Source organism: Eurosta solidaginis, unplaced genomic scaffold (assembly GCF_040869045.1).
Source record: "Eurosta solidaginis isolate ZX-2024a unplaced genomic scaffold, ASM4086904v1 ctg00001046.1, whole genome shotgun sequence".
In the NCBI taxonomy this organism is placed as follows: Eukaryota; Metazoa; Arthropoda; class Insecta; order Diptera; family Tephritidae; genus Eurosta; species Eurosta solidaginis.
This window is the reverse complement of record NW_027136889.1, coordinates 85,737-157,825: the sequence shown is the minus strand read 5'-3', so window position 1 is coordinate 157,825 and position 72,089 is coordinate 85,737. Positions and strand designations below refer to the sequence as shown.

The 72,089-nt window shown below is 39.0% G+C and overlaps 1 pseudogene; it reads left to right on the top strand.

Moving 5' to 3' along the window:
* Window positions 1-37,530: 37,530 nt before the first annotated feature.
* LOC137235667 (dynein axonemal intermediate chain 4-like) lies at window positions 37,531-47,547 on the top strand (annotated as a pseudogene).
* The last annotated feature ends 24,542 nt before the right edge of the window (window positions 47,548-72,089 follow it).

Genomic DNA, 72,089 nt, shown 5'->3' with positions numbered 1-72,089 from the left:
GGCGTGGTCCCCGCCCCCTAGGAACAGTTATAATTTAATTATTATATTTTTTCGTCTTTGCGACTGAATCACGACAGAATGGCTACACGGATTTTGATGAAATTTGGGGACACAGACAGTAGTCTACTAGCGAAATTTTTTTCGAACATGGAAAGAGGGGTGGGGGTCCCACGACCCCTTCGAGAAATTATTTTTCAATAATTTTTACACATTATAACTTTACGTATACTGGCCTTCACCAATATCACAGACTCAAGGGGTCAAATAAGTCGAGGGCTTACAAAGTAAGCAGTGATACCTTCCGCCCGCCTCCCCCCCTTTATCTCCCCCTCTGGTGTAAAATCTATAAATTGTTATAACTCAATATAAATTTTCTCCTAAATCAATAGTTTTTGGTATCTGATACATACAGAACGAGATCTAGACAATTTTGGAGGAACGATCAGTGGTCCTCTCCTCTACTCCCGCCATCCGCCCTCCATCAATTGTTTTTATTAGCACGCTTTTATTAGCTTTACCTGTATGTTTCTATGTAACTTTTTATTCGCTCCAATGCGCCTGCTGCCTTATTAACATAGTTTTATAATTAGCTTCACCTTATTTGTAATCCCGTAAGGGTCATATCGAGGCCCTCCGGGATCATTTCTGGATGGTTTTCGGGATCGGTCCGGGATTACGCCGGGGTAATTTCGGGACTTTTTCGGGACTATTTCGGGATCATTTTGGGACCCTTCCGGGATCATTTCTGTATAGTTTTCGGGATCCGTCCGGGATCCCGTCGGGGTTATTTTGGGACATTTTCGGGACTATTCCGGAATCATTTCGGGACTATTTCGCGATCATTTGGGGACCCTTCCGGCATCATTTCTGGATCGTTTTCGGGATCCGTCCGGGATCCCGTCGGGGTACTTTCGGGATCATTTGCGTACCTTCGAGAGATAAATTCTTGATGGTTTCCGGGATCATTACGGGGACTTTTTCGGGGTCAGTTTGGGTCCTTTCCGTAATCATTCCTGGATGGTTTTAGGGATCCGTCCGGGATCCCGTCGGGACCATTTCGGGGCTATTTCGGGATCATTAGGGGTATCTTCCGGCATCATTTCTGCATGGTTTTCGAGATCCGTCCGCGATCCCGTCAGGGTCATTTCGGGACTATTACGGCAGCATTTGGGGTACCTTCCTGCATCATTTCTGGATGGTTTTCGGTATCCGTCCGGGACCCCGTCGGTGTCATTTCGGGACCATTTGTGGTCCATTCCGGCATCGTTTCTGGATGGTTTTCGGATCCGTCCGGGATCCAGTCGGCGTCATTTTGGGACTTTTGCGGGATCATTTGGGGTCTCTTCCGCATCATTTCTGGATGGTTTACGGGATCCGTCCGGGATCCTGTCGGGGTCATTTTGGGACTTTTGCGGGATCATTTGGGGTCTCTTCCGGCATCATTTCTGGATGGTTTACGGGATCCGTCCGGGATCCTGTCGGGGTCATTTTGGGACTTTTGCGGGATCATTTGGGGTCTCTTCGGCATCATTTCTGGATGGTTTACGGGATCCGTCCGGGACCCTGTCGGGGTCATTTTGGGACTTTAGCGGGATCATTTGGGGGTCTCCTCCGGCATCATTTCTGGATGGTTTGCGGGATCCGTCCGGGATCCTGTCGGGGTCATTTTGGGACTTGCGGGATCATTTGGGGTCTCTCCCGGCATCATTTCTGGATGGTTTTCGGGATCCGTCCGGGATCCTGTCGGGGTCATTTTGGGACTTTTGCGGGATCATTTGGGGTCTCTTCCGGCATCATTTCTGGATGGTTTACGGGATCCGTCCGGGATCTTGTCGGGGTCATTTTGGGACTTTTGCGGGATCATTTGGGGTCTCTTCCAGCATCATTTCTGGATGGTTTTCGGGATCCGTCCGGGATCCTGTCGGGGTCATTTTGGGACTTTTGCGGGATCATTTGGGGTCTCTTCCAGCATCATTTCTGGATGGTTTTCGGGATCCGTCCGGGATCCTGTCGGGGTCATTTTGAGACTTTTGGGGCTTTTGCGGGATCATTTGGGGTCTCTTCCGGCATCATTTCTGGATGGTTTACGGGATCCGTCCGGGATCCTGTCGGGGTCATTTTGGGACTTTTGCGGGATCATTTGGGGTCTCTTCCGGCATCATTTCTGGATGGTTTACGGGATCCGTCCGGGATCCTGTCGGGGTCATTTTGGGACTTTTGCGGGATCATTTGGGGTCTCTTCCGGCATCATTTCTGCATGGTTTACGGGATCCGTCCGGGACCCTGTCGGGGTCATTTTGGGACTTTAGCGGGATCATTTGGGGTCTCCTCCGGCATCATTTCTGGATGGTTTACGGGATCCGTCCGGGATCCTGTCGGGGTCATTTTGGGACTTTTGCTTGATCATTTGGGGTCTCTTCCGGCATCATTTCTGGATGGTTTACGGGATCCGTCCGGGATCCTGTCGGGGTCATTTTGGGACTTTTGCGGGATCATTTGGGGTCTCTTCCAGCATCATTTCTGGATGGTTTTCGGGATCCGTCCGGGATCCTGTCGGGGTCATTTTGGGACTATTGCGGGATCATTTGGGGTCTCTTCCAGCATCATTTCTGGATGGTTTTCGGGATCCGTCCGGGATCCTGTCGGGGTCATTTTGGGACTTTTGCGGGATCATTTGGGGTCTCTTCCGGCATCATTTCTGGATGGTTTACGGGATCCGTCCGGGATCCTGTCGGGGTCATTTTGGGACTTTTGCGGGATCATTTGGGGTCTCTTCCGACATCATTTCTGGATGGTTTACGGGATCCGTCCGGGATCCTGTCGGGGTCATTTTGGGACTTTTGCGGGATCATTTGGGGTATCTTCCGGCATTACTTCTGGATGGTTTACGGGATCCGTCCGGGACCCTGTCGGGGTCATTTTGGGACTTTTGCGGGATCATTTGGGGTCTCTTCCAGCATCATTTCTGGATGGTTTTCGGGATCCGTCCGGGATCCTGTCGGGGTCATTTTGGGACTTTTGCGGGATCATTTGGGGTCTCTTCCAGCATCATTTCTGGATGGTTTTCGGGATCCGTCCGGGATCCTGTCGGGGTCATTTTGAGACTTTTGGGGCTTTTGCGGGATCATTTGGGGTCTCTTCCGGCATCATTTCTGGATGGTTTACGGGATCCGTCCGGGATCCTGTCGGGGTCATTTTGGGACTTTTGCGGGATCATTTGGGGTCTCTTCCGGCACCATTTCTGGATGGTTTACGGGATCCTGTCGGGGTCATTTTGGGACTTTTGCGGGATCATTTGGGGTCTCTCCGGCATCATTTCTGGATGGTTTTCGGGATCCGTCCGGGATCCTGTCGGGGTCATTTGGGACTTTTGCGGGATCATTTGGGGTCTCTTCCGGCATCATTTCTGGATGGTTTACGGGATCCGTCCGGGATCCTGTCGGGGTCATTTTGGGACTTTTGCGGGATCATTTGGGGTCTCTCCCGGCATCATTTCTGGATGGTTTTCGGGATCCGTCCGGGATCCTGTCGGGGTCATTTTGGGACTTTTGCGGGATCATTTGGGGTCTCTACCGACATCATTTCTGGATGGTTTACGGGATCCGTCCGGATCCTGTCGGGGTCATTTTGGGACTTTGCGGGATCATTTGGGGTATCTTCCGGCATTACTTCTGGATAGTTTACGGGATCCGTCCGGGACCCTGTCGAGGTCAATTTGGGACTTTAGCGGGATCATTTGGGGTCTCCTCCGGCATCATTTCTGGATGGTTTTCGGGATCCGTCCGCGATCCAGTCGGCGTCATTTTGGGACTTTTGCGGGATCATTTGGGGTCTCTTCCGGCATCATTTCTGGATGGTTTACGGGATCCGTCCGGGATCCTGTCGGGGTCATTTTGGGACTTTTGCGGGATCATTTGGGGTCTCTTCCAGCATCATTTCTGGATGGTTTTCGGGATCCGTCCGGGATCCTGTCGGGGTCATTTTGGGACTTTTGCGGGATCATTTGGGGTCTCTTCCAGCATCATTTCTGGATGGTTTTCGGGATCCGTCCGGGATCCTGTCGGGGTCATTTTGAGACTTTTGGACTTTTGCGGGATCATTTGGGGTCTCTTCCGGCATCATTTCTGGATGGTTTACGGGATCCGTCCGGGATCCTGTCGGGGTCATTTGGACTTTTGCGGGATCATTTGGGGTCTCTTCCGGCATCATTTCTGGATGGTTTACGGGATCCGTCCGGGATCGTGTCGGGGTCATTTTGGGACTTTTGCGGGATCATTTGGGGTCTCTTCCGGCATCATTTCTGGGTGGTTTACGGATCCGTCCGGGACCCTGTCGGGGTCATTTTGGGACTTTAGCGGGATCATTTGGGGTCTCCTCCGGCATCATTTCTGGATGGTTTACGGGATCCGTCCGGGATCCTGTCGGGGTCATTTTGGGACTTTTGCGGGATCATTTGGGGTCTCTCCCGGCATCATTTCTGGATGGTTTTCGGGATCCGTCCGGGATCCTGTCGGGGTCATTTGGGACTTTTGCGGGATCATTTGGGGTCTCTTCCGGCATCATTTCTGGATGGTTTACGGGATCCGTCCGGGATCCTGTCGGGGTCATTTTGGGACTTTTACGGGATCATTTGGGGTCTCTTCCGGCATCATTTCTGGATGGTTTACGGGATCCGTCCGGGACCCTGTCGGGGTCATTTTGGGACTTTAGCGGGATCATTTGGGGTCTCCTCCGGCATCATTTCTGGATGGTTTACGGGATCCGTCCGGGATCCTGTCGGGGTCATTTTGGGACTTTTGCGGGATCATTTGGGGTCTCTCCCGGCATCATTTCTGGATGGTTTTCGGGATCCGTCCGGGATCCTGTCGGGTCATTTTGGGACTTTTGCGGGATCATTTGGGGTCTCTTCCGACATCATTTCTGGATGGTTTACGGGATCCGTCCGGGATCCTGTCGGGGTCATTTTGGGACTTTTGCGGGATCATTTGGGTATCTTCCGGCATTACTTCTGGATGGTTTACGGGATCCGTCCGGGACCCTGTCGGGGTCAATTTGGGACTTTAGCGGGATCATTTGGGGTCTCCTCCGGCATCATTTCTGGATGGTTTTCGGGATCCGTCCGGGATCCCGTCGATGTCATTTCGGGACTATTTCGGCATCATTTGGGGTACCTTCCGCTATCAATTCTAGATGGTTTTCGGGATCCGTCCGGGATCCCGTCGGAGTCATTTCGGAATTTTTTCTCGACTAATACAGGATCATTTGGGGACCCTATCGGCATCATTTCTGGATGGTTTTCGGAATCCGTCCGCGATCCCGTCAGGGTCATTTCGGGACTATTTCGGGATAATTTGGGGTACCTGCCGGCATCATTTCTGGATGGTTTTCGGTATCCGTCCGGGATCCCGTCGGTGTCATTTCGGGACCATTTGGGGTCCATTCCGGCATCATTTCTGGATGGTTTTCGGGATCCGTCCGGGATCCTGTCGGGGTCATTTTGGGACTTTTGCGGGATCATTTGGGTCTCTTCCGGCATCATTTCTGGATGGTTTTCGGGATCCGTCCGTGATCCTGTCGGGGTCATTTTGGGACTTTTGCGGGATCATTTGGGGTCTCTTCCGGCATCATTTCTGGATGGTTTACAGGATCCGTCCGGGATCCTGTCGGGGTCATTTTGAGACTTTTGCGGGATCATTTGGGGTCTCTTCCGGCATCATTTATGTATGGTTTTCGGGATCCGTCCGGGATCCTGTCGGGGTCATTTTGGGACTTTTGCGGGATCATTTGGGGTCTCTTCCGGCATCATTTCTGGATGGTTTACGGGATCCGTCCGGATCTTGTCGGGGTCATTTTGGGAATTTTGCGGGATCATTTGGGTTCTCTTCCGGCATCATTTGTACTATTCATGTAAGCGTGCCCATCAGCTGAGTTAGTTCTTTTTTTTTTACTGTATTAAAAAATAAAATACATTGACAGAAAAATTTTTAAACAGACAACTTGATAAGCAGGCTAACGTGAATAGCACATATATTTTATTTTCTCCTTGCGGACGGGGCCGCGGGTAAAGGCTAGTATATATTATAAATGGGAAAGTTTGGATGTTAAGATGTTTGGATGTTTGGATGTTTGGATGTTTGGATGTTTGGATGTTTGTCCAGACGTTTGTTTTTGTGACTCAATAACGCAAGAACGGCTGGACCGATTTGGATGAAATTTTGCACACATATAGCCAATAGTCTAGAAGGATCTACTAGCTATATATTTTTCAAAAGGGGCGTGGTCTCCGCCCCCTAGAAACAGTTATAATTTAATTATTATATTTTTTCGTCTTTGCGACTGAATCACGCCAGAATGGCTACACGGATTTTGATGAAATTTGGGACACAGACAGTAGTCTACTAGCGAAATTGTTTTCGAGCATGGAAAGAGGGGTGGGGGTCCCACGACCCTTCGAGAAATTATTTTTCATAATTTTTACACATTTTAATTTTACGTATACTGACCATCACCAATATCACAGACTCAAGGGGTCAAATAAGTCGAGGGCTTACAAAGTAAGCAGTGACACCCTCCGCCCGCCCCCCTTTATCTCCCCCTCTGGTGTAAAATCCATAAATTGTTATAACTCAATCTAAATTTTCTCCTAAATCAATAGTTTTTGGTATCTGGTACATACAGAACGAGATCTAGACAATTTTGGAGGAACGATCAGTGGTCCTCTCCTCTACTCCCGCCATCCGCCCTCCATCAATTGTTTTTATTAGCACGCTTTTATTAGCTTTACCTGTATGTTTCTATCTAACTTTTTATTCGCTCCAATGCGCCTGCTGCCTTATAACATGGTTTTATAATTAGCTTCACCTTATTTGTAATCCCGTAAGGGTCATATCGAGACCCTTCCGGGATCATTTCTGGATGGTTTTCGGGATCGGTCCGGGATTACGCCGGGGTAATTTCGGGACTTTTTCGGACTATTTTGGGATCATTTTGGGACCCTTCCGGGATCATTTCTGTATAGTTTACGGGATCCGTCCGGGATCCCGTCGGGGTTATTTTGGAACATTTTCGGGACTATTCCGGATTCATTTCGGGACTATTTCGCGATCATTTGGGGACCCTTCCGGCATCATTTCTGGATGGTTTTCGGGATCCGTGCGGGATCTCGTCGGGGTCATATGGGGACTTTTTCGGGATCATTTGAGGGCTCTTCCGGCATCATTTCTGGATGGTTTTCGGATCCGTCCGGGATATCGTCGAGGTCATTTGGGGACTTTTTCGGGATCATTTGGGGGCTCTTCCGGCATCATTTCTGGATGGTTTTCGGGATCCGTCCGGGATCTCGTCGGGGTCATTTGGGGACTTTTTCGGGATCATTTTGGGCTCATCCGGCATCATTTCTGGATGGTTTTCGGGATCCGTCCGGGATCCCGTCGGGGTCATTTCGGTACTTTTTCGCGACTAATACGGGATCATTTGGGAACCCTTTCGGCATCATTTCTGGATGGTTTTCGGGATCCGTCCGGGATCCCATTAGGGTAGTTTCGGGACTATTAGGGGATCATTTGGGAACCTTTCCGGCTTCATTTCTGGATAATTTTCGGGATCCGTCCGGGATGCCGACGAGGTCATTTCGGGACTATTTCGGGATCATTTGGGATACCTACCGGCATCATTTCTGGATGGTTTTTGGGATTCGTCCGGGATCCCGTCGTGGTCCTTTCGGGACTTTTTTTCGACTAATACGGGATCATTTGCGGACCCTTTCGGCATCATTTCTGGATAGTTGTCGGGATCCCGTCACGGTCATTTCGGGACTATTAGGGGATCATTTGAGGACTTTCCGGCATCATTTCTGTATTGTTTTCGGAATCCTTTCGGGATCCCGTCAGGGTCATTTTGGGACTTTTTTGGGGCTAATACGGGATCATTTGGGGATCCTCTAGGGGTCGTTTCGTGACTTTTTCTGTTTTATTTCGGGATCATTTGGGGACCCTTCCGGCATAATTTCTTGATGGTTTGCCGGATCCATCAGGGTCATTTCGGGACCATTTTGGGATCATTTGGGGACCCTTCCGAGATCATTTCTGGATCCGTCGGGATGCCGTAGGAGCCATTTCGGGATTTTTTGTTACTTTTCCGGGATAGTTTTTGGACCCTTCCGGGATCATTTCTGGATCTGTGCGGGATCCCATCTGGGTCATTTCCGGACTATTTCGGGATCATTTTGGGATCCTTCCGGAATCATTTCTGTATGGTTTTCGCGATCCGTCGTTGATTCCCTCGGAGCCATTTCGGAACCTTTTCTGGAGTATGTCGGGGTCATTTGGGGACTTTTTCGGGATCATTTGGGGCTCTTCCGGCATCATTTCTGGATGGTTTTCGGGATCCGTGCGGGATCTCTTCGGGGTCATTTGGGGACTTTTTCGGGATCATTTGGGGGCTCTTCCGGCATCATTTCTGGATGGTTTTCGGGATCCGTCCGGGATATCGTCGGGGTCATTTGGAGACTTTTTCGGGATCATTTGGGGCTCTTCCGGCATCATTTCTGGATGGTTTTCGGGATCCGTCCGGATCCCATCAGGGTAATTTCGGGACTATTAGGGGATCATTTGTGGACCTTTCCTGCATCATATCTGGATAATTTTCGGTATCCGTCCGGGATGCCGACGTGCTCATTCGGGATTATTTCGGGATCATTTGGGATACCTACCGGCATCATTTCTGGATGGTTTTTGGGATTCGTCCGGGATCCCGTCGGGGTCATTTCGGGACTTTTTCTCGACTAATACGGGATCATTTGCGGACCCTTTCGGCATAATTTCTGGATAGTTGTCGGGATCCGTTCGGGATCCCGTCACGGTCATTTCGGAACTATTAGGGGATCATTTGAGGACCTTTCCGGCATCATTTCTGGATAGTTTTTGGAATCCTTTCGGGATCCCGTCAGGGTCATTTCGGGGCTTTTCGGGATAATTTAATGATGGCTTTCAGGATTCGTCCGGGAACCCGTCAGGGTAATTTCTGGACTTTTCCGAGACTATTTCGGGATCATTTTGGGACCTTCCCAAGATCATTTCTGGATGGATTTCGGGATTTGTCCGGGATGCCCTCAGGGTCATTTTGGGACTATTAGGTGAGCATTTGAGGACCGTTCCGGCATCACTTCTGGATGGTTTTCGGTATCCGTTCAGATTCCCGTCGGAATAATTGCGGGACTTTTTCGGGATCATTGGGGTCCCTTCCAAAATCATTTCTGGATGGTTTTCGGGATTCGTCCGGCATCCCGTCGGGGTCATTTCGGGACTTTTTCTCGACTAATACGGGATCATTTGCGGGCCCTTTCGGTATCATTCTGGATCGTTGTCGGGATCCGTTCGGGATCCCGTCAGGGTCTTTTCGGAACTATTGGGAGATCATTTGAGGACCTTTCCGGCATCATTTTTGGTTAGTTTTCGGGATCCTTTCCGGGTCCCATCAGGGTCATTTCGGGACTTTTTCGGCATCATTTAAGATTGGTTTTCAGGATTCGTCGGTATCCGTCAGGGTAATTTCTGGACTTTTCCCAGACTATTTCGGGATAATTTTGGGACCCTCCCAAGATCATTTCTGGATGGATTTCGGGATCTGTCCGGGATGCCGTCAGGGTCATTTTGGGACTATTAGGTGATCATTTGAGGACCTTTTCGGCATCACTTCTGGATTGTTTTCGGTGTCCGCTCAGGATCCCGTCGCAATTATTGCGGGACTTTTTCGGGATCATTTGGTGTCCCTTCCGGCATCGTTTCTGGCTGGTTTTTGGGATTCGTCCGGCATCCCGTCGGGTTCATTTCGGGACTTTTTCTCGACTAATACGGGATCATTTGCGGGCCCTTTCGGCATCATTTCTAGATAGTTGTCGGGATCCGTTCGGGATCCCGTCAGGGTCTTTTCGGAACTATTAGGTGATCATTTGAGGACATTTCCGGCATCATTTCTGGATAGTTTTCGGGATCCTTTCGGGGTCCAGTCAGGGTCATTTCGGGACTTTTTCGGGATCATTTAGAGATGGCTTTCAGGATTCGTCCGGGAACCCGTCAGGGTAATTTCTGAACTTTTCCGAGACTATTTCGGAATAATTTTGGGACCTTCCCAAGATCATTTCTGGATGGATTTTGGGATCAGTCCGGGATGCCGTCAGGGTCATTTTGGTATTAGGTGATCATTTTAGGACCTTTCCGGCATCACTTCTGGATGGTTATCGGTATCCGATCAGGATCCCCTCGGAATCATTGCGGGACTTTTTCGGGATCATTTGGGGTCCCTCCCAAGATCATTTCTGGATGGATTTCGGGATCTGTCCGGGATCCCGTCAGGGTCATTTAGGGGTGCGTTCGAGATCCCGTCAGGGTCATTTCGGGACTTCTTCGGGAATATATCGGGATCATTTCTGGATGGTTTATGGGATCCGTCCATGACCCCTTAAGGGTCATTTCGGGACTATTAGGTGATCATTTGAGGACCTTTCCGGCGTCACTTCTGGATGATTTTCGGTATCCGTTCGGGATCCCGTCGGAATCAATGCGGGACTTTTACGGAATCATTTGGGATTCCTTCCGGCATCATTTCTGGATGGTTTTTGGGATTTGTCCGGGATCCCGTCGGGGTTATTTCGGGACCTTTTCGGGGCTAATACGGGATCATTTGGGGATCCTCTAGGGGTCGTTTCGTGACTTTTTCTGTATCATTTCGGGATCATTTTGGGACCCTTTCGGCATAATTTCTTGGTGGTTTGCCGGATCCATCAGGGTAATTTCGGGACCATTTTGGGATCATTTGGGGACCCTTCCGAGATCATTTCTGGATCCGTCCGGGATGCCGTAGGAGCCATTTCGGGATTTTTTGTTACTTTTCCGGGATAGTTTTTGCACCCTTCCGGGATCATTTCTGGATCTGTGCGGGATCCCATCTGGGTCAATTCCGGACTATTTCGGGATCATTTCTGTATAGTTTTCGCGATCCATCGTGGATCCCCTCGGAGCCATTTCGGAACTTTTTCTGGAGTTAGTCGGGATAATTTAGGGACCCTTCCTGGATATTTTCTGGATGGTTTCTGAGATCCGTCCGGGAGCCCGTCAGGGTAATTTCGGAACTTTTTCGGGACTATTTCGGGATCAATTTGGTACCCTTCAGGCATCATTTCTGTGTGGTTATCTGGATAAGTCTAGAATCGTGTCGTTGTCATTTCGGGTTTTTTTGGGACTACTTCGGGAACTTTTGGAAACACTTCCGGGGCGTTTCTGGATGGTTTTCGGGATCCGTCCGCGATAGCGTCGGGGTCATTTCGTGGCTTTTTCTGGATAATTTGGTTATCATTTTGGGATCCTATCAGGTTATCAGCTCATAAAGTTCTTTTTTTTACTCAATTACAGAAATAAAATGCATTAGACAGAAACAAAATTTTAAACAGATAACTTTATAAGCAGGCTAACGTGAATAGCCCACATATTTCATTTTCTCCTTGCGGACGGGGCCGCGGGTAAAGGCTAGTACATACATAAATGTTTGCACATATGAGTATATTTTACACCTGCTTCTTTACTTACTTTCATGAAATTGCTAGCTGAAGTTCATAAAGGTAAGTACTTTGTATGTATCTACGTACGTTAACTGTGTGCCATTTTATCTTGTCGCTACGTACCACAAAAATTAATGCTCACTTTATATGTTCTATCCTTCGATACACTTAGTATATACACATACCCACATACGCTACATACATGCCCTTTTAATTTCACTTAAACGGTTTCTTGGCTTGTTGAATAAGACGAAATCTCAAGAGTGTGTCCCTATAGGAAATGCCGATAGAATAACATAAATATGGTTTAAAAAAAAAAAAACTAAAAAACACGCTGTAGCACAGAGGCTCGTGTCTCCACTATTAACGACAACTCGTTTTGTAGTGAGTTGTTTAACTACTGCCACAAACAAGGATTTATTAGGATGGGATTCCGGACATCAGGAATATGAAGGTAATGATCATGCAAATTACCTAGCAAAGCAGGGTGGTACAGCAGCATTCTATGGTCCAGAGCCATTTCTGTGGACTGGGCAGTCAATCCGCCCAGGGCAAAGATGGGCCAAACTGTTTATACTTCCGACAACGAAAGAATCAGCCAAACCGATTAATCTAAGCAGGAAGGACCCACTCTCACTGGGCACTATACGAGACACTGTGGTCTACGATATCACCTAAGTAAGATAAATCTATTCAATACTCCAATTTGTCATTTCTGTGAGCTGCAGGATGAAACGGCGGTTCACATTCTCTGCGAAGGTGGTGTGACTCTTAAGCCCATTGTGATATGGAGCAAAAAGCCTGAATAGGTACTTAGATGCATTAAAAGCTTCCACATACATAAAATATTACTCTGCAAGTTTATGCACAATAGATTTGCACAAAGGTCGCAGTGCTTCCAGGCCTAATAATTGCTGCTAGATGGGTCTAACTCTCCTTTGCGTGCCTAGCCTAGAGAGTTACAAACAAGCATACATATAAGTGGAGCTAATATAAGCGTGTTAAAAACGTTACAAAAAAAAAATTCTACTGTGACTTTGCTTCAAGTACTACTATCTATTAAACACCATGCAATGCTCCTTGACATATTTTTTATTTTATCTGTGTTTTATCACTGAGGGTGCACCTCTACGGTACCTATGTAACTCCCTTATTTTCTATTACTTACTCAGTATATATGCAAGTATGGACGCTTGCTTAACGTTAGGTATTTTCCTATGAGAATAAAGTAAGAATTAACTATTTGTACCGCGAGTTAAGATACTACAAAAGTGACATATACATACATTTCCTTCAGGGTATCTACCATATATTCGATTCTATTTGTGTATATGTTTGCATCAAGTGTGACAAAAGTTATTTTACACCTTCGATATCTTCGCGAATCATTTATACACATGGGCGTTTCCATTGTTATTGTCGCGGAACTTTTGTGTAAACTCCTTTTTCATTTTTCCTACAAATTGCCGGGACGAGACTTGCTTGTTTTATGCCGACTCCAAACGACATCTGCAAGGCAGATAAGCTTTCACTGATAGCTTTTCATGGCATACATACACTCGAGTGCTTCCTAAACACTGCCGAGCAGCGGCCCCACTTAGAAAAACTTTATCCTAATTGAAAAAACTTGTTTCCAAAATTTGCTTTGTCCGCGGCGTGAACCCTGGATATTCGCGTGTGATAGGCGGAGCATGCTACCATCACACCACGGCGGCCGCCAGAAGTTACAATGCGGCAAATGCCCCTGTTTACTGGTAAAGTAATAGCATCGCAGGGAGAAATTTTATCGGGCAGGGGAACGGTCAATTATATTCCCTTATCTTATTTACAACATCGAAAGCCATTTTAAAAATTGCGGTAGTTTCATATAGTTTTGTAAAGGTTATTGAAATTGGTGGGCCATTTGAAGCAGATATTTGGTATAGAGATTCCATATATGAGAAATTTGTGGTTCGAGAGGGGGAGGGAAAAGGAGTGTAAGTGGGAGTTTTAGTGGGAGAGAGACTAGCACTGAAAGAGGGAATGGGAATGTGAAGTTTAGCCGAAGTAGAACTGGATGTGAGAGTAGGAATGGGATTGGCAGTGGAGTTGGGATTGGGGAGTCGGAGTAGGAGTAAGAGGCAAACAAAAGAAATAAGTGATTTATGAGAATTTTAAGAAAAATTTAAGAAAGATTGAAGGGATAGAAAGGCAGATAGTGAAAAGGTGAAGCCAGGCCCATTTAAATTTTGGTAAACCAATTTTCGGGCCGAACCAAGTCTGTGTGGTACTCTGGTGGCTTTATAGATTTTTTAAATTATATTGTTAACAACTATGAACTGATCCTACAACTTCCTCGCAAAAAAATTTTAAATGATAATGTTGTAGCCTTGGAATCCATGTAAACGTTTTTGGATGGTGCAAAATGTATTTTATTTATTATGCATTTTATTTACGGTGGTTTGATTCGGTGGAAACTCCCATATGTAAGTGTACGCACATACACGTTTATCCATTATAGGAACGCATGCTCCTTGTTATATGCTACATTACATAGGGTTGCTATCATCGCCTTCTGACTTGTTGAGTTGCGCTTTGATTGATTTTAATCAGAAAATGAAGTGACAGCTCGAAGGTTTTTGGTCGATGTTGTTTTTTCGGTATGAAGGGGGAAGAGGAAAATTCTTTGATACTATAATGTGTATAACTATTAGGGTATATTAATATGATTGACTAACGGTATTTCGTTATGGAATTAAGATACTCAGAATTAAAAAAGGAATTGGTTAGGGAAATTGACCACCGCTATTATTTTGTAGACATCGTGCTTGTGTTCTAGAAAACCACAGAAAGAAGTTAATTCTTTTTCAAATGGTATATAAAAGGCAGTATATTTCCCGAAACACCTTCCTTACAATCCGTAGAGCTGCGATCGTAAAATGTTTGCAGGTGTCAAGTTATGAGAAACATCATTTAAATAGTGATAACTTCACTCCTTAGAGAAAACTCCTTGGAGGTCCTCTTTAAAACATTTTTGCAAAAAAATAAAGTGGAAGGAGTATGTTGTTATTTAAAGGAATATTCATTCAAGAGAACCCAATTTATTTAAAGAGACAATTGAAGGTAGTAAGTATCTTGGCATAATTTCTAAAACCCAGAAAGAGGATGGTTCGAGATCAACCAACTGTTCTCAAGTTTCGCTAAGGCAAACTAATTGAAGAAGAATTGCAGTAAGGGCCTATGCAGATAGATAGGAAATAGTGGACTTTTTCGATTTGAGTTGAACTTCCTGTAGTGTGCCGTCAATGATTTTTTCGAATGTGAAGAATTTTTCTAAAACTTAGCGTAGCGATTTGCACAATTAAAATAAAAATAAGTAAGGGTATCTAAGTTCGGGTGTAACCGAAGTTTGATTTACACTGCTGTTTATTTCACACTAGCAGACCTGGCAGACGTTGTTCTGCCCTAAATTTGGTCGATCTGCATACATTTAATAAGCTTTTTCCGTCTAATTCTGCCCTCCCCTCTTCACTTTTTCTTAATCCTTTTATTCACTCCTCCCTCCGTCTTTTTCGCTTAACCTATTCCTATCTTCATCTAACTCTATCTCTTTCTCAGTCTCCTTCTTTTTCCCTCTTTTCTCTTCTCTCAAATTCTTCTTCATTCCTTATTGCCAATCCCAGAGCGTGGTATGTACTTTGTTCCAGTCCCCTTCCGAGTCCCAGTCCCACTCCGAGTCTCCATCCCAGTCCTAGTCCTAGTCCCAGTCCGTCTCTGGCCTACTTCCGGAAAAAATAATAGTATATACTAATATTGGCAAATTTATATACCAAATTTCCGGCAAATCGAATAGGACGTATGTAAATAGGTATGTGGGTAATATTAATTCATGTATTTATTTCGGCTTCGCATGCATATTTATCAGTTTTACCAGCTTGATGCGACTACTTAAATCGAATATCACAATGAAAATTACTTTAAAGCTCTCAGCAACAGCTTTCATTTGATATCCATATTCTAAACACGTTCTAGTGGCATCCGGGTCCACGTTTTGGCCTATATATCGAGACCCTAAGCACCAATACGTATGAAAACTACCCTGCACTAAAGCTCTCATCAACAGCTTCAATTTCATACCCATAATGTAAAAACACATCCTAGTATTACCCCGATCCACGTTTTGGCCTATATCTCGAGACCTTAGTCACCCAGTGGTATTAAAATTACCCTCTACTAAAGCACTCATCAATAGCTTTCATTTGTTATACATATTCTATAAACACATCTCAGGATTACCCAGGTCCAAGTTTTGATCTCAAGATCCTAGCCAGAATAGGATAAAAAGTATCCTATTTTCGTCTCCTACCTCTCCACCAATTTTTAGCCAAATCGGTTCATCCGTTCTTGAGTTATAAATAGTGTAACTAACACCACTTTCTTTTATATATATACATCACATTCGAAACTTCAAAAATAACAGTGTTTCTCCACTATTAAATGGATTTTATTATACATGCGAACCTTCCTCTTCAATCACTCTATCTATTAAAAAAACGCATCAAAATTCGTTACGTTGTTTCGCAGAAAAAGCGACTTTTTTTATACCATGTAGTATAAGCATATCTAAATTTTAAGGAAACTAATCTAAGACTTGAAGCTTTTTATATGTTTCAGCATTATGAACTTTGGTAACATAGCGGTTGATCGTAACGGCATAAAACAATCGAAATAAATATATAATAAATTGAAATTCGATCTAGGCCATTTTTAATAGAAATATTTCCTGCTATAAAGAGGTATGTATTCACAATTTGATTACGATATGTTAATTTTTGAAAAGAAGGGCGGTGACACGCCCATTTCAAAAAATTTTTGCATTTTCTAACATTTTGTTATAATTCAATTTAGAAAGTAAATCACCATTGATATTAAGCTCCTTTTCGCAAAGGTATAGCGGGCGCCGTGGTGTGATGGAAGCATTCTCCGTCTACCACACCGACGATCCTGGGCTCACTTATGGGCAAAGCAACATCAAAATCTGACAATCAAGTTATATCTATTAATAAGAAAATTTTTCTAAGCGTGGTCGCCCGTCGACTGTTTTTGGCAAACACTTCGAGTGTACTTCTGCCATGAATATTTGTCAGTGAAAACTCATCTGCCTTGCAGATGCCTTTCGGAGTAGACATAAAACAAGTGGGTCCCGTCCGGCCAATTTGTTGGAAAAATTAAAAGGACCACGACGCAAATTGGAAGAGATGCTCGGCCTAAGATCTCTTCGTAGGTTCCCGCGCCTTGCATTTATTTATTTTTATAGCTTATTATATTCGTCCTCCACTTTTTGAGTCTTTCATATAAATGTGGTCGTGGTCTATAACCGATCTCGTCTATTTTTTAGAACTAATTTTTTTTAATTTTTTCTTATTTGTTGTTATGATTTCACTTGGGGAAAGAAAACCCATTTATATGAAGCTCTTTTTTGCAGAGATATAGCTTATTTTATTTGTAAACGATCCTTTTTTGTTATAAAAATCATCGATTTTTATCGAAAAAATTCGATTTATCTTTAAATAGTTATGCATTACTTAAGGAAAAACTATCGTTACTTCATCAAAATAGATTTGTTGCTGAAAACTTATCGTTATGCGATGAAATGTTTGTAACCGATTTTTCGTTGCAGTGCTACCCATTTTCTAACGGCGTGTTATCAATTGTTATCATGCTTTCGACAAGTCATCGGTTTCTTGTGAAATATAGAAACAAGAACACATCTGTAAAACGTCGATAACAAGACAATGAAATATCAATAAGAAGCCAATGACTCGATAATAACAAGCCGATTACAAACCGACAACTCGACAATAATTTCGCTTTCGATAATAAGCCGATAATTATCGATACCGATTGTTATCGATAAGAAGCCGACGAAGCTCTTCTCAAATAGCCTAAATTTATTTGTTTCTGGAAACGTTACCTAAAACGTTGCTGCAATATTAAAATAGAAAGCTTTGAAAAATATTATTTTTACGAAAAATTTTAAAAGCTGAGGAAATGGCAGAAACGTTTCAAGCTTGTAAAATATACATATGAAAACAAAAATTCCTTTTTGCCTAATTGTGAACAGCATTTCTTATAAATTTGAAAATTTTAACTTAATCGAAATGACAAATTTTCCAATGAAAAAAGTGCCCGCCTGAGTACTTAACAGCAAATGTAGATCGTTTAAAGCAATATTTGTTTGATAAAAATTTCACTTGGCTTAATAGAAGAGAAAAGCTAGAAGACAAATAAAAAGTTAAACTCAAATAAAAATCTAAATGCGGGTAAAGCAAGCAAATGCAACGACTTAGCTAAATAATTGCATCACTTTAAACTAAATCAACAAGATCTGAGAGTTGTTAGCCGAAATGGTTAACAGCAGACGCGCCAAAGAAAATGCTTGACGATATTCGGTAGACAGAACATGGAAATATACAAAAAATGTCTGTATATTTGTAGTTATAAGTGCAAACAGGTATCTAGGGGCTTTCAAGAGAACACAGGTACCACAAAGAATATTCTTATTAAGTAAAAGCCATTGCTTTCAAAGCCACCACAAACCAAAGTCACTTAAAACGATGCAGAAATTGCTTTTCGCCAAGAAAACCACGAAAGAAATAAATAAATGTGAAAGCAAGATACAAAACGCAACATTTTAGTCAACTGCAACATGGCTTGCAACAAACGCGCATTTCAGCAAAGCGAAAACATAACCATACGTATGCATATATAAACCACTATACATATATGCAAAGTGTGTAGAGAACGACGATGTCAACGGAAAAGTGAAACCAAATTCTTGGCAAACAACTGAGAGTACCAACTGTTAGAACATCCTTATAAACGATGTATATTGGAACGATTTTCCGATTATAAACGTTTATTTTCATGCATGACTGTGTGCTTAACATGTGTTAGAATGTGCAATAGCAATGTAATTCCTTAAGGGGTAAGCATTTGGCAGCGACAAAGTGTTTTGCGGCATGCAATTCATACACGTGTCTCATCGTATCGATAATAAGGTGCCAAGTAACAACTATTTACTTTTGCATGCACCAAATAAACGAAACAGTTGCATATATTTACCCAAGGTTTAGCAAATATTTTTAAACTAGAAAACTATTTTAGTTCATTTAAGTAAGAATATTAGACTGTGGCGATATGTATGTAAACAGTGGTCACTAGCTAACAACAGTCACCAACCACAGTAGCCAACAACAACCACTCAATGCTGCTCCGTTTAGTTTACAACAATAAGTAGTACATATGACTTCCAGTCGCCTTTACTCTCTCAGTTGATCCGTTGTACCTACAAGCAGTTGATACAGTCGTTTTTTTTTCAAGTAGCAGTGGGCCTAACAAAGCAGTCTTAAGGTCAAGTTGCGCGCCGTCGGTTGTCAAGAAATCCGTTGTTAACATCAGTCAAGCCGTGTGAAACAAAGCTGAATCAAATATCTATTTTCAATTAATATGATAAATTAATGTGTTAAAATTAAATCAATATTATAACTAAACCATTTTATTGTGAAACGAACAATTGAATTACATTAAATTATATTAATAGTGATAAGTAAGTCACAAAACTATGCTTTCCCATTATTTTTTACATTTGGGGGCTCAACCGAAGCCAAAAGCTATTAAAAATCAAATTGTAAAATTCCGATAAAGCGCATAAGTTGTTTTAATTGATATATCAGCTACATATATCAGTCGTCAACAAATTTTACCAAATATAAACTGTACCACAGTATACGAAAAAAACTAGTAATTGCATAAAATTCGTGAAGGTTAAGAAAAGGTGACTGTCATTGCAGCCGGCATAGAAAAAATCCGTTAGTTGTCGCGTTGTCTTTATCAAAGTATTTGCCAATAATACGAAGCCAAAATGCATAGAAATATACACCCTTACTTTACACGTCTCCAAGAGTCTCAAGGTGCAAGGGCATGGGCAGCAGAGCTGCAGCCACTAGCAATAAATGTACTAGAGAGTGCTAACAAAACGACACAGCAAAATAGTAGCAGAGAAAATGAAAGGGGGGAAATGGTTGAGAACAATAATGAAGAAATTGGCGGCCAAGCAGCAGGTCTGAGCGAAGGCGCTGGAGCATTGGATATTTCCAACGGTCTAGATGAGAAAGACGAAAGCATAAAAGATTTGGTAAAGTTGCTCACATTAAAGATGCTACGAGAAGACGATAACAACAAAAAGGTTAAAATCTCAGCAGACAGCTTGGCTAAAATAGTGCCAGCGTACGACGGCAGAAGTATTCCAGTGTTACAGTGGCTCCAAAACTTCGAGAGTAACGCAGAGGCTTATGGGTTAAATGAAAAGCAAAAATATGTTCAAGCGCGCGGAAAAATGATAAAAACGGCTCAATTATTTTTAGAGTCGGTTTGCGTCAATAACTACGTTAGCTTACGTGAAAAATTAATTGATGAATTTCATAAAGACTATACAAGTGCGGAATTGCATAAAGAACTAAGAGAAATGAAAAAACATAGTGATGAAAATTTCCATGAGTATGTTCTGCGTGTTAAAAAGTTGGCATCACTTGGGTCAGTTGATGATGCATCGGTAATCCGCTATGCTGTTGATGGGTTACGCGTTAAACCCGAAATAAAATTTGTATTATATAATTGCAAAACTGTGAAAGAATTAATTGAACGTCATGAAACATTTGACTATGCATTTAAAAGTGATCAGCCGGTTGTGAGAAATAATAAAAATAGTAATAATACGTCGAAAAAAGAACACTGCTTCAACTGTGGCTCTACAGAGCACAAAAGGCCAGCGTGTAAGGAGCCTATGAAGTGTTTTAATTGTAACAAAAGTGGCCACCACGCGAAACTTTGCCCTGCTAAAAATCAAAATAAAGATGTTAATGTTATATCTGTTTGTAACCGTTTTAAATATATTACCATAAACGGTACCGAGGCGAAGTCCTTAGTCGACAAGGGGTCCGACTTTTCAATTATAAGAAAAAGTTTTTATGAAAAATTCTTGTCAAACATTTTGTTAAAAGAATCCGACAAATTACTTTATGGACTTGGTAATGTATCAAACAAAGTTGAAGGCAGTTGCTGCTGTAATGTTGTTGTTGATAATTTGAGCTGTGAGCAAACCTTTTTGGTAGTGTGTGACAAGAATATAAAATTTGACGTTTTACTTGGTTTTGACTTCCTAAACAGATTCAAGGTTGTCTTTGATAAAAGTGGTTATAATTTCAGTAAGCTTACTGATGAAAACTTTGGAAACGAATTGAAAGTGTATAATATAAGTGAATATCAGCACGATCTCGTAGTACCAGTTTGTTTTAAAGACGCAATCGTGGAAATTATTAAACTTTATAAACCAATAAAAGGTGATCGCGAATGCCCTATTGCGATGGACATTATTGGTGATAATATTAGATCCTTTCGCCAATCGCCAAGTCGGCTTCCATTTGAGGAGCAAGAGGCGGTGAGGAAACAAGTTGATCAGTGGCTAGAACAAGGTATTGTTATGCACTCTACCTCTGAATTTGCAAGTAGAGTGGTAGTTGTGAAAAAAAAGGATGGTTCATATCGTGTTTGTATCGATTTTAGAAAACTAAACTCGATGGTGTTTAAAGACTCTTTTCCACTACCAATAATAGACGATGTTTTAGAGAAATTACAAAAAGCTAAATATTTTTGTGTAATGGACCTGGAAAATGGATTTTTCCATGTCCCAATTAAAGAATCTGCCAAAAAATATACCGGGTTTGTTACTAAAGAAGGCGTATTTGAATTTAATTATGCACCTTTTGGTTTTTGTAATTCGCCAGCCGTTTTTATACGGTACATAAATTACATTTTTCAAGATATGGTGAATGAAGGTGTTATGCAGCTATATATGGACGATATAATTATCTTCGGTGTTACGGCAGACGAATGTACGAAAAAGCTGCAAAAAGTGATAATTAAAGCTTCTGAATACGGCCTTAAAATAAAGTGGCAAAAATGTGCGTTTATGCAAACAAAAATTAATTTTCTGGGCCACGTAATCGAAAGTGGGACAGTGCGACCTGGCAGTGAGAAAACGAGGGCGGTACAGCAGTTTCCAACGCCCAAGAACGTCAAAGACATACAATCATTTCTGGGCTTGACCGGCTTTTTTAGAAAGTTTGTGGAAGATTATTCCATAAGAGCACGTCCACTTACCGATTTGCTGAAAAAAGACAGTACTTTCAAATTAGGCCAAGTCGAGCTTGCGGCGATTAATGAACTCAAAAAGAAGCTAGCAGAAGAACCAGTGCTTAAGTTGTACGATAGAAACGCGAGAACAGAGTTACATACTGATGCTTCCAAAGAGGGTTTTGGTGCAGCCTTGATGCAAGTTTTCGAGGGTGAACTGCATCCCGTATACTTCTGGAGCAAAAAAACAACACCGCAAGAGTCTAGGCTACACAGCTGTGTGTTAGAAGTAAAAGCAGCTCATCTCGCAATGCAAAAGTTTCGGCACTACTTACTTGGAGTAGACTTCACACTAATCACAGATTGCTCCGCTTTTAATAGCACCACGTCGAAAAAAAATATTCCGAGAGAAGTTGCGCAATGGATTATGAATTTCCAAGACTTCAGATTTAAAGTTGAACACCGTATAGCGCCAAGAATGAGGCATGTCGACAGCCTTAGTCGTAACCCAGTTGTAGATATATTTTTTGTTACGTCAGATGTTACCACACGTATAAGAAAAGCCCAAAAAGAAGATGAGCACTTGATAGCAGTGCGCGAAATACTCAAAACTAAGCAATACCAAAATTACATAGTAAAAGGCGATTTATTATTCAAATCAGTAGATGGACACGAATTATTAGTGGTGCCCAGATCGTTAGAAGCTGACATAATTCGTGATGCACATAACGTTGGTCATTTCGCCGAACTAAAAACAGTACACGCTATACAGCAAAACTATTTTATACCACATTTGCAAAATAAAGTAAGACGTTGCATAGACAATTGTGTAAAGTGCATAGTACACAATAAAAAGCTGGGTAAAAAAGAATGCTTATTGAACTGCATTGAAAAGGGAGATCAACCGCTCGAAACGCTGCACATAGACCACCTCAGGCCAATGGACGCCACGGCAAAGCAATACAAATACATCCTAGTTCTTGTGGATGCATTTTGCAAATTTACGTGGCTTTTTCCAACAAAGACGACGAATGTTGAAGAGGTAATACGTAGGATGAATGAATGGACAACCGTATTTGGCAATCCAGCACGAATAATCAGCGATAAGGGTTCGGGTTTTACCTCCAATAACTTCAACGATTTCTGTAAGAAAAATGGAATCACTCATGTTACTATCACTACAGGTGTCGCTCGTGGCAATGGCCAGGTTGAGCGCGTCAACCGATCCGTTCTGCAGGTGTTGTCAAAACTATCAACTGACGAGCCTGCGAAATGGTACAAATACGTCGGGCTAGTACAAAAAGCCATTAATTCTCATGTGCACACATCAACAAAACGTTCACCATTCGAGATCATGTTTGGAGTGAAGATGAGGGGTGATATTAGTAACAGGGTGCTGGATATATTACGCAATGAGCTGATCGATGGGTTTGAAGATGAACGGCAAAATCTACGCCGTGACGTGAAGCAGCAAATTCTTAAAGCCCAAGCTCAATATAAGAAAAACTACGATAAGCAACGAAAAAATGCACCTATGTATATACAAAGTAAACGACGTTGTAGCAATCAAACGTACCCAATTTGTAGCTGGCAAAAAATTGGATAGCGAATTTTTTGGACCCTACGTTGTCACAAAGGTTAAACGTAACGACCGGTATGATGTGAAAAAAGCTGAAAATTGCGAAGGTCCATTTGAGACATCAACATCCGCTGACAATATGAAATTGTGGCGCTATGTTTGTAACTCGGAAGAATTGATGTCATCTGGGTCAGATGACGAAGATCAGAATGGCCGAATGTAGACAGTGGTCACTAGCTAACAACAGTCACCAACCACAGTAGCCAACAACAACCACTCAATGCTGCTCTGTTTAGTTTACAACAATAAGTAGTACATATGACTTCCAGTCGCCTTTACTCTCTCAGTTGATCCGTTGTACCTACAAGCAGTTGATACAGTCGTTTTTTTTTTTCAAGTAGCAGTGGGCCTAACAAAGCAGTCTAAAAGTCAAGTTGCGCGCCGTCGGTTGTCAAGAAATCCGTTGTTAACATCAGTCAAGCCGTGTGAAACAAAGCTGAATCAAATATCTATTTTCAATTAATATGATAAATTAATGTGTTAAAATTAAATCAATATTATAACTAAAACCATTTTATTGTGAAACGAACAATTGAATTACATTAAATTATATTAATAGTGATTAGTAAGTCACAAAACTATACTTTCCCATTATTTTTTACATGTATGCTATAAAATTTTGATCCGTCAAGCTATAAAGCTGTTTCCTATGAATGAACCAGATCGATCATGTTGCGAAAGACGGATGCGTCCACGCCACATGACCTTGAAGAATTCGAAAAAACACACAAAGAAAAACAGGCGTCACCAGTCACCAACCACAGTAGCCAACAACAACCACTCAATGCTGCTCTGTTTAGTTTACAACAATAAGTAGTACATATGACTTCCAGTCGCCTTTACTCTCTCAGTTGATCCGTTGTACCTACAAGCAGTTGATACAGTCGTTTTTTTTTTTCAAGTAGCAGTGGGCCTAACAAAGCAGTCTTAAAGTCAAGTTGCGCGCCGTCGGTTGTCAAGAAATCCGTTGTTAACATCAGTCAAGCCGTGTGAAACAAAGCTGAATCAAATATCTATTTTCAATTAATATGATAAATTAATGTGTTAAAATTAAATCAATATTATAACTAAAACCATTTTATTGTGAAACGAACAATTGAATTACATTAAATTATATTAATAGTGATTAGTAAGTCACAAAACTATACTTTCCCATTATTTTTTACATGTATGCTATAAAATTTTGATCCGTCAAGCTATAAAGCTGTTTCCTATGAATGAACCAGATCGATCATGTTGCGAAAGACGGATGCGTCCACGCCACATGACCTTGAAGAATTCGAAAAAACACACAAAGAAAAACAGGCGTCAATATTGCAATTGTTACAGACAACCAAGTATTATAGAAGTCGACTCACACCGCTACACTCTGAGAACACGAAATTACACTAGGAACCGGAGAACTATAAAACAAGCGAAATATTTTTCTAGAGGATTTATTACCGCCGCCGAGGAAAAAATGAGGCGTGAGTATCAAGCAAACGGACACTCTGTTTATAGTAGATCGATTAGTTCGTCAATAACAATCGATAATACGCCGAAAACTTGTCGATAATAAATTGGTGACACTTCGAGAGCAAATAGATAACAAATAGTTATTTTTTCAAAAACAAAACGATACACTTTGGATTCCAAATCTATAAATATACATGGGATTTCATAAATTTTTTTCATGGATAAAAAATTTTTAACAATTCTATAACAAACAGATAGCTTCTGTTTACCTCGTCAATAACAAGCTATAAAAATACAATAAAAAATAAATAGAAGCCTGTGACACGTCGATGGCAGTTGTGTTTCGAAAACGAGCTATTAAAACTTCCATAAGAAATCGAAGCCACAATCGATAAACTACATCGACGAATTATCGGTGATGTGATGGCCGATAATTCGACCATAACAAATTGAAAACTTAACAAATTTATAATTTTTCGACATCAAATCGATAACTTTTGGATAGCATATCGGTAACTTACGACAAATTTTTGATTTAACATCCATAAATAATCGATAACAAATCGATAACTTGGCTTCACTTCATCGATAGCACGCATAACAAATCGATAATAAATGGAAAAAAATCTATAACAATAACAAGCTGTTAACAATTCTGTTCCATTTTTGGTTTCAACTACTTTCTTTATTTTTTCCATCACTTCTACACATCACGCCTACCTTCACTTACATTCTGTAGTCTCCCATACCGTGTGCAAAGATGTTGGCAGATAAAAAATGGTTACCAGTGCATACGAAAGAAACTCCTGTTACGATTAAAAATGCTGAGGCCAGGCGGATAAATGGGCTTTGGTTATTTTTGTGTAAAAGCATGTCTGCCGTAATAGGAATCTGAAATCTACAAGTCTAGAGGTCTAGAGGTGCAAAGGATCAAACAAATTGCTTCCACGGCAGTAGCCCTATTACTTCAAAGTGCTATTACCGCCGCGTACAGGACTCGAGGTGGACAAAAGACGTCCCACATCCGCAACTCTCCTCTTTAGCGGCTTTAAGCAACATATTCATGCCATGGAAACCAGGACTTTGTCGCACTAATTCCCTAAATTTAAAAAATGCGCCACTTGCGTCAATACGGATGTTTAGAATTGGGATAGGTATTGCAAAAATAAGAACCACTGACTCGCTTTGCTTGACCGTCTTTGCTTATATGCTAAGCGCCAATTATTTAAGTAAGTATTTTTCCGATTTTGATCCCGGCCAATACTTGCTCTTGAAAGAGAACTTAGGCCTATGCAGAGACAAATTTTTGGTTTGTAAACAAGGAATATTATGATCACGACTGCATGGTAAAAGCCCTTCCGGCCTAATGTTTATCTACATACATATATACATAGCTGGGTGCTTGAGTATTTGCATGCATGGTTTTGTATACAAATAAGCCTACACATTCATACAAAAAGTGAAGTGACTCGAGAACACCTTGTCTTCTTGTTTATAAATGCAGCTTAATATATTTTTATTTTATAGTCTGTGAATATTTACTGTAACTAGTCATTTTATAGGTGGACTATATTCATAGTACATACTCATCATCTATTTTCGGAATACTTAAGTTAATTTCTTGTTCCTTGTTTTTACTAATGTCGTTTTTGTAGGGGAATAACACTCGTCCTAATCAATATGACCGCACATGAAAAATTGTTAAAGGAAATATGGGGAAACTTTCTGTTTCACGTGGTTTGATATGCGGAGATTCTCTCCTTTTTTAGTTTCTTTAATTAAAGAAAAGAACTTCTAAAAATTTTCCACAGGAATTAATTAATTAATCATTGAAACATTATCAAAAAATTCGAGCATTCGAAAATTTTACGAAAATTTCGAATGTTTTATTAAGAGTTGTCTGAGCTTTCTGTTACGTTAAGGTCATTTGGTGACCTTTGTTGTTCTAATATCTCTTGATAAGAGAAAAGTTTTGGAATTTCCTTTCATGACTTACAATAAAGGAACTTACGTGGGCGCGGCCGCCGTGGTGTGATGGTAGCGTGCTCTGTCTACCATACCGGACATCCTGGGTTCACACCCCGGGCAAAGCTACATAAAAATTTTAAGAAACAAGTTTTTTCAACTAGAAGAACATTTTTCTAAGCGGAGTCGCTCCTCGACAGTGTTTGGCAAACACTCCGAGTGTATTTCTGTCATGAAAAGCTCTCAGTGAAAACTCATCTACCTTGAAGGTGCCGTTCGGAGTCGGCATAAAACAAGTAGGTCACATCCAACCAATTTTAGGTAAAAATAAGAGGAACAGGACGTAAATTGGAAGAGATGCTCGGGCTTAAATCTCTTCGGATGTTATAGCACCTTGCGTTTATTAATTTATTTACGTGGGCGCAACATAGGGTCATTTAGTGACCAGAGTTGTTGTTCTGAGCGTAAAAAGAAATTATCGGAAAAACAAAATTATTAAAAAAAATTGTTTAGCTAAACACTTTTATTGAAAACAATACTTACATGAAGTAATAATAATACTAAAAGCTAGAAAATAATTAGGTAGGTCCTAGGTATTAGTCATCACACTCCTCATCAACCTATGTCGTTGATCAGACAATTAAATAAAAGCGTTGGACGCGTCAAATTTCTATTGATAGTCAGCCGCTTACATCTTTATAACATATATTTTCATATATGCATAAGTAAGACCAACTGAACCTTAATCAGGTTATGCTACGCTTCACATTTTTAGAAATTTTACGCGCTTAACGCTTTTATTTAATTGTATGATCAACGCCCTAGATTGGTGAGGAGTGTGATGACTAATACCTAGGACCTAACTAATTATTTTCTAGCTTTTAGTATTATTATTACTTAATGTAAGTATTGTTTTCAATAAAACCGTTTAACTTAAAAATTTTTTTAATTATTTTATTTTCAAGTTTTCAGTCTTAATTTAATTGCCTATTATTCTCATTTTATTTAGTTCATTTAGTGACTCATTATTACAAGGACTCTTTACTCACAATTGGATACAATCTAAGTCCTCAATACATGATCCTTCCAAAGACGTTACTCGACTCAGCGCCACGTATGCCTGTCCCTCCTCGAAATCGAAAGTATTTTGATGTCACTTCTACCAGGCTGTATGTAAGATTTTTTGAATATCTCGATCATTGCGCCACCTAACGGCAATTGTTGTCACATGTTGCTTTCTATACATGTATGTATTATGTGTTCCAAATATAAGCCAAATCGGACCACAAATACGAGTTTTTGAAATATTTCGATCCATGCGCCACCTATCGGAATTGTTTCTAATTATTACATTTTCATCGACTTCTGAACTATATTCCAAGTTTGAAGGGTGTAGCTTCTCGGGAAGTTACTTAAAGTTCAATTAATAACAAAAAATAATTAAAATATTGTAACTGGACACCATAGATCTTTTTGAACATTAAGACGAAGCCTTTTTCCAATTAGTGATACGGAGATATTTTTTTCCTAACGATTTTTGGCACAATACACTCAGAACGTATGCCAGATCACTTCCAAAAGGCGACCCCGCTTAAAAAAATTTTGTAAATGTTTTTATGTTAATTCTTCCATTAGCTGAACTAAGGATCTTCGGTATGGTAGGCCGGCATCCTACGTATATAGCATGTCCACCATATCGCAAGAATACCGATACATAATTAATTAAAGAAATAAATCTTACCAACTGCATCAGAAATTATTAAAAATGTTGCCGATAGGCGTAACAAATAACAACAAGAAATACGTATGTGAAGCACAACATTACCCAATATTTGAGCATGTCTCGTTAGAGCTCATATATATCTTAATATATAAAAAACACGTGTCACAAAATTGAGGCCAATGGACTCCTAAACTACTGAACCGATTTTGAATTTGTTATGCACCCCGTGTTTAGTTTGATCTAACTTGAAATATAGGATAGGTTATATCTCAGTTTATAGTCGCAATATTATTTTATTGCAATTTTTTTATTTGTTTATACGTAATATTAAAATGTTACGTATACGCAGTGGCACTCATATTTTCAGGTGGTGCGGATATACTTCCGTGTAATTGCTTGGGTTTAAATAAACAACCTGCTTATCAATAAAAAATATTATAGCGAATAATATCAGGTATATCACATCACCAGGCCCGCCGAGCGGGGGGGAGTGGGGTTTCTGAGAGGGCCCGCGATTTAGAGGTGGTATGACATTTTTTTTAATATAGGAGAGTCTTTAGTTGTTCCAAGTGCAATTTTTAAGCCGAATTTTAAAAGCAACGAAAATCTGCATTTCGTTTAATATTATAGTGAAGTGTGAAAAGTAAAAATCTATATACATAAAAAGCAAGGCTAAAATGTGTGTTAGTTGGTCGCCGGTGTTTGAAGAGATGCGTCGGTCGATTTTGTTCAAACTTTCACACAAGTTGCGTAAACCACACGCGGTGGTTACTACAGGAACAGGGTCTCGAGATATAGGCCAAAACATGGGCCAATGAATGCCTAGACAGTGTTAATACAACACTGATATCAAATGAAAGCTGTTGATGAATGCTTTGGTACAGAGTAATATATTATCCAGAGACGGACTGGGATTAGGACTAGGACTGGGACTGAGACTCAGAGTGGGACTGGGCCGAGACTCGGAGTGGAACTGGGACTGGAACTTGAATAAAATACATACCACCCTCTGGGATAGGCAATAAGGGATGCAGAAGAATGAGAAAGAATTGAGAGAAGAGAAAGTAGAAAAGGAGATTGAGAAAGAGATAGAATGAGACGAAGATGGAGATAGATGAAGCGAAAAAGATGGAGGGAGGAGTGAATACAAGTATTAGGAAAAAGTGAAGAGGGGGGGAGGGCAGGGTCAGACGGAAAAAGCTTATTAAAATGTATGCAGATAGGCCAAATTTAGGGCAGGACAACGTCTGCCGGGTCTTCTAGTGTATGTATAAAAACCTAAAATTTGCTAATAAAGCTAAGAATAATCAATAAAATATATAAATGTTGAAAGCTGCATCTGAGATTATAAACCTTTAAGCCGATATACGTAGAAAAAATCGTGATGGGCATTTGGTGACCTCAACAACACGTATTTAAGTTTTTCTTAACTTAACAAAGGGTTAAGTAAATAGTTTTATAGTCTAACTAGCAGACCCGACAGACGTTGTTCTGCGCTAAATTTGGCCTATCTGTATACATTTTAATAAACTTTTTCCGTCTAATTCTACCCCTCTACACATTTTCCTAATCTCTCTATTCACTCCTCCCTCCGTATTTTTCGCTTCATCTCCATCTTCGTCTCATTCTATCTCTTTCTCAGTCTCCTTCACTATTTTCTCTTCTCCCAAGTTGTTATCCTTCTTCTTCATCTCTTATTGCCAGTCCCAGATTGTGGTAGGTATTTTGTTCCAGTCCAATTCCGAGTCTCAGTCCCAGTCCCACTCCGAGTCTGAGTCTTAGTCCCAGTCCAGTCCTAATCCCATTCCCAGTCCGTCTCTGGTATACTTCCCGGAAAAAAGCATCATAAATACTAATATAAGCAAATTTATATACGGAATTTTAGGCAAATCGAATAGGACGTATGTAAATAGGTATGTGGGTATTATTAATTATTGTCTTTATTTCGGCTTCGCATGCATATTTATCAGTTTTGCCAGGTTGATGCGACTAAATCGAATATCACAATAAACTTTAGAGCTCTCAGCAACCCATACCCATAATACACACACATTCTAGTGGTATCCGGATCCATTTTTTGGCCTATATCTGGAGATCCTAGTCACCCAGCGGTGTAAAACTTACTCTGTACTAAAGCATACATCAACAGCTTCAATTTGATACCCATAATGTAAAAATATATTCTAGGTGTATCCTGGTCTACGTTTTGGGCTATATCTCCAGACCCTAGCCTTCCAGTAGTATGAAAATTATCCTGTACTATATCACTCATCAACAGTTTTCATTTGATATCCATATTGTGTAAACACATTCTAGGGGTACCCGGGTCCACGTTTTGGGCTATATCTCGAGACCCTGGCCTCCCAGTTGTATCAAAATTATCCTGTACTATAGCACTCATCAACAGTTTTCATTTGATATCCATATTGTGTAAACACATTCTAGGGTTACCCGGGTCCAAGTTTTGGGCTATATCTCGAGACCCTAGCCTCCCAGTTGTTTGAAAAATATCCTGTACTATAGCACTCATCAATAGGATTCATTTGACATCCATATTGTATAAACACATTCTAGGGGTACCCGGGTCCACGTTTTGGGCTATATTTCGAGACCCTAGCCTCCCAGTTGTATGAAAATTATCATGTACTATAGCACTCAACAACAGTTTTCATTTGATATCCATATTGTGTAAACACATTCTAGGGTTACCCGCGTCCACGTTTTGGGCTATATCTCGAGACCCTAGCCTCCCAGTTGTATGAAAATTATCCTGTACTATAGTACTCATTAACAGCTTTCATTTCACATCCATATTGTATAAACACATTCTAGGGGTACCCGGGTCAACGTTTTGGCTATATTTCGAGACCCTAGCCTCCCAGTTGTTTGAAAAATATCCTGTACTATAGCACTCATCAATAGGATTCATTTGTCATCCATATTGTATAAACACATTCTAGGGTTATCCGGGTCCACGTTTTGATCGCAAGACCCTAGGCACGTAGCCACGTAGCGAAAAAAAGGTAGACATAGGCCGACTCTCAGACCTACCCAATATGCTCACAAAATTTCATGAGAATCGGTTCAACCGTTTCGGAGGAGTTAAGCCTCTAACACCGTGACAGAAGAATTTTATATATTAGACAAATGTATAGTTTATTAAAGTGCAAGTTTAAGATCTCTGGAAATATGTTTTACATTTTCCTTCATAGAAATAGCGCGACCTATAAGTTGTACCGTCTTAGAATAAAATTTATAGGGCTACAAATTGTATGCTTACGTATTTTTGTACAAAGGAGAATTTAGTTGAAGAAATTTGATAAAAATTATTACTACTTCCCCGTGATAGAACAAAAACAAGTAACTATTTTTTTTTTTTTTAACATTGTGGAAAATTTAGGATTTGCATAGTAATCCATATCTGCCACAAATATCAAGCTATTTCAAAGATGTTTATACTTTTGGATAACCTAAATTCTAAAGTTTTTACTTATAAGGGTCTAACATTTTACATTCCTAGCTTTGGAATCATTAATTAAAATGTAAAATCGAAAATAATACTAATTTTAACATTTTATATTAAATAATTTTTCATGTCACAATAAAACCACGTAACGTGGACTCAAGCTCTAGAAATTATAACATAAACTATTTTTTTTCATACATTTAAATTTTTTGTGCTTTAACAAAATCACATAACTTCAGATATTTTTAAAATGGCGAGATTTCAGAGTCTATCACCGATTATGCAACGAAACTTTTCGTTGAGTTTCTAATGATAGGGAGAATTGGCATGTGGTAGTTTTTTTGCCAAAAGAGCAATATGTGTAGCAATAACGGGGATTCTTTAAAAGTAGCTTGCTTTTGTCATGCACCCATTCTCAGGTTTCCATACATTTTAAGCTACGTTGTTTTATTTTGGTTTGAGTTTGAGGTGCTTAGAAATGGGATAGAAAAAAATTGGTTAAAGTCCCTAATAGGTTTTTTGTCGGGAATCCAAAAATCCATAGCAAGACAAAAGCGCGTAAATAAGAGTTACGTGTTTTTGTTTAATCACGGAAGTACTTTTTTCGTGTTCGTTGCCGTATATATGAGGAGTTCCATATCAAAACTTAATAAATACAAATAACATTCTTTTTGATTTCAATATAAACATATTCTAATTTATAATATCTTTCAGACTGTACATAAAAATTTTAGGATTAATTGGTCTTACTTAAAATTCCAATAAAAAATTAGGATTTGTACAGACACCTTACGTCTTTTTATAGTGTTTACTCAGTTTTCTCGAAAATGTTCGATTGTATTTATTGCGTTTCGATTTGGAGCTCCTCACATGTATATACATGCATTCATAGCCCTTTTTTATGTACGTAGTAGCAGTTTTATTGGTAATGGACTTTCATATAAATATATGTAAAATAAAACTAATTGAGTTCCATTTAATATTCAAAATTGAAAATTAATCCATCTGGTTTATCACACGAAACTTTTCATTTATCAGAAGTATAAAAGCGTTCAATTTAATCAACTCAAATATTTATAAATAACGTTTAGGCTGTGATGGCCTAATGTGAATAAGAGAGACATTAAATAAGGTTTAAGCTTTTAAGCTTGACAGAATCAAATAAATTCATAAAACAAAATCGTTTCTCGTAAAGGGTTAAATTTTTTGTTAGGGACGGCTTAATAAGGCTGAGCAATTTGATTGCAGCAAAAAGAGGGATTACCTGCCATTCACAAAATTCAATCAAAATGAGTTGTTAACTAATATTCCAGTCTTCCCTTTTTAACACCCTTATATTATCTGTGTTTCTCTTACAGATATGTATATATGTATGTACATATGCACTTAAGCTTTGTATGGACTGCTAAGTGCATAGCTTTATCTACACTTATGAAATTGTTGCGCATAAGGTTTTTCCTAAAAAGTGTGTTTTTCCACTATTCTCCACTTTCAAATTTCGTTTGCCTCCACTATCTTTCCATACGCTACTACTATGTGTAGTTCATCATATATAATTTCATTCATTATTTTTAGGTGTAGAGAAAAACTTAAGGTTTATATATTTATAAATATATGAACTCTTATGAAACATGCTAAATTGTTATGTTCAAGACAATATTGTGTAAAATTGTGGCTCACATACGTGCTTCTTGTTATTTGTTATGCTTATCGGTAAAAACTTTGATAAGTTTTGATGTAGTTGACACAATTTATTTGTGTAGCAGACTGTATATTCAGACCAATTCTAAATATTCTCGCGGAATTTTGTTCTCGCGGTTTTTTTTATTGCCGCGGAAAAATTCCTCCAATTCTGTTCTCCTATGGAGAACAATAATTGGGGAATAGTAATTTCGAATTTTCGAAGTCAGCTGTTTTGTCAATTGAAATTTCGTTGCACATTTCTTATTTTGTTTAAAAAATTGAAAAGTTTAATTATTGTTGCAAATTTGTTGGAAATTAGGAAATAAAATATAAACATTGCACAGTATTTATTGCATTTCATGTGGTATTCACTGAAATGAGTAATGAATTGATGCCACAGCAACATCAACAGCGGAACATAAGAAGAAGACGGCCGCATAACACATATCTGCCGGAGTTGCCTTCTTTCATTCAGCAAAGCGATTTTCTGGCGGCCAAGTTGAGTTGAATTCGTCCTTCGACATATGCCAAAATCTATTTAAGCCTTATTAAAAAAATCCTCGCGCAATTTCTGGATGGCTGCATCAAATATGCGAAGAGCTCTTCCGTTGCTTATGATATATTTTTAACTTAAAATAAAGAATATTGTGGTTGTTGTTGTTGTTATATTAACAGTGAGAATATTGTGGTAGAATGCAAATAAATATTTTAGCACAAATTTGTACAAATAAGTGTTCTTTCTTAAAAGAACCAATTTCCTTTAACTATTTTGATGCATTGCCTTTAATTTAACAAGTGAAAAAACTCCTATGAAATGGCAGAGAAATCTCCCTCTCCCTCACATTCATAATACCTACTTTTCTCCCATAACCGGTTTCCGCTTTTTCGAACATTGTTCAGAATAGGAGGAAAGGGAGAAGTGAAAAAACTCACAAGGAATTTTTATTTAGAATACGAGGAATGGCAGAAGGGAAAAAATTCGCAGGGAATTTTGGTTTAGAATTGGGCTGATTGAATTAGCACACTGGCTTTATGAGATGGTGGTCAAACTGATTCTGTTATATGGGGTGCTAGTCTGGTGGAAAGCGCTGGACACGGCGAGCACCTCCAAAATGTTAATGTCCGTGCAACGGACGGCGCTGATCGGTATCAGTGGCGCTCTCAGAACAACACCTACCTTGGCGCAGAACGTCATGCTGAACATACATATATCGAGTAGATATTGTGGGAAAGGCTGCCGCAGCAAGGTCGTTGGTCAGGTTTCGTGATATGGGCAATGGGCTTTCTGACTGCGGACACTCTAGCTTTCTTACCATTTTCGACTTTATCCCGGACAGGACGGACTATAGTATGCCGATAGCTGCTCCCTATACAACTTTCACCTCAGTCATTCCACCGAGAGAGGAGTGGGGAAGAGGAATTATCTGGGGCATGGGACTTGTTAGCTTGTTCACGGATGGGTCGAAGCTGGACGGAAAGGTTGGTGGGGGAGGGTATTTTGTCAAGAGCTAAATGCAAGCCGCAAGTTGAAGTTGGCTGATCACTGCAGTGTATTCCAAGCGAAAGTTGCTGCGATTAAGGATGTGGTGCATGGAATGCTATCCAGTGATACTACGGTTAGGGAAATTAACATCTACTCTGATAGCCAAGCGGCTATCAAGGCCTTGACCTCAACTACAGTGCAATCGAGAGTGGTCTGGGAGTGCCTGACCTCGCTTGCGATTGCATCGAATTATTTTACAATTAAGAATATCTGGGTCCCGGGCCATAGTGATATCCCGGGTAACTGTCAAGCGGATCTCTTAGCTCGCATCGGTACAACTGAACCGGATTAGAGATGGCTGTAGGAATTTCGGGATTCCGCTGGCCACTTGTGGATTGCTTCTCCATAGCTAAGCCTCGAGTTAGCTCAGCAAACTTTGGGCGGACACCACGTCTTGCAGTGTAGCAAGATCTTTCTGGCCGAAAGTGGATGGCAGAAATTCTGCTGAAATAAATGGGTTCACTAAGGCTCACCTATCAATAGTCATTGGGGTTTTGACAGGGCACTGTCCCATGGGTATCCATGCGGTACATCTCAATATACTGGAAACTCCATCCTGTTGCAGCTGTATGGAGGATGATGAGGTGGAATAACCAAATCACTTTATGCTTGATTGCCCAGCTTTTGCCAGAACTAGGCGAAAGTACTTCGGTCGCGATCCATTTAGATATCGCGAGGATTTATCCAAAGTTGAGATCGGTATCATTCAGAGCTTTATCGTTGCTACCCAACGGTTCTCTAAGTAGCTAGATCTAAGTTACCGTTATTTTTGATGTCTGCGGTATCACAACGGATCTCCGTGTTGTCCAAGTGAGCTATCCTTATCAGCGCAACTACTACCTAACCTAATCTAACCTAGCCTATATATTGATACTTTTGCGAAATGGTGGACTTGACATTTACGTAGAATGCTGGCCTACTACACCGAAGATCCTTTGTTCAGGTAATGAAAAAATTAACATTAAAAAATTTTCAACAATTTTTTCAAGTGGGGTTGCCTCTTGGAAGTGATCTAGCATACGTTCCGAGTGTATTCTGCAATTAGAAGTTTTCCATATTGTAATACCACTCCTTAAGCAGTTATCAAGCGGCGTAGAAAATATAGGTATCCTTACATATTTAGGAAAAAAATAGCGCCGCGTATCTAACTGGAAAAAAACTTCATCTTAATATTCTAAAAGATCTATGGTATCCAACTATTATCATTTTATGTATTTTCTGTACAATGATTTCTTTTTATGCTCAAAAAAATAGCTCCGGTCACAGAATGCCCTTATGGTGCGACCACGTAAGTTTGTTTGTTATCAGTTATTGGATTAGGCTAATCTTGCTCGTTAGGCCTTTTAGAAGACATTTCGCTTAATACACAAATTAATGAAAGGAAATTCTAAAAATTTTCTTTTATCAAGAGATATCAGAAAAACAAAGCAAAAAGTCACCAAATGACCATAATGTAACAGAAGGGTTAGCCAGAAATGTTATGAACATTAAATTATATGAAAGATAAAAAAATACTACTTTTGTAAATTCAAATAACGTCTTTTGTACGATGCAATAAAATATTTACTCTCTTAAAAACAATATTGTTACAAAATTTCCTAAGAACTGGTCGATTGTTGTTGGACTTACACAGATAGCCAAGCAGCCCTCTAGGCGCTTAACTCCTTTATCACTTCGTCTAGGGCCGTTAGCAGCTACAAGAGGTCGCTTCACAGCAGCAGCTAAATTCGCAAACATAACCCTCATATACGGACCTGCTCTTAGAAACATCGGGGGCAACGATAAGGCAGAGCTACTTGCAAAGACAAAGGCGCTTCTGGAGGTTGCAGAGAAAACATACATAGCAGATTAAATTAGTTAGCAGTCTCCAACTGCCACTCCTCGGATACGTGCCATGCACTCTTGGCCGAATTACGACAGCTAAAGAACAGAGAACCTAATTAATAAATATGTCACGTAAAGAAAATTTTGTGATCACTACCACAATAACGGGAATTAAAAAGCGCTCCGTTTAGGCTCAGATCTTTAGTATCCGGGCGGCACAGCAACCAACCAAACAACCAACCTCCTCTACTTTCAGCGAAAATGTTTTACAAAAACGTGCCTATACAAACACTCAATTTGAAAACTTTTCTTTTACCTGTAAATACAACTGGCAACATAAAAGACTTCCCACACTCAAGTTTTTTTGATTTTACAAATGCCGTACCACTCAAATGAGTTTTTAGTTTATTCTTTCACATTAAGAAGAACCTCAAAAGCATTCATATATTTGCTGATAACCGAGTTTTTGTATATTACCAATATCAACGAACCTAATTTCATTACGATGGCTCGCAGAACGGTATTAAATATCAAATTTTTTGGTATTCGACGAAAGTATTTTTAAGTGAGCTTTGTGCATTTTCAATTTTTTAGTTAACCGAAAGAAAGAAAACTGGACATCTTGCACGCATTACTTACATAAAAACACTTGACAAAGAGATCGATTTTGCAATAGATTGGCGTAGAACTTTGAAAGTCTATGATCATACGCAGCAAACTCACGCAAACGTTACACCGAAATTAATTGACATAGATGCTGACGCGTTTGAAAATTTTCGGGCAATACATTTATTTGTAACAACGCAGTTGAACAAAGATTTTTCACGCAGTGCAGATAGCAGCAGAAGACAAAGTTTAAGCTCAGTAAGAGCTAAATCTAGTATGCGTTTTGGTCTTGGTCTCAAGATTTCACTAGATGATATACTTATTGGGGTTTCTACATTATAAATAATGATATCAAGATTCTGCCAGAAATCATTTCCCCTTCGTTTAGTATCAAATGTCGTTTTGTGAAATTATTAAGAGTGGAGTTAGCAACTTTTAACGCATCACCAACTTTACAAAAAAATTTTACGAGGAAGACTTTTATATATTATCTTAACCAGTTAACCCCATTAAATAATATCACTTTTGAAGGTCATTAGGGGTGTACAAATCTTCTAGAACAGGGGTATTTTTACACGACACAATTGTGCTCTCACTGCATATGCGAACGGCCAATCGCTTTAAATGTTTGAAGACCCATGTTCTAGAATATTATTCAACAAAATTCCTATTCGACTAAATCTTTGAAGAAATAGTCTGTGAGGCCACAAAAAAAAAAAAAATAGTTCGTATGAATGTCAGTTGTGAAAAATGTTGTAAGTGCACATTTCTGCAAGTAATGCTACTTTCCTAAAAACATATGTGGAGAGTTCAGGATTTTGTGCGCATAGTCTAACATCAATGTATTTGCAAACTGGTGTAGTATTCTTACACAAAACGCCAAAAAATTATACGGCTATGTATTTCCTACGTCATCGCAACATCAAAAACTGTAGTTCATTTTTTCACTTTTCAATAGCAAATTAACAATTGTCAAAAGAAAACAAAATATGCGAAGAATCCATAGCTAGCATTTCCTATAGCAACGTTTCCAACACCAAATACACAAAATTCTGAACTCCCTTATGATATATTGATATATTCCACGAAACAACAGGGCAGTTCAGAGTGTTGTGCAAATGGTCTAGCATCATTGCATTCGAAGTTTGTCTAAAATATTTTTACAATACACTTACAATGGCAAAATAACAACTGTGAAAACAAAACAAAATATGCAAAGAAAAAATCAAAAATGAGAAAATTTGATCACAATTCGTAGCATTCATTTGTTATGACAACGTCTCCAACATCAAACTTCTGGGGCCCTGTTAAGTAACTGTGAGTTTTAAAATGTACACTTTTTCTTCATATAATTTGTATGAAATAAAAATGTACATTTCAAAACTCATAGTTACTGAATAGGGCCTCAGAACTTCCTTGTGAAAAGAAAAAATTTGATATCAAAAAATTACTTACGATCCGCAGCTTATATTTGCTATGGTATATATTTTCAATGCATTTTCACAAAACTCCAAACTGTCATATGTTTTTAGTTTAGTTTTAGATATAGAAATGTCTATGATATACAACGCTTATTAGGGTGTACCAAACAATTTGTTTATTTTCCTTTTGGGATAGTAAAAATATTGTTCAGAGCATTTAAAATATAGATTTTGCAATTTAAGCTTATTATTGTAATGTTTCGAAGCCATCATCGCGACCTCTGACTTTCAAATAATAGTAAGGATAGTTTTCAAGGTTTAATATAAAAGTTACCAGATCTCCAACCCTTGCACCCAAATCTTTAGCTTTAGGTATTCTTATACGAAATTTAACGGTTTAACTTATTTCGTTTAGTAGTTATTCGAGGTCAAAGTTCAATTTCAAATTTTATGGGTGTCGCAATATGATTTGTATTGGCAACCTTAAATCGCGATTAGGAACCTCTACACATTAAAATAATAAGCTTACATTTTTACAGGAAAAAATGTATATTTGTTTGCCCCAGCCTAATGCTTATCGTATACAATTTGTTCACACCTTACAGGTTGGTAGCATACACTTAATGTTAAAGGACGATGAGTTCGGTTCACGCTATGATCTACTACCACTAACCGTAGACTTTAGGCAACCTTTCATAAGAGTGATTTTGCGCAAGACCGACAACTTTTTGCTGTATGAGCAAGCTAGCACGGTTGTATTGAAGGATAGTTTCGACGCTGAAGCTGCGGATTATGATAATCGTGCATATGATTATTTAACGGTGGGTTTCGCTCTGAAGCTGAAACGCAAACAAAAGATGTACTAGTAAAGGCGCGTGAAGTTAATACAACTGTTAAACATTACATGGATAGACCTTGTTATGTGTCATTATACGAAATGTACGATACCTATAAAAAAATATTTGAAAATAATAAAAGACTTAGCGGAGTGCCTATGATTGCTAATGCAGACTTTTATCCAGATCGTTTGGATGTTATAGCAAAAAATCCAAATTTCTCATATTCAGCTATGGTATTGGAACGTATGTTGGCTAGTAATTATTATCAACAACAACAACAACGCTATCGCAATATGTCAATTAAAACTAAAATGGATGCAAATGTTGATTATAAATATCGAATTAATTTACTTTATCGCATGATACAACCAGTCTTCGAGGAATGTAAAATAATGGGAAAAGTACGTAAAGCCGTATCAGCAATAAGTTTTTGTCATGGCAATGGTGATTTGATAGCTGTCGGTTACGGATTTTATTCGCATTCAGCAAAGAGAACTGTTACCAATGGTAATGTTTGCATTTGGAGTGTGAAAAATCCACGTAATCCTGAACGCACTTACAGCTATCCGGTGCCTGTAACAGCTGTAGAGTTTTCACCATTTTTACCATTTCTTATTGCAATTGGCATGTACGATGGTACAGTACAAGTACGTAATATTACAAATGCAAATGATCCACCTGTTGCCATATCACAACGTACTTTATTGCTGACATCGGAACCGGTGACAGCACTACAATGGTTTCATCAACTTCATGATGATTCACCAGAAATTGATCCATTTTTGGTATTGACACGAGATGGTAAAATTGCTAAATTTCGTATAATAGCCAGCCCATATTTGTTGGGTATGCGCCAAATGATGCTGAATCGCATTGAAGGCAATCCTGAAGGTGTCCAAATCAAGTCAACTGATATTGGTCCATTGGCTGAAAATTATATTAAATCTAATAGACATCCATGTGGTTTGAATCTGGTTCTTCATCCAGTAATTAGCGATTTGTATTTCATACTCACCGATGAAGATTGCATACAAAAGTGTTCATTAAATCATACTCATCAATATTTGGATGTATTGAAAGTGCATGAGGGTGCCGTCAATCATATGGACTATTCACCATGGTCACCACGACTTTTCGTAACGTGCGGCAATGACTGGTAAGTGTAAAGAAGCGTATAGGGCACTCGATTAAATTATTTCTATGAATTATAATAATTACAGACTTCCTGCCTTAGTTTAGGTTAGATGGGGTTGGGTCGCAGCTATCTAGTGGAAGGGCAACTAACTTCGATATATGTACATTTTAGTTCCTTGTGTTATCACATGCCCTTTCTGTGAAACTGGGCTCCACTTTTTTAGTACATTGCTGCGTGCAACGTCAAAGCTACGAATAAGGCGCTCGTCAAACTCGGAAATTTCCTGCTGAGAGTCTAATACGTCCCGGCCGAGATATTTCCCCTCCTGGTTATCCATGCAACTCACACAGCTAGGGCTTTCTAGTATATTTAGGTGCACAGTATGGACTTCCATTGGGCCGAGCCATGATATCATTCAAATAGCCATGAATACATAAGCTTTTGTAAAATATAATGGTTCCGCTGACTTTTGTGATTCAAAAACATGCTAGTTAGGCCAGGAAAAACGACAAGACGTGATGTCAGCTGGCTGGACCCGAACCTTTTCAGGAGCACCAAGAATATGACCAGCGGTTTCACAAAGTCGCCAATGGCAGACAAGTTCATTTCGCCAGTGTCTGCTTGGACCAAGAGATCAGCCTGACAGTTATAAGGGATATCATAATGACCTAGAATACAGATACTTTTTATCAAAGAGTAGTAAGATTACGTCTTTTATGAGGTCAAGCAATATCTTAGAACCTCCAGAATTACGGCGGTAAAGCTAAAGGTTTCCATGGCCGCATATATGAATAATGTTCCCTACCATTGAAAACGGAAGATACTATTCCATCTACCACATCCTGTATAGGGGCGATCTCCACCTGGAAAATGCTGCAGTCATCAAGAAACATAAAGTTCTGGCCAATACCGAACGAATGGCAGAATACGGCACACGCCTACCATTCCGTTTAACTTTAGTACATCCGTGAACAAGTTAACAAGACCCCAGTTCCACATCACTTCCTCAACTTATTTATTTTTTGAGGGAACATGAGTCAATAATAGTACCAAAGTACTTTAATCCTGTGATACAGTACCTTCGTTTCTCTTCCAAAAAATGGTGGTCTAAATTCTGGAGACCGTACATTTGTGCGAATAAAATGAGCTCCTTTTTACAAGGCTTGATAGCTCATCCGTATGATTCAAACCACATATTCACGACACACAGGTAACGCTGAAAAGCGTTCCTTAGTGTATTCAGCAACTCTCCTCGGACCAGAACAGCAAGCTTGTCTGCATAAACCACCACTTAGCGCACACTATCCTTAAGGTACTGAAGCAGGTCGTTCATTATCACGACCCAAGGCAGGGTAGAAAAACACCTATTGCGTACCCTATCTCGTTTTTAGTTTAATGGGCGCTTAACCGTTTAAAGGGTTATGACCGTCGGACAAGGCAAGCCAGTTCCTTCGTTGGGATACCTTGCTCACACCAAATGAGCTTAAATCATTTTCCACCTGGTTACTACTGGTATTAACCGTTGAGAAGCTATAAAATCGTGCAATTGTAGTTACAGCTGAGAAATTTGGGAGCTGATGGCAACTAGTATATTCTGGAAATTGAAGCACCTAGAAGAGTATAAAAGGCAGCAAATGTAGAGGCGCTGGAATTGAGTTGATTTGAGCTATCAAGCAGTTATTGATTAAGCACGCAATCTGTCGGGCAATAACAGAGTTTCATTTGAGCTGTCAATCAGTTTGGTTGTTAAGCAAGCTAGTTGCACAGTATAAGTGTTATTGTGAAGTACTTTAATAAAGGCCATTTTTCCATTATTCAATATTGGAGTTATTTATTAAACAGTTTAGTGATTCGAACTTAGCAGAAGGGCAAATAAGAGCATTTGTAAGTAAATTCGTTACAATTGGTGTGAGAAGAGGAATTGTTGAATAAATTCCAGAGGACAACAAGGACATGGCAAAGTTCAGTGAATTGAAGATCCAGCAACTGAAGAAGGAGTTGGAGAGCCGAGGATTGAATACAAGTGGCGTTAAACTCGAACTTCAGGCACGGCTACGAGAGGCAATGGAAGCAGAAGGAATTGATGTGGATGAGTATGTCTTTTATCCTGATGGGGACGAGACAACAACAAAAATTGAAGAGAAAAACGAAACATAGCAGACAGTTACGAGCACAGATTTGAACACGATTTTGGCTGCAATATCTGCTCAAACATCGACAATGTCATCTCAACTAGAAGAACAGAAAACGTATATGTCATCTCAACTAGAAGAACAGAAAACGTATAAGTCAACACAGATGGAATCTCATGAGACACGAATAACATCGAAGATTGAAGCACAAGAAATGCGTATGTCAGAAATGTCGACACAGATTACATCCAAGATAGAAACTCAACTGGAATCGCAGGAGACACGCATAACATCCAAGATGGAAGAACAAGAGGAGCACTTATCATTTCAGGTGGCACAAATGCCTTCACAGTTAGAAGCACAGGAAGCAAGGGTAACATCAAAGCTTGAAGCGCAGGATGCAAAAATCGCTCAATTTCAGGCAGAAGTCGATGATTTGAAGGGTCATATGAAGCAGTTACAACTAAATCGCCCAGCTGTTTCAGCGAGTAATCCAAAGGTAAAAACACCATCCTTTGACGGGTCTGTTACTTTCCAGGTCTTTAAGCTACAGTTTGAGAAGACCACAACAGTGAACAACTGAAATGCTGAAGATAAAGTTGCTGCACTCTTCGTAGCATTGAAAGGACCAGCTGCCGAAATCTTACAGATTATTCCAGAGTACGAACGGAACAGCTGTTAAGCATTGATGGCCGCTGTCTAGAGACGTTATGGAAGCGAGCATAGAAAACAGATATTCCAAATTAAGTTGCAAAACCATCACCAAAGAGCGAATGAGACTTTGCAGGAGTTTGCTTCGGATGTTGAAAGGTTGGTACATTTGGCAAATGCGGACACATCCGTTCAGTACACCGAGAGGATAAAGATTCAGAGCTTCATAAACGGCATAAGGGACGTCGAAACAAAGCGAGATACATACGCAAGCCCAAAGCAAACATTTGCTGAAACGGTACCTTATGCACTGACTCGGGAAACAGCGTATCTTTTGAGTAAGCCAGCGTACAAAGCCCATCGTGTGGAAGTAGAAAGGTCAGATTGGGTGGACACAATTTTGGAAGCACTGAAGGGATCACAACAGAAAAACTCTGGAGTTATGAAATGTTTCAAATGCGGGAAGCCCGGTCACATTGCACGTCATTGCGATCTTGGTCCTGGTAGTTCCAACTTGGGTGGCCGTAAACGCAAAGCTGGAGGAGATAAGCAAGAGCGTACCAGATGGAAAAATCGAGAGCTAGCTTCAGCTATTGAATGTCCTGTGATATCTGTGTCGCAGATTGGAATAAAATCAAGCAGTCTTACCGCCAGAGGGAATGTGGATGGCAAGGAGCGTGTACTGACTGTAGGTACGGGCGCATCTCATTCCTTGATTCGATCTGATTTAGTCAACAGGAGAGTAAAACCGTTACCTGCAGCAAGGTTGCGTACGGCCACAGGCGAGTATAACCAAGTTCAGGGAGAAGTGATATGTGAAGTCTTGATTGGAAAGGTCACGGTTCCACACAAATTCGTTGTGGCGAAGATCGTTGAAGAAGTCATATTGGGAGTGGACTTCTTGGTTGACCACGACATCAAGATCGATATGCAGAGAAGGGTGATGCGTTATGAGAACCAGGATATACCACTTAACTTCAAGTTAGAGAAAGGGTTCAGTAGTAATCGAGTAATGGTGGAGAAGACTCGACAAAGGCCACGAAAGTCAAAAGAAAAGGTTGATGGATCGAATGGGCCAAATAAAGAGAAATTAAAAGTACCTGCGAGAAAAAGACCGGCATCGACAAATTCTAATGGACGCACTAAAATGACTGAAAGAATTTTTCAGAAAGAATTCAAGGGTGGTTTCAAGCCAGCGCGCACTACTATTGTGTAACGTCCAGACGATAGTGATGATACAAAGTCAATCCGCCAAGTGCAAGCTCTGCGAAGAAGTTAATTGGCTAAACAACATAGTGCGAGGGAACGATAACACTAATGAGTAGTAAGATGAAACGCAGGTACAATGAGAACAAAAATTCGAAAGGTTTCTTGGAGGGAGATTTGGTACTGTTAAACAATCCTCACCGGTGGAAAGATATTCCAGCCAAATTTCGGTGCTGTTGGGAAGGCCCGCACAAAGTTGAGAAGAAGATCAGTGATACCATCTACCGCATACAAACCACTGGGAAACCACGGAGTAGAAGAGTGGTACATTTGGAGCTGCTAGCGGCGTTTAGATCGGGAGATTTGTCTGATCGGGACGATCAGGCTTAGGTGGAGGGCAGTGTTACGAATATTAGCAACACCAAGGGGTACTGCCATCTCTAGGCCGATGCTAAGCAGTGACGTGAATTCACATCAATAATTCAATCATTATGTATCTACATAAACGAATCAATAATTGCGTCTACACATATGTACGTATACGAGCAGCGTAGAATCAATGCACAAACACATGCATATATCTGAGATACCCCTGAAAGTGTGCAATGAGAGAAGCTATAAAATCGTGCAATTGTAGTTACGGCTGAGAAATTTGAGAGCTGATGGCAACTAGTAGGTTCTGGAAATGGAAGCGCCTAGAAGATGCGAACGTTGAAATCAGAGAGTATAAAAGGCAGCAAATGTAGAGGCGCTGGAATTCAGTTGATTTGAGCTATCAAGCAGTTATTGATTAAGCACGCAATCTGTCGGGCAATAGCAGAGTTTCATTTGAGCTGTCAATCAGTTTGGTTGTTAAGCGGGCTAGTTGCAAAGTATAAGTGTTATTGTGAAGTACTTTAATAAAGGCCATTTTTCCATTATTCAATATTGGAGTTATTTATTAAACAGTTTAGTGATTCGAACTTAGCAGAAGGGCAAATAAGAGGATTTGCAAGTAAATTCGTTACAATATTATGGGTTGTCTGTCACGAACTCAAAAGCACGGGTGCAACCTGATCTGCGGGCAATGTTCATACTGTGGAGAATATTCACAGTTTTGATACGTCACTATGCCGCTGAAAGAGAAAACAGCCACGCAAGCATGTACACAGCAATAAAGAGCGGAGATTACTCAGTCTTACACACACATGTGAGTGAAAAGAAGACAACAGTGTGAGTGTATAAGGGCTCGGACGTTATTGCACATGCATGTAAACAGTAGCTAAAAGCACAAAAGTTATGACTTGCGCATTTACACGCATACACCTAGAAGACAACACCTAAGAAAAATGAGAAAAAAATTAGAAACTATACAAGCAGGCTGTTCACGAAATGTCCAGGCCCTGCAAAAAACAGCCAACTGAGAGTATAAGACCAGCGCAAGCTAAGGAGTAGTCTGTCAAATTGATTTCAAACTTTGGAAGTGAAGAACACAATTAATTTGATTGTGAATTACTACTAACATAGTAGTGTTGTAAATAAAGAACATTTTGCTATACTGAATGCTCGAGTTATTTATTCGACAGTCAGCGATTTGAACGGTAACAGAAGTTGCAGGATATTCAATAACTTCTTAAAACTTGCTATAATACGTTTCACTCGTTTCATCTAAGACATACACCCGCTCGTAGCTTCAGACTCTGGTGAAATTCGCCTCAGAAATGACTAAGATGATTATCGTGTCTTCCAAGTTTGTCTTTTTATGTAAAGCGAACCTAGAAATACATGTTCAGTAGCTAACCACAGTATACTTGAACTGTTAAAACTTTAAATCCTATGGGAATTTTCTCTCTGCTTTCTATAAGTCCACCTCAAACTCCGAAATATTTAAAGCTGTCAGAATTTTCGCATCACATTTTCAGAACAGTTTTGTATTTAGAATTATGCAATACTGGGTGATATCTATATATATTTTTTTAATTTTTTTAGGACTATTCGTATTTGGCTAGAGGGTATATTTCAACCTTTAATTACGCTTACCGAGCGCTATACGCCAATTCACTGTGCTTTGTGGAGTCGCACTAATTCGACGGTTATTATTTCAATAAATCGCGAAACTGTAGATATGTGGGATTTAAGGCGTAATTTATTAGCACCTGTATCATCAACAAGAATTGACAAATCTTTTCACACAATTGCTAAGTAAGTACTGCAGGAATTTGGAAGCTTTTAGTGTTAGGTCTTTAGATATTTTAGATACGTGTCATAATTATATATAACATGTATATATCACTTTCCCACAGAGTAAGCCTTTGCGGCAGATCACTTGCTATTGGCAATGAACGTGGAAATATATTGATGTGCAGTTTCGAAGATATGCCTTTCCCGTCTCATAATCAATATGGTCAACTGGAAAAGGCGATTTATAAGGCTATAGAAACATCACCGTCTCTTTTGTTCGAGTTTAAAAATATTGGCTATTTTGGTTATGAGATAAAACAAAAAGGATTAAAAAAAAAGTCGTCCATTGGACGTCACTTTAGTTTTAAATAATTATGTGTTATTTTTAATTGCAGTAAATGTTTATAAACTGAATAAAAAAATAGTGTAGTATATATTATTCTCTAATCGTGTACTTATAAAGAAAGCAGTAATTTAAAAATATGGGCATAACTTTCAACAGATTTTGCTTATTTTCATAGAAAATACTTATCGTGATAAAATCAATACTTTAACCGATTTTTGTTGTAACACTTGCTCTGCAAGCTGGCATAAAACCACGCCTATTAAAATAAAAAAATTTCGAACATAAATTCTGTTACTGAAACCATGCAAAACAATCCCAAAAACGCATTCGGAAAAATGCGAAAATTCTAGAAAATTTTACGAAAATTTCGAACTTGTTTAAAGTTCTATCAATTTTTTTTAGTATCCAGTTTTGTAGCCCAGTCAACTTCAGTCTGACAAAGTACAGGTCACAGGTCTCACACAATCCGCTTCAAATTTCGTTTTTTTTTTGAAGGATGCTTCAGATTTTATTCCATATACCAAACAAAATTTTCACACTATTTATGGAAAACACCCAATAATCAAAGCGAAATTTGAGAGACCTATAACTTTCATCTTTTCAGACTACACATTAGGCCAATAAACAGCTCGAAATTTCAGGAATTTTCGAATTATTTAAAGACATTTTTGGCATGAATTTTCATAGTCTCTATTACAAAATTCATAGCGGTTTTTTCCTAAAAAAAAGTGCAAATTTTATTAACGAAATTTTATCAAATTTGACACTGCTATTTTTCTATAGAAAGAAATTCGAAAAAAATAACACATAAGAGATACATATGGGTAGAACGTAGGGGAATGAATAAAATTTTAAGGTGAAATTCCAATGTTTTTCTATACCGCCACTAGCTACAAAGGCATTGCCACTTCAACCTTGGTGCGAACTTGTAAGTAATCCCTCATTAAAATGTGACCATCAACCAATTTCATCTAGTTAGTTCGATTATTTACTTCCTGAAATCATCTTCGGTCTACATTTAGGCGCGATAACTTTAGTTAATTTTGAGTAACAGCTTCAGCATTTTGTTTATTTTTTATACTCAGTTGAGCAGAACTCATAGAGTATATTAACTTTGATTGCATAACGGTTGGTTGTAGAGGTATAAAGGAATCGAGATAGATATAGACTTCCATATATCAAAATCATCAGTATCGACAAAAAATTTGATTGAGCCATGTCCGTCCGTCCGTCTGTCCGTTAACACGATAACTTGAGTAAATTTTGAGGTATCTTGATGAAATTTAGTATGTAGGTTCCTGGATACTCATCTCAGATCGCTATTTAAAATGAACGATATCGAACTATAACCACGCCCATTTTTTCGATATCCAAAATTTCGAAAAATCGAAAAAGTGCGATAATTCATTACCAAAGATGGATAAAGCGGTGAAACTTCGTAGGTGAGTTGAACTTGTGGCGCAGAATAGAAAATTAGTAAAGTTTTGGACAATGGGCGTGGCACCGCCCACTTTTAAAAGAAAGTAATTTAGAAGTTTTGCAAGCTGTAATTTGGCAGTCATTGAAGATATCATGATGAAATTTGGCAAACCACGCCCACTTTAAAAAAAATTTTTTTTTTTAAAGTCAAATTTAAAAAAAAGTTAATATCTTTACAGTATATAAGTAAATTATGTCAACATTCAACTCCAGTAATGATATGGTGCAACAAAATACAAAAATAAAAGAAAATTTCAAAATGGGCGTGGCTCCGCCCTTTTTCATTTAATTTGTCTAGAATACTTTTAATGCCATAAGTCGAGCAAAAATTTACCAATCCTTCTGAAATTTGGTAGGGGCATAGACTCTATGACGGTAACTATTTTCTGTGAAAATGGGCGAAATCGGTTAAAGCCACGCCCAGTTTTTATACACAGTCGTCCGTCTGTTCTTCCCTTGGCCGTTAACAGGATAACTTGAACAAAAACCGATATATCTTCACTAAACTTAGTCCACGTACTTATCTGAACTCACTTTATCTTGGTACAAAAATTGAACGAAATCCGACTATAACCGCGCACACTTTTTCGAAATCGAAAATTACTAAAAATGAAAAAAATGCCATAATTCTATTCCAAATACGAAAAAGGGATGAAACATGGTATTTTGATTGGTTTATTGACGCAAAAAATAACTTTAGAAAAAACTTTGTAAAATGGGTGTGACACCATATTAAGTAGAAGAAAATGAAAAAGTTCTGTAAGGCGAAATCAAAAGTCCTTGGAATCTTGGCAGGAAACTGTTCGTGGTATTACATATATAAATAATTTAGTGGTACCCGACAGATGATGTCCTGTGTCACCCTGGTCCATATTTTGGTCGATATCTCGAAGACGCCTTCTCATATACAATTACCACCACCCCTTTTAAAACCCTCATTAATACCTTTAAGTTGATACCCCTATCGTTTGTCTAGAGTCACCCCGGGTCCACATTTGTGGCGATATCTCGAAAAGGCGTCCACCCATAAAACTAAGGCCCACTCCCTTTTAAAATGATCATTGACACCTTTCATTTGATACCCATATTTTACAAACACACTCTAGAGTCACCGCTGGTCCACCTTTATGGCGATGTCTCGAAACGGCGTCCACCTATGGAACTAAGGATCACTCCCTTTTAAAAAACTCATTAACACCTTTCATTTGATACCCATATCGTACAAACACATTCTAGAGTCACCCCTGGTCCACCTTTATGGCAATATCTCGAAAAGGCGTTCACATATAGAACTAAAGCCCACGCCCTTTTAAAATAATCATTAACACCTTCCATTTGATACCCATGTCATACAAACACATTCCAGGGTTACCCTTGGTTCAGTTTCCTACATGGTAATTTTCCCTTATTTTGTCTCCAAAGCTCTCAGCTGAGTATGTAATGTTCGGTTACACCCGAACTTAGCCTTCCTTACTTGTTTTATTATTATTATTATTTTTTTAATTTTTTGAATTTATTGTTTTTAGGCCCACTAGGAGCACCACAAGTTATTTTTATAATCAGCTGAACAGGTCTGACAGAGTATATTCATTTTGTTCGCATAACGGTACCCCATATCGGCGTAAACTAATCGAGATAGATATAGACTTATATATATCAAAATGACCTGGGCTAAAAAAGAAATTCTTTAAGCCAACCCCGTCCGTCCGTCTGTCCGTTAACACGATAACTTGAGTAAATTTTGAGGTATCTTATCGAAATTTGGTACGAAAGTTCCTGGGCACTCATCTCAGACCGCTATTTAAAATGAACGAAATTGGACTATAACCACGCCCACTTTTTCGATATCGAAAATTTCGAAAAAACGAAAAAGTGCGATAATTCATTACCAAAGACGGTTAAAGCGATGGAAGTTGGTAGGTGGGTTGTTGATCTTATGATGCAGAATAGAAAATTAGTAAAATTTTGGGCAATGAGCGTGGTACCGCCCACTTCTAAAAGAAGGTAATTTAAAAGTTTTGCAAGCTGTAATTTGGCAGCTGAGTATGTAGTGTTCGGTTACAGTCGAAGTTAGCCTTCCTTGTTCTACTTAGAGTTAATTTAAACAATTTGCCTAAATTGTGCGAATTTACCCCTCAAGTCAGGTTAACTCCGAATTAAAAAGTTAACTGGTCGTTCTGCAAGTAGGCCGTAGAGTTCAAGATTAGTTGAATCAAAAGGTAAATATTTATAAAAAATTTTTTATATCGAAAATGTGGAGGGGGCTATTGCCCGATTAAGACAATTTCCAATATTCCATACCCAGATATATGCAATTTACCTTAGGTTTACTTCTTCGACATTATTAATTCGGTTTCCCTTCTGCCGCTGATAATTTTGATGTCGGTGATATTCATATGAATAGGGATCTCACTCAAAAATCTGAAATTTCGAAATTATGAATACGTCGGGGCTTCCCAATTCAATTCCAACCGAACGGTATACTCGATTTATTAATACTTGTAAAAAATGTTATTTGTATTGGTGCATATGGAAAAGGTAGTCAGTTTATCGCGTTTTCTGAACATTGCGAATGTACTAGTTCATCGCTGTTTTGTTCCAAGATATATCTATCTATTGAAAGCTGTATTTATACCGAAGTATTCTTATCATTACAAAGCACATCTCGGCAATCAACTGAAAAACATTTTATGTGCTACGTACATTAAAGTATTGCAAAAGGCGTTTCCCTATTCTTCTGGAAAATTGAGTTAACAAATTTCGAATTTTTATACTCAGCGTGCTTTGCACACAGAGTATAAATTAACTTTAATTGGATAACGATTGGTTTTGCAGGTATAAAGGAATCGAGTTAGATACAGGCTTCCAGACTTCAAAACTATCAGTATCGAAGAAAAAAATTGATTGAGCCTTGTCCGTCCGTCTGTCCGTTAACACGATAACTTGAGTATATGTTGAGATATCTTCACCAAATTTGGTATTGGTATTGAAAATGAGTGAAATCGGATGATAACCACGCCCACTTTTTATATATATAACATTTTGAAAAACACAAAAAAACTGATCATTTAGTAAATAATACACCGTTAATACGGCGTGGCACCGCCCACTTGTTATAAAATCAATTTTACAAATATTATTAATCATAAATCAGAAATCGTTAAACCTATCATAACAAAATTCAGCAGAGAGTTTCCCTTTACTATAAGAAATGCTTTGAAGAAAAATCAACGTAATAGGTTAAGGACCATGCCCACTTTTATAAAAAAGATTTTTTAAAGGTTCGTGGACGAATAAACTAAGCTACATCTTTGCAAATAAGAGCTTTATATCAATGGTATTTCATTTCCGAAGTGGATTTATAACAATAAATAGGAAAAATATCACATTTTAAAAAATGGCCGTACCCCTGCTTCTTTTATGACTAAGCAATTTTCTATGTTTCGGGAGCCATCACTCGAAGAAAAATTTACATAACGTAACAAAATTGGGTGCACATATTTTCCTTACAGCAGAAAACATTTCTAGAAAAAATGGACGAGATCGGTCAAAGATCACTCCCACTTTTATATAAAAGATTTTTAAAAGGGTCGTAGACTAGAATAATAAGCTATAAGTTAGCAAAAAATAGTTTTGAATCAATGATATTTCACTTATAAAGTTTTACTGTAAGAGGAAATGTGTTGATACGAAATTGCTGTAATTTCGGGAGAAATAATTTAAATTAATTTGTTTTACAAAAAGTTTAAAGGTAATGTGATACAAAATATTTCAATATTGCATTCCTAAGAATTATATCTGAACTAATTTTCTAATCGTAATAACATATCTCCACTTAGAGCTTTATTCGTGATTTAGGCATCTGAGAAGATTTAACGTTAAATTTTACAAGTTTTATCATACAAAAATAAATCTCGAAACGCAGAAGATTTAAGTTAAATTATTAATCTTCAATCATTACAAATATTCCACCAACTAATTCCATGAGAAACATGAACACACCAGAGCTTCGGCAAGATTCACCACGGGTAGCTGAGGTTGATATTGGCGCTCCCCCTTGAAAAGGTGACGCTACATAACCCCTTGAGTCAGTTGGATATTCTCGTCGCTTCCTATGACAGGCATATCTGTAGCAAAACTCATACTATTAACTTTGTCGTAACTATTTAATAGGATTTCACGGCTGCCGCGGGGTCTACCTCGGCAGTGATTGGCAAGCACTCCGAGTGTATTTCTGCCATGAAAGGCTTCTCGGTGAAAACTCATCTGCCCTGCAGATGCCATTCGGAGTCGGAATAAAACAAGTAAGTTCCGTCCCGCCAATTTGTAGGAAAAATTTATTTCAACGCAAATGGGAAGAGAAGCTCGCCCTAATGTCTCTTCGAAGGTTGTTGCGCCTTACATTTTTTTTTATATAATGAGTCACAGTGCTTCTAGTTAACTTTTAAGCTTCCCTAAAAAGCCCTATTTTGTGAAACTTTTTCGGCTCTACTTGAACTTCACATATGTAGGTGGATTGACTAAACTTATTGTGGCGAACATTTGCATAACTATGCTATTAGTAAATAATAGCAACAAATAAACAGCAAGCAAGTATGTACATGTACACATTAAAGCAAGCAGCAACACATATGTAGCCGTCAGCTAAAGGCAGAAGTTGTTACCCACGCATACACACTTATATGGCTAGAAGAAAAGAATAAACTACAGATATATATGTACATAGCTAAATAACCAAGTATGAGATACAACTGTTCTAGAAGTCATGTGCGTGAAATATCTAGACCTAATGAGAAATATACGAGCGAGGTAACGGAGAGTATAAAAGCAGCGCAAGCTGCGGAATAACTAATCAGTTTAATTTAAACACGGTACTAGTTGTGTAGTGAAGTATAGTTGTGAAGTACTACGCCCAAAGTAGTCTAATAAAGACCATTTTGCAAAACTGTATATTGGAGTTATTTATTCGACAGTTCAGCGGTTCGAACGTTAGCAGAAGTTGCATAGTAATCAGAAATACCCAAAATTCGTTACATTATACTTATATCGGGGTCCCTCATTTCCAATAAGATCCCATTACAATGCGCAATTTGTAGACATAATTTTGAAAATCGTTCGGCAAACGGCTGACGGACCTATTGATGAATGGGGATAGCTTGGATTACCTTATAAGCCTTCCGAAGAAATTTGTTTTCAAATATACATACATGCATATAAATGTTCAATCGCATCGCATAAAATCTTGAGAACAAATGTTATTAAAAGCAAAAATTTTGTTCGATTTAGGCGAAATAAAATTGTCTCACAAACCTGTCTTTCATGTTTCAATGTATGTAAGTTACTAACTTAAAAGTTCACAAATTTTGTAAATTCTCCAAATTTCGCTAGCGAAATAAATTCAACCAAAATTTTCTATTGTGTTTTTCCAAGTTAACTGCAGCCAATTAAATTTAATTTTCACTATCCGCAACAAACTTTAATCGGTGTTAGCTTATCACTAGTATATCGAGTTTCATTGGCGGATGTGATGGTGATTCCAGCGCAGGAAGTCAAATTTACCGCTATTTTGAAGCGAAATTATGCAATTTTTTGCACTCCTTCCTACTCAGACAAAATTTTACTTGCTCTTTGCTCAAACAGTGATATTAAATAATTTAACAGGAATATTAGCAGTGAATTTGGTGCAGCAAAGAAATATTGAAGTACAGGCAGGCATGATATTCTAAGGTACGTAGAGGGTGATGGTGTTTGCTTAAACTCCTGAATAAGCACACATCATACCCAATCCTGTATTTTGCGCTGCTTGTGTTGGAGGAGCAAACAGTAATACTTGAATTTTTTTCCTCCACAACTAGTCATACAGTTTTTCTTTGATGACTTTAACTCTCTTGTGAAGGAAAATTAAGTTTTTGGGGCAGGGTTATGTTAGGTTGAATGGAAGTGCATGAGAACTTCTCACACTTCCACTTGGAGTGAGCACCGTGTGGCGGCACATTCGTCCAGCCAGAGTACTACCTAGTAGAAGAAACGAAAGATCCCCATTGCTAACTCATTGCTGTCGAAAATCTGTGCACTCCGATATTTTATACGTCCTGGGCATCCTCCTCATTCTGCCAGTTTCTGAAGAGGGAGCTTTTTGCGCCACCGTCGGTGTATCAACGCCAAAACACAACGACCTACGATAACATCCATAAGCCCCAGCGGGTTAGGGGACTTGGAATATACCCGCGGTAGGTATGCCTGTCGTAAGAGGTGAATAAAATACCAAATTGATGCAAGGTGCAATATATAGCTTCTTCAACCCAATTGTCAACCTCATCTACCCGTGGCGAATTCTGTATCATTAACAGCCGAGGCTCTGGCTACCCCGAATTCCTTACGGAACTAGGGGGTGGGAGGGCGTGTTGGCCTAAAAGGTTGCATGCGTTACCGAGAAGGTCGGGCTAGTACCTTTATGGTGCTTGTTACCGAAACGTACCGGATCTGCATCCGGCAAAGGACGGTGAATATAGATAACACTCCCTAAGGCCTTCGGAGAGTGTCCCTATCACTACAACAACAACATAACACCCCTAAGTACTATCACTGAAGCTTTGAGAAGGGAGTTGGTTCCTTTTCTATCCAAACATGGCCATACGGATCTTTAGACCTAGCAATAATCCCGGTTGTTCCACAGCAAGTCCGTTGCCCTTATTTCATATTCTTCGATTTTTCTCAGGATATCATCCAGCGGTGGTCGTATGGAGCTATCTACCCTACCTAAGTTCATTTCGGAACTTTTTCTGACCATCTACAAATTCATTTCCTTCAATATAGCTGTGCCCAGGTATGCAGAAAATGCGTTGAGATGTCTTATGGACACGCAATGCTCAACACCTGCGCACGATATCAGACTTTTTTAAGTTGGATTTTAATGCTTTTAGGTGACCTGACTGTCGATAAATATCGTTACAAAATTCTCTGGGACCGTACTATTCTGGAGCAGTCTGGCTGCTCTTTCTGTGCCATAAAAATTCGCTTGGAAGAGGCTGCATAAGCCAATGTGGCTGATTTAACTGAATATGCTTTGGATTTATTCTAGCTTCAATTCCTTTTTTTCGAGCCGTCTATTTACACTATAATGTCCCTACAACTGTCTAGAACTCCCGACTATTCTTACCTTGTATGATATCTTATGTTCTGCACCTGAAAGTCAGCAAAATTCCTAATATGGTCAGTGTCAGACGCTAGCTCAGTTATGATCCCGTTTAAGCGTCCCCTTGCCATGTTATCTAATATCATCACGTGCCCGTAATCGGATGATATGAAAGCCTCATGACAAGCGCAAAACAAAGCTTTATAGCTTCAGAGAGGGCGAGGCTCTGGTACATCAAGTTCCTCATGTAACCATGTTGGTCAACATTGATAACACTGCCCAAAACCTTCGGGGAGCGTCTTTGTCGTTTCTGCAACAACAACAACATGCGCTGCTTACTGCACCTGACATTCCCAGGTGAACTCGAATTTGCACCTTGCTATGCCTCTGTTGATTGCTTTTTTTGTCTATCGTGTTCCACCAGAGTTCATGTCTGGTGGTATTTGTCGAATGACTGTGTTGTACATGCCATGGTTGATATGAGTTGATAGTTCCCAGTTTCTTCCGAAAGCCTATATACAGATGTAGTATGCTATCAGAGCTATTTTGTTCTCACCTAAACGTCCTTTTTCCAGCTAAGCTGGAGTCGAGAGTATTTTTTTTTTTAAATACAGAGCTATCGTTGTGGCGTTTAGCCTCAATAAGTAAAGGGCGATTTTTTGGAATGTCGCAAAGTTCTATTTCCATGAACTGGCTAATCTTTGTGGTATGCAACTACCCGCGTTTTTTCACCCTGAAGGTTTCTGTAACCACCGGTATCCATGTAACCATGGTTGCCATTTATATACTGAGCCAACTCGTATTGTTGCGCTGAATACTTCTGAGCACAAAATCGAGCCATGCAACAGAATAGTATTGGTTGCTCTGTCGTGAAATGCCCTGTAGATGGCCTCCGCTTGAACGTTGTTAAAGTCAGCTTCAATTGCTCAACCGCTCGAAAATATTAGGACCAAGTTGAGGATTACTCGACTTATTCTACCGGTCCCCATCACTCTTAAATAAGTAAATAGCTTTTCGGCTTATCGGATATTTAATTGGTTAACTGCTCACAGTAGAGCTTAGTGTAACTTCATCGAATTACCCTATTATATCTAAAATTGAACTCATTGTAATGCTTTAATTTTGCGCTACCTTTTATGACACGGCAGTGACAGAGTAGCCGTACATCTAAGCCACTATATAGCTCTTGAATTATCGGTCTTACATTTTTAACTAATTCCCCAAGTTATATACTCGGAATGTAGATAACATCAGCCGACTGCTCAGCCGGTGGAAAATCTTTGATTGCATTACAAAAATCCTATGCCAAAGCTGTCCTTCAAAACTTCCGCAAAAAATTTATTTCGTCGATATCAATAACTCAAAATAATGTTATTCCAAGTTGTTTAAATATTCAACGAAATAGAGTAGAGACTCTAGAGTACTAAATGAAATGACTGTCAATGAAGACAAACAATATTTGTATGCCGCAGCAATGCAGCTCTTAAACGGCTCAGTGGATGACAAAATGTCCGTTGAGAGAATGACATTTTGTGCTATTCATGCTAAAGTTCCCTAAATTGCTTTGAGTGGTAGGAGTGTTCCGATATGCGACTGCACTAATACAGATGAAGTAAGAAAATATATGTATGAGTAGGCGCGACAGCTGATGATGAATGCGAGACAACTTTGATGGCGCTTAGAGATCTATCATCACGCAAACTTACATACACGAGTGCATAAAAACACATACGTACAGATGATGGTTGGAAGCGCAGGAATAAGTATATGATGCTGTTTGTATATGTGCATGAATGGAAGTAAACAGGTAGACAGACTCAAATTTTGATTCGCTTTAAAAGTCCTATAGACAATAGATATCGGAAGAAGGAAGAATAGAGAACTAAGAGCCTGCGCCTTGGCAATCACGCTTTTGTTGAAAGCAATAACTTGGAAATGGTAAAAGATTTAGTTTATATGGGAACCAGCAATAATACAAACAACAACATGAACTCTGAAATCCAGCGAAGAATCACTCTTGCCAATAAATACTACCTTGGACTTGGTAGGCGAATTAAAAGTTAACTCCTCTCTCGGCAAACGAAAATTATACTCTGCAAGTCACTTAACGTACCCATTCTGCTATATGGTGCGGAAGCATGGACCATGACAACATCACATAAATCGGCTCTGCGAGTGTTCGATATAAAAGTCCTTCGACAGGTTTTCGGACCCCTACGCGTTAGTGATGGAGTATGCCGTAGAGGATTTAATGATGAGCCGTACGAGCTTTACGCAGGCATCAACATAGTCCAGCAAATCAAAATGCAGCGGCTACGTTTGATTGGCCATGTTATGTAAAGAAATTATTTTTATCGGAATCCGCCTACGAGAGAAGACGGAAACGGCGGGCCCCACTCCGATTGCAGGACCAGGTGAAAAACGATTCAAATTCCCTTGGTGTGACCAATCGGCGCCAGTTAACCCAGAAAAGAGGCGTCTCATTGCATGCGCGGTTCCAGGGGGGAGCTTTTTTTGTATATAATACAAACCTACATAGTAGTTTCTTATCAAAGAACGGCTTTTTACTTATTTTTAATTTGTCTTGCTTTTTTAAGTTATCATTATATATATTTAAAAAAAAAGTTGATTCCCTTCCTTATTTAAAAGCTATCCGCTTAAACTTAACCTTACACGACCCGAGAAACTCCGGGGCCGCATTTAACATTACTCAGGATAAGGGTGTGGTGCGCAAGGTGAATTCTATGGCTACTAATACGCTAGTGACCTAGGAATCCATCTTTCTGTTTGCTGAGAAGAATATTCTTTAAATATATGGTTTTTGGGAGAAGTGTTCGCATACGGAGAAGGTTGGACGTTTATCGGTGTATTAGTGCAGTACAGAGAGTTTAGTCCCGTTTAGAATTGAGTAAGGTAGAGGTGGACCTCTCCGTGTGGACGCTTCAACCTCGGCCTCAGTTAGGGAAGTACTTATATGGTCCCCTTTCCTGCAGTGCTGCTTCTTCCGTCTTGTTGCCAGTTACGATTCTACGGTATTCATATGCTAATGACATGCGGTAAACTGACTTAATTTGAAGAGCCCCTCTGCGTGGGACTGAGGTGAGGGGGTTCGGTACTTCCTGTGTTTCATTGCATCCACCTAAATTTTAGCACCGTATAGGTATACGGAAAATGATGCATATGAAGTCAGCCTATGGGCGAAGCAGGAAACATGAAGTAGATAAAATATAAAGTTTTGTTTATTTATATTTAAATGTTAAAATTTGAAATGTTATACATTGAGTTCTCCCTGATGAAGATGAAAAAATTTCATCGAAACGCGTAGGAGGAAAAGAAAAACCTTGTGTTTTGTCTTTATTTTATCGGCCGAAAAGCTCCAAATAATTACGAAGTCAGCTTCCTTTTACATAGTTCGGGCCTCGTGTGTTTGTCATAAATCTACTAGTATTATATATAGTGGGCGCAGTCCTCTTGCAGGCCTTCGAGAAATATTAAACCATATTTCCATATTTTGGACAAAAGATCAATTATCTATTTCACTTGTCATTCGGCTTATCGATATTTGTCATAATGGGCTACGCCGCTAACGACAGGTCTAACGTGAGCCGTATCTCCCTCTCACTGACTTGTACCAAGTTCCTAAATACATGAGAGAAAGTGCTAAGTCGTAAGTAGAGGCGCATTTTCAAAAAATGGTTCTGACATTGAAGCAGTTATCATAGAACAAATATACAGGCCAAAAAATCACATTTACATATGAGAAAACTAGATTTGAAATTAAGACACATAATTGTTTGTAATAATTGCATTTTGACCTAAAAAAACTTATTTATTGCAATTTGGTTTGAAATTTATTGGCGTGAATAGTATTTGCATTTTATTGATAAAAAAGTCGGATGCCATTATTTAAGCGACCTTTCAAGAAAGAGTTGGGTCAGGTATACCATTTTCATCATATTAGTGCTCCAATATGAAGTACGTGGCTTAGCTCTAGCTTTAATTGTATGTGGTCTATTAAGTAATTTTTTGTAATTTTTCGGAAAGTTCTCATCCCTGGGTGTTCCATGTAGTAATCTTAAGAAGTAGAAGTAAGTGGTCCTGGCCTAGGACATTGTAGGTTAAATTCGAACACATTTTTCTAATGTATAATGAACAGTTGTGTAGTACTGGTATACGCCTTAAGTACCATTAAAGTAATCATCAAATCGTCCTCAAGGATTATACCTGTACTTCACATATTTTCAACTAAAAAAATGTAAAGATTATATGAAAATATTGCGATTTGAAACGTATTCTTCGGAATGGCTTAATTTGCTGCTTTTTCACTTCTCATAGATTTTAGAAAGTAAAGTTAAATCCCATTTATAACTCAAATATTACGTTTAGGTTTGAAATTCTTCATATATGTTATCGTTCCTGTAGAAATTTATAATAACTATACGGACCTGTGCGCATATTACGCAACAAATATAATAGTCTCATATCAAATATCAACAGATATCAGATGCGCCACCAATCAACCTTCTATCAATAAAAATTTACATGCGCTTGCGCTGTCATCTGGCGAATGTTAGCAACTGCCGTTAATGCAGTGTTAGTTCTAATCGAATATTCACAATAGTGCCATAGTACAAATAGATTTCTTTGTGTGCTCACAATCGTTTTTTTTAACAAATTATTTTTATAAAATATAGCTAAACAAAAGCACTACGAGTAGTAATGCCCAAAGCTCGCTAATAGCACGAATCTCGCTCTTTATGACCAAAACTTTATTTATAGCTTTGGGTTCCAAATAAGCAGGTCCCTGCACATAAACAAAGCAATTGGAAATAACATATAATATCCTGAAGCCTTCCGCAATGTGTTGTGTTTTCTGGGCGTGGAAAAATGTTGTATTTATTGCTAGGTGGTTACTCTAATATCGATAACACATGTCACATTCACCGAAATTCATAATTTGCTTTTGCTTATTGATAGCAAAGGGGGATTTTTCAGTATTGCCATCGAAAATACTCCAAACTCATATCAAATTAAGAAAGTTATTTTGGAAACTAGTCATTATTAAACCTAATTTATTAAGTTAATTCTTTACCATCTAGTCAATGCACATTAAGATCCCGTCTGTCTTGTTTTTATGTCTTCGACAGTATTCATATCGACCAATGTATACATAAAAGTTTGCAATATTGCTTCTGTCACTGCTGTTACAATTACAATTTGCTGTTTGCTATTGTTTTCATTTCAATCGCGACAGTCTTATTGTTGTTGACAATTTGTTTTATTGTTGGCTTTGTTAGGCTTCTCGTTTTCATTGTTTAAATTGCAGCGTTTTCTTTTTATTATTTTCCTTTAATGTTGGCAGACCATGCACAAATGATAACTCTTTTCATCTGTCAACTGAAAATATGAGCTCATAAAAACGATTTCGGTTTGATATCCTCAAGTGATTTCAGGTCAAAAGGGAGTAGCCAAACAAATGGGCTTGCTTTTTACAAAAAGCCTAAAAAAAAAGAAAATTGTGTAAAAAAGTAAATGTGTATGTAAAAGTTTTTTATAGCGGTAAGAAAGATTGGTATATTTTGGTTTTTGTTAATATCTGCATATTTCTAATGTGTTGGAAGTAGGTTGGACGTTAGTCCCAATAATTACAATTTTGTTGACATTTACGAGTTGAAAATTAATTCTTGTGAGCAAAATATTTGAAATGAAATGCAAATCAAAATTTTTCAACACCAGTGCAAAATGTGTGTCTTGTTTTGCCGTAAAGAAAGAAAATTCATACGGACTTAGTACACTGAAAAAGAATACTAGTAAAATCAGCAGAAATACGGGTCAATTCAACCGAAATTTCTGTCAATTTTTATCCATCGCAACAAGATGTTGAATCAACTGCGCACAAATCTTTGATTCGTAATTGACCTTTTTAGTAGTCAAATGAACAAAAAAAAATTGGTGCGACAAAAAAAAATTAATGTAAGGCGCGATAAACTCCGAAGAAATCTAAAGCCGAGCTTCTCCTCTAATTTGCGTCGTGCTCCTTTTTAATTTTTCCTACAAATTGGCGGGCCGGGACCTACTTGTTTTATGCCGAGTCCGAACGGCATCTGCGAGGCAGATGAGTTTTCACTGAGAGCTTTTCATAGCAGAAATACACTCGGAGTTCTTGCCAAACACTGCCGAGGGGCGACTCCGGTTAGAAAAATTGTATTCTAATTGAAAAACCTTATTTCTAAAATTTTGATGTTGCTTTGCCCGGGGCGTGAACCCAGGGCATTCGGTGTGGTAGGCGGAGGCCGCTACGATCACACTACGGTGGGACTTACTAACCGAACTTCAATTGGCCGCATATCAAATATGTTGGCACACATTAAACATTATACACTTTATTATTTTGTTTTATTAAACACACTTTCACCAAATTTTATATTTTATAATTTATTTAATTTATAGTTTTGAACTTCGCTTTGCAAATAGAAATGAAAATAGTAGTCACAAAACTGTTTCTCAATTCTTTCAGTTGCAGCTCAGCTCATTCTTATCTCGCATGTAGTTGCCACACTTGATTGTTTCGAACAAACCTTTTAGTATAAATGTTTGACATAACATTTTAAGTAGAGAACTTGTAAGATATAGAAAAGTAAAGACACAAATCGCAGGAAGGTAATTCACCACTGAAGTAACTTTACATGTAATTCGGCAAGTTTAATTTTCGTAACACTTTAGGTTGAAACGATTCCAAAACAACTCAAATTTTTATGTTGTCGGAAACATCAACATTAAAAAAGGATGTTCTTGTTAGATACGTTCGCGTGAGTGAAAATTTATAAAAACCTGAACAAAATGTTACTAACTTTGGAAAAATTCTGTTCGTTCAAACAAAACTTTTGCAACAAGTGGGCGCAATTTTGAATTTCGCTTGGAGGAGAAGTTACAAAATTGTACCCGATAAATAGGTGTCCCGGTATCTCATAATGGTTTGCACAGTAAATTCCAAAAAGGAGTTTTCGTTTTGTATTAATAACTGAAAAACTAGTTTTTTGTTGTTTTCCTATTTTGTGTGTTTTTTCGATTTGGTGGTTTTCTTAATTTGGTGTTTTTTTAACAAGTGGCTCCATCGTCATAAGTACAAAGTAGAGAGCGCAGTGAGCGTAAAATTCTCCTTGAAATTTGGTCAGGTATTGACTGTTGATCGCTGTTGAAATGACCAGTGAGATGAGTGGTGTTAACAAAAAATCATTTACATTGATTAGGAATCTGGCAATTTTAAAGAATTTTGTTAACTGAAGAGCGCCAATTTCTGTTCTGCAAGGACAGCAATGCAAAAAAAATTTTAATTAAAAAATATTTTTAAGCAGGGTCGCTTCTCTGCAAAACCAATGCAAAAATCCGTCTATATTGCAGATGTAGATAATATAGATAAAATCAATTTCACGAATTTGAAGAAACAATCAAAAAGCAGCATGACGCAAGTTTTAAGAGAAGTTCTGCTCAAATTGCAAGGTTGCCGAGAGATTAAGGTTTTCCAGGGCTCGTTAAACAACTCCTGGGGTTAAGGTTAGGTTAGGTTGAACTGGCTGGTCGATAAAGATTTCGCATAGACTGAATGTGTCCATAGTGTTACCATAATTTGTTTGACGACCAAACGGAAGAACCCCTATCGGTTACCATGATTTATGTAGTAGAATAACTCCGTTCATTTGACAAATACTGGAAGTTTTCTAGGACCTTGCTTAATTGCGGTCTTGAGATCTGGCAACTCTGCCACCCCTTATGACAGGAACCTTGACCTGGCGAGCGCAGCACACGAAAACAGAACGTTCTCAACCGTTCCCTCTTGCAGCTCGCACTTCGTGCAACTGCATTTATTGACCGACGGGTGTGAAGGTAGCCTGCTTTGCCTACCACACCGAAGATTCTGGGTTCACGCCCCTGGAAAAGAAACATCAAAATTTTAGAAATGAAGAAACACAGAAGGCAGTATCCAATAAGTGTGCCCATCGTGAGCCTTAAGTCTTCTCTCTTCAGAGGTATGAACTACGTTGTGAGTCTAATATCGTAGGCTCTGCACACGATCGTAGAAATATATAGTGTGTACTGCTTTTTCTGTAAACAAGGAACTCATAATAAAATGTGGGGATGAAAATTGCCGTAAATACCCAATGTAGGGTTTGGAATATTACTTTTTTTCATCCAATTTTTTAGCCCATATAATAACTCAGGTAATGCTGCATTGAAAATTTACGTTAAGTTGGTTAAATTCCAGGAATAGCAATTGAGTGTATGAGATGTCAAACTATATATAATCATAAGTGACTTAAGCTTAGGTAAATTTTAGTAATATATCAAACATTTACAAATGCGTGAGATCTTTTACCGAGAGCCATCAGGCATATCTATGATCAGATTTATAACTAGTTATGCAAGATTAGGTTATCCTTCGACGAATTATGTATGTTGACGGTATTTGGTTGTCGTCATACAGAAAAACCGGATGAAGTACCAGGATTTATGTTATTTAATACCTCCGTTTACTTGGAAAATAGTAAAAGTTGTTAAGAACCCAGCTAAAGCTGCCTCGAGAACTAAAACGCCACCGCCTCTAACAGCTACACAGCATGTAAATAATTATGTTGTCCTGCGGCGTGCACCTCTTACACCTGTTGTCACAAATAAGGCCCAATTCAAAAGCATATGACCCAGAAGATAATACGATGTAAGTATGTCCATGCGCCCTGGCTACTTGATTGGTCATATGCCGCTCCTGTCGCTTTTTCATCTTACCCCAATTGAGATGTTAATAATAATTTTAAAACTATATGGTCCATTATATTTCCGAGGACACTTAGGACGAGTTTATACAACAATTTTTGTCTAGTCGCTCCTTAATTTTTCATAAAAATTGGCGAGCCATGACCTACATATTATATACCGCCTCCGAACGGTGTCTTTAACCAAATAAATTTTTGCTGTGAAGCTTTTCATGACAAAAATACATTCGAAGTAGTTGCCAGACTACGACGAAGAGTGATTCCGCTTAGATGTCTTTTTCTACTTGAAACGTTTGCTGTAAATTTATCGAGTGCTGCAGCCTTCTTTGCTACCATCTGTGCAATCTTCTTTTCTTTTCATTGCCTTATAATCTAGTATGGCCGGAAACCCAGTAAAGGTAGCTTGTTTGTACTCTACAGGGATGAAGTGCTAGCTGCTCAGCCTAAAAAATATAGTTACTAAGCTGAATAAATAATGTTTCTATGGTACCAGCTTTAATGCCCGGATAGTAAAATTTGTTTTCTCTAACCGACTTTGTCAGATTACACATATAACTGAAGGCAATGGAAACAGATTATCAAACACTTGCAGGTATAAAAACAAGGATCAGCAAGTCGCTAGCAGACAAAATGTCATCAGTGCACTAAAAAGTCCATTACTCACACACACACACACACACATAATTGTGTGCGTTTAAACGTTTAATGGTGTGCGAAGCACATTTAAAACGATATTGAAATGATAATGCCGTCGTAACTTGTTCCGAGTATTTTTAGTCTACTTTCCGGCGCGCAACCGCGTGCAAGTAACACAAAAAAACACATATTGCAAAATGAAAGGAAACGGATGTGAGCGATATGAGTGCGAGTATGAACTCACATATACATATGCAAATGGTAAAAACGTGAATACCCAACAAAAATGTAAACCTTATCTGTAGTTAAAAAAGACGCACAGTATTAGAACTAAAGTCCATATATAATTAGTTGTATAATGCTTATGTATGATGTGAAATAGTGATTAGAGGCATATCGTTTTCTACAATGAATCAACTCACAACGTGACACTGTGCCAATGTGAAAGGCAAGCGGTAGAAGAAGTTGAAATGGTCCCGATATAGTTCAGAAAGGGTTTTGAAACCAATTCCGGAATGATCGCTAAATAGTTTTAAAATTGTAAAAGAATGCCGACAGCATTTGACAGTCTAATACAGAAAACAACTCCGAAAGTATTTAAAAATAGGCCTGAAACTATCTGAAATTAATTTCCAAATCAACTCCATATAATCGCGAAATCTTTCAGAACTCATCATAGGTTAGACTGGTTGGCAGTCCCCATACCAGAGGAAGCTCACTTGGACAATATGAAGATCCATTTTGATACCTCACAAGATAACGGTAGCGTGAACTACAGCTAGTTAGAGAACTATTGCGCGACAACTATGTCGTTTCTAATAAGACTTATCGCGACTCTGGATAGGTCCTTGGGATTATGTGTGGCTAGACCCAAATACTTTCACTCAGTTCTGTTGAAATATGGATAACACAGCAGCATAGTCGGTGATTCCAACTTTTAGTTCTACATAAAACTGCAGAAAGAAGGGGTTTCCAATATATTGAGAAGTACCGAACGGATTCCCATTGGGCAGTACCGGTAAACCAGCAAACACCTTTGATATATGAGCCTTGGTGAGCCCAATAATTTCAGCTTACAGCTTGCTATTTTCTTTCGCTCAGCCCAGCATTTTCTAAGCTGACTCGAGTCCCATCTATAGACAAGCAAAGCACAGAGGGTCAAGGGTACCTTACATTCATTTAAGTCATGTATATTGATATGTCCCAAGGCTCACATGATATTAATACTAGCGGCGATGTCAGAAATTTCCATATCATCATCGATCGCACCACAGTGAAACTTAATGATTTAAGCTATTGTAGTAGATATTGAATTCTCTTACCGTAGTAGCACCAATCAGCATCCACTCCACCGCAACCTTAATCGCGTCAACTTCCGCTTGGAAGACACTGAAGTGATCCAGCCTTACGTTGATGCGCAAACAAAACATCCCTTCTCCAACGTTCCCGACAACTTTGACCCAACTTTTAGCCAGTTTACCAGTCGACTGTGCCATATAAATTCCTTCCCCCATTCCTCTTTTGAAGACATATCTGTTCTGAAAGTTGCTGTTTTTGGCACACACTTATTTGTCTTGTCTGCGATGAAGTCAAGAACGGGACGTTCATATATTATGCTGACTTCGAAAGGCAGAAATACAAACAGAGGGTTTGCGAAACCACTTCCAAAGGGCAACACCGCTTGAAAATTTATTTTTCTAATATAAACAATTTTTGTGAACATTTTTATGTTTCTTTTCCGGGGCCTTCAACTTAGTACCTTTGCCATTGTAGACGGGCATGATATCACCACACCACAATAGCCTAAGTTGATACGTAGGGGATGTAAATTAAGGTTCAGAAATATTACTAAAATACCCTGCCTTAGAGATAAACTCTCAATAAGTCGAAATATATAGTTCGAATATATAGTTCCAAATGATCAGAAAAGGAGTTTGGAAATGATTGCGAGCGTAATTCTGTAACAAAATGTGTTAAATATTGTATAAAACATAACTGTTTCCCAAGAGCTTTTGACCTCCATTTAAATAGCCAATAGATCCTTTGAATATGTTTGCGTAACTAATTTCATACCAAACCGTCCAATGACGTGATTGAGTCACACAGCGATTAAAAAAATAAAAAAAAATGTAAGGCGCGATAATCTCCGAAGGGATTTTAGGCCGAGCTTCTCATCCAATTTGCATCGTTCCCCTTTTTTTTAATTTTGGCGGGACGGGACCGACTCGTTTTATGCCGACTCCGCACGGCACCTGCATGGCAGATGAGTCTTCACTGAGAGCTTTTCATGGCAAAAATACACCCAAATTCAGCGTCTTCGGTGTGGTAGCCGGAACACGCTACCATCACACCATGGAGGCCGCCACAGCGATTGCCAAATACATAATTTAAAGAAACTGTTCCAAGGTAACGCAAGACCCACTTTTTTATAAAACTTAGGTTAGGAAGGTTCTTTGAAATTACCTTCGTTAAAATTCAAGCTTTAAGAAGATAAGGCTAGCGTCAATGTATAAAGTAAATAAAAGTTATTAAAGGGTTTACAAACAATACAGAATATACCGGATACCTAGATCAAAAGTTAGCTAAGTCAAAAATCTGAAAATTTTAAGTTATGCATACTTCAAGGTTCGCCCTTTTAGTACATACCGGTGTATATACTCTATAATAAATTGCTTGCACTACGCACCGGGTCTTGGTAAAACCTAATAAATGCATTTGGACCCCACATCCATAATGAATCAGTTGCCTTTCTTGAAAATTGTAATTTTTTGAGTTGATTGCTTTTTAAACGGTTTTATTTGGCTTGAGACGACAGGCCGCATGGCCGCATGCACGGCTGCACGGCCGTTGTGAACGAATCTTGTAATTGAAATTTAAGTAACTTCCCGATAAGCTACAAGCATGAAACTTGGAATATAGTTCAGAACCCGATGACAATGCAATAATAAGAAAAAAATCGTCGCTAGGTGGCGCATGGATCGAGATATTCCCAAAATCGTATTTGTGGACCGATTTGGCTCATATTTGGAACACTTAATACATACAAGAATAGAAATCGACCTGTGAAAAAAATCACCGATAGGTGGCGCATGGATCGAGATATTCACAAAAATCGTATTTGTGGCCCGATTTGGCTTATATTTGGAACACATAATACATACAAGAATTGAAAGCGACCTATCAAAAAAAATCGCCGCTAGGTGGCGGAAGGATCGAGATGTTCCCAAAAATCATATTTGTGGTCCGATTTGGCTCACGCTTGGAACACATAATATATAGATACATGAATAGAAAGCGACCTATGATGCCAGATTTGGCTCATATTTGGAACAAATATTGCATACAGTCCGGTAGAAGTGACATCAAAATATTTTGGAGTTGGAGGAGGGACAAGCATACCTAGCGCAGAGTCGAGTAAAGTCTTTGGAAGGATTATGTATTGAGGACTTAGGTTGTAACAAATTGTCAGGAAAGAGTCCTTGTAATAATGAGTCACTAAATGAACTAAATAGACTGAGAAATAATAGGCAATTAAATAAAGACTAAAAACTTGAAAATAAAATAATTAAAAAAATTTTTAAGTTAGACGGTTTTATTGAAAACAATACTTACATGAAGTAATAATAATACCAAAAGCTAGAAAATAATAAGGTAGGTCCTAGGTACTAGTCATCACACTCCTTATCAATCTATGGCGTTGATCAGACAATTAAATAAAAGCGTTGGACGCGTCATATTTCTACTGATAGTCATAAGTAAAACTAACTGAACCTTAATCAGTATTTTCTAGCTTTTCGTATTATTATTACTTCATGTAAGTATTGTTTTCAATAAAACCGTTTAACTTAAAAAATTTTTTATAATTATTTTATTTCATCTCAGTTTGCAATATTTTATAATTGCCTTATGATTAGGTGCATCGCTAACACCAAATTTTGCTTCAATTATTTGCTACATGTAAATAAGCATTCAACGTCTATGTAAATTTTCATATAATCGTAATTTTAGGAAATTTTTCAATGAAAATTATTCCTTTGTTGAAAGTTGTGTTGCTTACAAGCAGGGCAAATAAAGTGTGTGTAAGTGTGTTTGTGTTTGTGTGTGTGTGTGTGCATTTAATAATGTATAGGAGTGGAATTTGTGCCAATAAACTTCCCAATTCCCTCAACCCATATTCGGCTTAACCAGTCAACCAACAATTTTGGCTTTCTAAAGCTTTGTATACCAAAATTTTTCCCTAAAGCCTTATCCTTCAAACACTTCATCCAGCATCCTTATTCTACACTCTCTCAGCTTTCAGCTTCGTTTAACTTTCACGCATTTATATATAGCATCATAAACTAAGGTAAATTTATTTTCTAAAATGTCCTCCGCTATATAACCAAACGTGCAGCCAAAAGATTAAGATATGTGTATGTGAGCGTGTGAAAATGAAAGCTTTGAATTGGAATATTTGTTTATTTGACTTGGTGTGTGTGTGTTGTATTTGCGCTTTTGACTGCTGTAGCTGCTCATGGTGAAGTTCGTCAATTAATCGAGTGGATGAGCTGCGTTTAATTGAAATTTTATGGCTTCTCAGTTATTTCAGCTGCGTTCGTTTTATACACGACTTTCTCCAAAATTAAAAGAACGGAAACGGATATTATATTGTATGCTCTTTTGTTCGCTTACATTTTATGAGTCAACATATTAAACTTTATGTGATTTTTGTTTTAATAAATTAGTAAGACATTTTTATATGGATGAAATGTGAGATCATCTAAAAGACGAAAGCTGCTAAAATTGTATTCTAAAACTCTTTAATCTATTAGAGTTCAACAGTAAGATCTCTTACGAATCAGACGTTTTGAGATAATAGGCCTAGAGAACCTGGAGTCGGGTTAGCCATCAATGAAGGAAAAACCGATACAGTTTTGTTTGCTTGACAATATAAGGTCTCGATGTGCACTCGGCTTAAGCTGGAAGTGGTAATCCTACAAGAGCGGTACAGCGCAAACTATCTTTGAATTTCTCTAGATGGTAAGCAATAATTTTCAATGATACAGAAATAAGTAGATCCTGCAAGCTGCCAGATCACTGCAGTGTTTTTTTTTGTGTGAAGTGTATATAGGTGCTTTAGCTGCAGTCGCGTATTGTGCCGGATGTTGAATTCACTAGGCTGTTAGTAAATTATCACGCAACAACAAAAACATGAAGCAGCCACTCTTATGTTCATGTACACATTAAAGCTAGCAACACTTACATGCAGTCATCAGCCGAAGTTGTTACTCACACATACACACGCATATAGCTCAATTACCAAGCAAGAGATACAATAGTTCTAGAAGGCGAGACGTCTAGACGTTAGTAGACATATGCGGACGAAGCAACAGAGAGTATAAAAGCAGAGCAAGCTGAAGAATGACTGACCAGTTTGATTTAAACACGCATAAGTTGTGAAGTACGTGATAGTGAAGTATAACTGTATTGCAGTAATCTCACACAGTACTTCATAAAAAACTGTTCTGGATTGCAAAGAAGCATTGGAAAAAATTCGTTTAGGCCGTACCATACATCTTTACTGGGTTTCCGGTCATAAAGGAATATAAGGTAACGAAAAGGCCGGTGAGTTGGTAAAGGAGGGTGCAATACTCGCTGAGTCGACGATAGACGTCCCAAAACGCTTGGGAGAAATCAAAAGGCGGCAGTAGTTGCATATTACCCATAAAGCAGGAAAATTTCTAAGATTATGTGCAAAGCCTACATTATTAGACTCACAAAGTGGCACATACCTCAGAAGAGAGAAGACCTAAGGGTCACGATGGGCATACTGGACACTGCCTTCTGACGTGACATGCTTATAAGTTAGGCCTCGTTCGTAACAGCAAGTGCAGGAAGTGTTAGCAGCAGGAAGAAATGGTTGAGCACGTTCTGTGTTCATGTCCTGCGCTCGCCAGGTCAAGGCTTCAGCTATTAGGGGCGGCAGAGTTACCAGATCTCGGAGCAGGAATTAAACTCGGTCCTAGAAAACTTTTAGCATTTGCCAATAGGACGTAGTTATTTTATAACGTATGTCCTGGCACCTGATTGGCTCCGTCGACGAACAAATTCTGGTAACACTATGAACACATTCAGTCTAACTAACCTAACCTTTGTGTGAAGTGTATTTAAGCAGCAGTCGCTTCATATATATACTGACAATCATGCGGGCATAAAAGATATAAATTTACACGGCACTTCATAAACTATCTTTCTTCAATGCAAGCAAATTTTAGAGAGACATTTTTCAAGCATCTGTACTAGGTTTCCGCTCATAAAGAGATAGATGGTAACAAAAAATCCGATGATTTGCCAAAGAAGGCTGAATGAGTCGACGAATCTGCGGTAGACATCCCAATGCGCTTGGACGACATCATAATTATATAGGAGTTGCATTTGATAAATTAAGCAGCAAAGGTGTGTGCTGAAAAGCTGGGCTGCAATATTTCGAATATCGTGGGGAAATCGTTCGATATAATACTCGCAAAGTTGTTTATGGCTCTAACGAGAGGCTCATTTTGAGACACTGCCT